Genomic DNA, 71691 nt, shown 5'->3' with positions numbered 1-71691 from the left:
AATCAGAGTGGGGTCAGTGGCAAAACTAGTTGACAAACTGATTTCAGCAGAGCAGCTGAGGGCCCAGCACTCCTGAGGAAGCTGGCTGCTCATTAAGGGTCCTCAACACAAGCTTCTTGGCAGAACTTTTAGAAATAGCTAAAAAAATGCTTCAGCAAAGACCACGAGTTTAGTGCTGCTGGGACTCATGCAGGCCTTCAGAGCCCTGGAGTTCTCCTATTCACAACCACATCAGCCTCCGTCTTTCCTAGCGAGCCTTTGTCACAAATCATATTCTAGCTTCTCCTGCACTTCATTAAGAGACTCGTAGCAGGGAGACACGGGAATGACTTGTCCATCAAATGAATACTGGCGTGTCCTTGGCAGTTTTATTTCCTCAACTGACAATTTCATAAATAATACCCTCCAGCTCAGACTACCACGTAATAGGTTCCATCCTCCTTCTCACTGGAAGGTTTCAGAAAAGACATGGTAAAATAAATTCTGCCTGAGGCTTTACTTTTCTTCCTTAATCATTTTGAGTTGTTGAACTGTTCAGATTTCTTCATGTGGGCTAGCTTGCCCTTTTTCATATCTTAATCTATTATGTGCCCAGAAAAAAATTCCTTAGCCTAGCTACTACCTACAGGCATAGTCAGTCAACCCAGGTTAAATCCCTGCCACTCAAGTAGAGCACAAATTTACTCGTTCTATATTAAAATTTATAACCATACTACAACCCAGTGTGTAGTTAGAATTTCTTCAAAGGCCAGCTGCATCTACAGTGCCAGGACAGAAGCAATCCCAGTATTTGCATTCATGCTCTGCTGTACAGCAATCCCATGAGCATTGTATCTGAAACCCTTGTCCTGTTTAATTTTTTCAGCTACGCCACACACCAGAGAGAATGGAAAAGGTGATTTATCTCAATTTGAGGTGTTACCCGAGGCAGGGAGAAATCAATGAGAGGCACAGATACAACCCTGGGGACTTGAGGCCAAGGACACAGCAGGGGTTTCAGCCTTGGCCAAGGGAGTCTCCTTTTGTTACCCGAGAACCAAGATGCACTTCTGCTCATGGGGTTACAGCTTTAACTATAGTTATTACTTTTGTTTCCATTTATTGAAGGAGCTGTTCCTGGGCTCCTAAGGCAGGAAGCTGGCATGGAAAGACCAGCCAGCACAATACATGACCAGGCTCCTGAGGACCAAGTAGGATGCACCAGGCAAAACAATGGAAACAGGAACCAAGTAGGGACTGAGAAACATTTTCCTGAAAACATCCAAAAAGCCCACATCCCTCATCATGCTGGTGACTGAAATAGGAAAGCTTAGTTCAGAAAGTCAGAAGATATCACAAGTGACAAAACCCAGGGTCCTTATACAGCAGGAAGATTCAGAAGTAACTCAGAAAACAGAGCTACAGTGCCTTATTTAACCTTTTAGGCACATAGTATAGCATGTGCAAGCACATGTCACATGCATCTACAATGCATGTGTATGCACACACATGCCACACCATCCAAACACATGCTGCTGCATACTTGCATGCTAATCACAGCAACCTACCTCCCTGAAACGTGTGGCAAATATATTTCCCATACGGGGCACATCTTCCCTTCACAGTTGTGAGTGACATGTCTGAAAACTGTGTCTTTTTAAATGTCTACAGATAGATTAAGCAGCCCTGCTGCTGCTGCTGCAGTGCCACTTCACTGCAAAGAGAAAAGGCTGTGAAGCTCCGCCTGTGATCCAAAATAGTGCCCCAGCAACAGCATCACATGATCTTAGGTTTTGTAAGATTATCCTTAATAGCTTTTTGCAAATGGCAACTTGCAGATAAAAATATGTCGTGGTCTGCTAAACTTCAAGGCACTTCAGTAAGACCCTGGATGGAGGAAAAACTGCTGTTTACCATGTGTCTGACTACAATTGCATGAAGGCAATTGGAAAAAATTGACAGTAATAATGATTGGAATTATATTATGGAGATTAACAAATAAATTAATAACCCAAACATGCCTGTATATAAAGGCTTTGTAAAATAATGCTTTGCTTCAGTATTTCTCTTGGCCAGATCTTAATCTCTCTGCTTTGGGTGGCCATGTCTCACAATCCATGTTCTGCTCACGTTCATGTGCCTGGTCATGGCAGCAGTATTCATCATGAAGCAAGTGCCCAACAAATGAGTCACGGGAAAATCTGTGATATCACAACGCTGATAAGATTATTCAAGTAGGAAAACAGGTCCTCGTTGGTAGTACATTTAAAACACTGTTTCATTTTAATTAGTGGAATTACCAGGCATGCGAACACATGTCTACTCATTACTATGGCAGTGATGTGAAGGAGTAAAATCACTTGGAAACATCCCCCCCCTGCCCCCCCCCCCCCCAAAAAAAAGTGACCTACTAAATAGCATACTAAACACAATTTATTCCTGTGCCATGTATTTTTCCCAAATAATTTTAGCTGTATTCATTTTTATAATCTGATTTAACAAAACAGGGGTTCCTGGCTTGGATTCATAAAGTCATTAGTTATATCCTCCTAGTATCTTCTTTCAGAAAATCAATATGCTAAACCTTTTCTCTAAATATTCTCTGGCAGTAAAGCTAGCTATTTAGCAAAAACATCTGTAACCCCCGTTAAAGAATGCCTTGCTTCTGAGAACAATCTTTTTATTTACTGTAGTGCCTTGAGCAAATGTTGTCCTCATTCTAGCTGGGTAATTTTTGGGAGTCTCATATTTTGCACACCTAAATCATGCCAAGACATACTGATACTGCAAAGACCCCAGAAATGGAAGGCACTTGGTTAAAACATTCACCCATGCATTTAGCAACAGATACCTCATTTCACAGCAACTCAATGATCTAAATCTTCAAGTTACAAAAATGTAGCAAATACACATTTAAATGTTAAAGAGTGTCCATATTTTTACTTTACCTGGGACTATTCCATAGATCTCTTCTGCTATCCTGGCAGCCTCTTTTCTGTTGCCTTTAACAATATAGAAATGGGTCAGCAAAGCCAAGGAAATCTTAATTAGAAGCTTGAAGCAAAACAAAGCAAAAATGGCAAAATAAATGTTAGTGAAAGCATGGAGTATGGAACTGCCCTCCATTTTGATTTGCTCTTTGAATAGTTTCTCAGGTCGGCTAAGTTGCACCGGGCTATTCTTGGTATGATATGTCATCTATTTTAAACCCTCCAGAACCTGCTGTTCCTCAGTTACCAAAAATACATTCTGGTTTTATTTGGTATGGGCTATTTGATACTAAAAAACAATACCAAGGATAAGACAGTTTGAACATCCCCTCCCATAGCAGGGAACAAACAGAAAATGCTTTCCAAAGCCACATGAATTAGAATAAATTTTCAGATGCATGCTCTCCGTACCACCTGAAAGCCTATACATTCACATTGTATTTATTCTTTGATGTAGCAGTTCCATTTACAAGGTCTGCATAGGTTAAGTTGCAGAAATTGTTTGGGGATACTGCAAAAAGAACACTTTTCTGTCTTTCCCATCTTGGTGACAGGCCTTGCTGGTACTCAGACACAGAACAAAGGCAAGCATATCAAAGCAAAGAATTATCATGAAAGAATCTGAAAAAACCCCACATATTTTCAAAGCCAGGGCTAAGAAGTCAAAGTTATTCTAGGAGGGGAAAAAATACATTGAAATTGCGTAATCAGAAACACATGATAACATGCTGGTATTTTCCATCACTCAGGAATAAAGAACAGTGTCCATTAATATCGCTTGCATACAGCATCTTACTGTTTCGAAAGGAAATATTTTTACATTATCCATCTTTGATTCAAAGGTGTAATATTTGAAACTGAAAATGCACACATTCTTTAACTAACCTTTTTTCTTTCTGAAGGCACATGGCTTCCATAGAGAACAGAATATTTATTCTGCATGCAATAAATTGAATCTGTATAGAATATCCCATCTACTTTTCATGTAAACTTTTCTGGATTCCTATTTTCCTACATGCACAGCAGAAGGGAGATTTATTTATTTATTTGAATCCCCTCCTTGCCCAGGTTCTCTTACCCTTCAATTTACACATCTGTCAAAGGAAAGAGCAGAATAACTTTCCTCTCAGATCCCAAGGGGATGGTGGATATGCTGAAGGAAATGTTACAGCAAATTATTTCCCTGGATATTTAAATGTAATCTGTTTTGTTTTGTAGCAATACAGCTGGCTTGGTATCTTGCTGTCTTCAGCACTCTGCCATCCCAGGTGCACTAGAATGCTATATAAAATATGTGCAGGCAGACTGAAAAAACCACCTCAAGCTATTTTTTCATTTTTCAAGTCAACCAATTTTTCTAAAATTCTGAATTAAACCAAGATATTACATTTTTACCAATAACTTAACAACTTACAGAAGCAGTATGTGTACCTTTCCTTCCACAGTAATATAATATACCTGTAGAAACTATAACACCTATGAATCCAAAAGAGGAAAATTGCCTATTTTTAGTCACTTTAATATTGTTTGCCACAGGACAAGACAGCTGAAGACTGGCAAAAGATGTTAACTAAGGAGAGGAAAACAGTTAAGCTTGCTCAACTGGAAAACAAAAAGGAGAAGTTAGCAAAGGTGGACCAAAAAAGGGTTCAGTTAGCCCTAGAAAAAGTATGAGATAATAAAAACACTCCTCCTGAAGCCAGAGGAATAGCAAAAGGTGTAAAGAACAGAATATAGGATGCAGAGAAAAGGAACAAACAGGAAAAAAAAAATAAGATCATGGAAAAGAAAAGGTCAGCCTAAATGATGGAAAAATCTTTCTCTTGTAGGATCTACAAAACTGGCACTCAAAAGGGCATGAGCAAGAAGGAACAGCATGTTTTAAAAGACCAGAAAACAGACTTTTGTTTGCAAAGAAAATCCACTGTAGAAGTCCACAACCCTCAGAAAAATACACAAAACTGGAGATCAGGTGATTTCCCACTGAAATGCTCTTATGCCTGAAGGGAGGTAAAATTCCAGTAATACTGAAGAGCTCTCCAAATGCTGTAAAAAAACGTGAGGAATTTTGACCACTTGGAAGCAGTCCAGGAAAGTGACTCTCCCAGAAAGACAAAATCCATTTGTGTAGTAGCAAAATCACCCTCCTGGCTTCAGAACAAGACAAGTAAAGATTTGTAGTTAAATGATGGAGTCATCTGAGAAAAACTCATATAACCTCTTAATCTGCTCTTAGTGTCCAAGAACACTAGGAAAATTACTGCATTTGACTAAAAAAAAAAAATCATCAGTGGGATGATGGCTGAACAGCACGGTGAGAAGTATTAATACTGGTGAAGGTGGTAGTCAGGTAAGCCATAGCAAGATCTGTTGTGATCACTTGGAAACATCTGATATTTCTGAAACTAAAGAAAGGTGAGCAACGTAACGTCGGCAGGAGAAAAGATACAACACAGCGGAAGAGCAGTGACAATGCAGAAACAGGGATCTCAATTTTCCTCCCTTGCTGTTTTGGGCAGCATAGCTGTGAGTTGAACTAGATGGATTATGCAACTCCATTGACAGACTGGAGTGAACAAGTCAACCCTCCACAGAAAAAGCATGCCTTGCTGAACTTCTGCAAGATGTCCACACTACTCCACGAGTCACTCTAGCTTTCAGCTACAGTAACTACTGAATTGTCAAGTCTAAATATCCAGAAGATATATTACTTCTTCAATAAAATTGTCATGAGATGGTAGATGAGTAGTTTAGCTAGATCCTCCAAAGAACTGGAAAGTTAATGTTTATATAGCCTTAGTTTACAAGCAAGCAAGAAATAACCACAAAAGGCACTCCAGCCTAGCAGTGTATTTCATGACAGTTCACCTTACCTTTAGCCAACAGTGAGAAACATCAGGTGTGACCTGAAGACATTGACAAGCAAATAAAAATTAGAGGGATCCTCTTCTCAAAGAAATTAAAAGAGGAGTCATTGGTCTAGTCTTATGCTAGACACTCTCTGAACTACAGCAGTGTAATTCTAATATATATAGTTGAGAGTCTGCATATGAGATATATTCAGTCCAAGTAAGATAACTGGGGGGGGGAAAGGAGACAAAAACTCTTTATCTCAAAGGGAAGAGATCAGAACAGACATAGAGGGCCTAGCTATTTCTTTTTTATCAGTTTGATCTAATAAATGACGCTACTTCCCATACAAACCTTGCTTCATTTGCATCCTTAGGTCAGCATACTTGGAACACTCCTGCTTTTAAGAAATGATGTTATGTAGTGACTCACTGATTGCTCTCAAACAAGCAGATGTGCGATTCATCTCACCTATCCACCACCCACTGCACCACGTAAGGTTTGGTATTTGAACTCCTGCTGCTGCCTGGGCATGAAGACTGCAAATACCAGCAGGCAATGAATTTCACCCTGTCTGCTTCCAACGCCTGTGCTAGCAGGGAATGATGACTCCTCTAGATGTGTGCCATCTGCCCCTCCCACCTAAAACCACCTTAAGAAACTAGCATAAACTAGATAACCAGCTTATGCATAAAATTCAATGAATCCTGTACAAGTATCATCTCCAGTGACGCCAGTGTTGAAGAAGTCAGAATCTGAAAACAATCCCATCTACCTGTTAAGTTTCCAAGAAAAATGCATTTCAGGACAACAGGAAATTCAGATGCATAGCTACACATGGCCCTTAGTTTTGTTTCCTTAACAAAAAATACCCACCTGTTATCTGACTATGTCAATGCTCAAGTAATTAGGAAAAACTGTGGAAGTCAACATACTACTGAGTGTCATAAAAGATGCACAGCAAATATGATGAGAGAAGTTTAATGACAGCAAATCAAACATTAAAAGTATTTAAATATTTTTTAATTTTAAAAAGTTTGTAAAACCACTTTGAGATTGATTGTTCTTATATCTATATACATAAAGTGTATTTTACCAGAGCATCAAAAAGATAACACTTTTACAATTATTTGTTTATAAGCCTAAGCATATATGAATAAAAGGACTAGCAAAAAGAAATAAAAATCAAAAGGGGTAAAATGTTTATTTTTAAAAGATGCGAAAAAACTTGACCACAAAAGTCAGTACATTACAGTGCATTTACTTTCTTACAGATCTATCCACATCCACGAAAACACAATCCGAAAGATGACTTACATTCATACTTTACCTGATACTTGTTCTGGTTTAGCATACAATTTTCAGTTATCAACATGCTGTCTATACTTTAATTCACAGTGTCTTCATAAAATGTATTGGAAACACAATTTCTCCTTGCGCCTGCAGGATGGAATTTCATTGCAGATCAATGGTGCCTTCTATGAAAGGTGGGGAAACCTTCTATACAGAAGATTTTTGGGTGTTCCTCCTCCAGACCAGAGGGTCTGCTCTGTACAAGATATTACTCAGTTAGTATCACTCTCTCTTTGGTAACATTTCCCTGGTATTTCACAATGATCAAACATTACCTACAAGCAAAAACATTTTAGGTTGTTTTAAATAGTTATTTTATTCACTTCTAAACAGTCATCTCCATTCTTTTTTTTTTTATTATTATTGTGATTATTTTATTTAAACTCTTCCATTTCACCCACCAATGCTTTTTAAAACTACAAATGATTCAGAAACGTCATCCCTTACTCCACTGCACAAGGCCAGTAAGTGAATCAGTCCACAAAGAGTTATGCGTAATACAAGTTGCATTACTTGAGAAACAGCATATTTGTAGTTAAACCAGTTATGGATTAAATTTTTGTGTCAGCTTCTGCAGAATGTTCTTTAATAATCATCTTTCTCATAAGAAGTCCAACAACCAGTGATAGCAAGAGGCAATATAGAGTATATTTCTGTCCTTTCTATGTTCCCAAATATTAATGGAAAATATCCCTTATTTATGGAAAGGTAAATAAACTTTTAGATAAAACTGTAAATCTGTGTTGTAAACAAGGCCATAACAAGGTTTTATTATATTACTCATAAAGTACACAACATTCCACAAAATAAAAAAAGTATTTTGAATAAATTCTCACAATCCTGTTGAAAATGTGATTTGTGTTTGTAGATGTTGCAGGAAACCAAAAATAAATAAATCAGAATCAACAAGATATTATTAAAAATATATATAACATTTCACTGGAATGATAATCAGTATTTTTAAAAAGTTAGAAACCTGAATGTTTTGGGGGAAAAAAAAAGTAGTAATTTTCGAAAGTAAAATATTACCTTAATTCCACCCATTTATCCATAATCTGTATGCCACCATTTTAGCTGACCTCCACTTTTAATGTAGAGCTTGAAAAATTCAAATTGTAATACAATGCATATTATACATTACGTATCAAAGGCTAAAAATTCTAGTTAAAGAAAATATACTTTGTATATGGCATTTATTTCACGTTACCTTTCTGTGTTTCACAAAAATATGTTCAATAAAATTATTAAATGTCAGATGTTAGGGTAACTATGTCACTACACAAACAAGATGATATTGACAGAAGTGGTGTTTTAAATACTGCCCCTTTCAAGGGTTTGGAAACAGTATTTTCATCTTGCACAGTTTTAATATTAATACAGTGTCCAACACTACTCAATAATACTCAAAAGTCGTAAGATTTTTAGTCTTCAGTGATGCTCGAGAAAGAAATTAACCAAGTGCATTAGGCAGCGGGGAGTTTTAGAGGTGGCTGACATAAATGAGATCAATACCCACTCTCACACATTGGTATGTTGTGCTGCCTGTTGTCCCAGGTATACCTTACGACTGTGAACAGATGCAAGGAGCCACTTTTTCCCCTCCTCCCCGTCTCGATGAAAAGCATTGGTTGTTTCCGTCTAAGAAATACCTTCCCAAGATTTCACTTGCAGAACCTGCCTGACAGTGCCTCTGATGTGGTCTAGGTGAAATCACGCACGTTGAACACCATCCCTCCCACAGATGGAGTGAAATGCCATTTTGGTCTTAAGTAAAGGGGAAGGAAAAATAAAAAATAAAAAAATAAATTACAAAAAATAAGGCGGGGTGGGAAGGGACAGAGTGAGCAAGCACAATGGCGCTTGTTAAGCCCTTCATGGATCTCTCTCGCGTACACACATGCATGCATGTGTTACTTCACACTTTGGCATAGTCTGCTGGAGAAGTTTTCAGGCCTGAGCTGTTTCTGAAGGCTGTATTATTCTAAATAATGTAATTTCTTCACCTATGTACTTTTAAAAAATACCATAAGCTTTACATCACTTTTACACACATAAATGAACTGAACAAATTTAGCACCTCTGAAAAATATAAAAAATTCATTATGGAGTTTTGATTTAGCAACAGGATGATCCAATGTGGCTAGGGAAGAACTTTGAAATAATAATGCTGTGCAGGCAAAACACTGTCACTGGGACACAACTGCTAAAACTAAGTCTCTGAAATTTCCATGGCAATGGAATTTATGACTAATTTCAAGTCCATTTTCATCTTAGGAGAGAAAAGTTATGTTTTGTTGGGGTTTTAATTAAATATTTTTAAATAAGTCTTAAAATAAAAAGCACGGTAACTTGCAGGAGTTAGCACGGACTGCTGTAAGCTAATAATTTTTGTGTTTTGCTTTCCCAAATACCACTAAAGTTTACAGTCACTTTCTGTAATATTCAAGTTGTCAAGAAAAATCTTGTACTTTTGTCTCAAAGGCTTTTGACACACAAAGCCCATGTTCTCCTCACAGCTTCAAGTGCAAAAGAGATGCCCATAAATTTGCATGAATCCAAAATAAATTAAAACATCACTCTAAATTGAGGTAGCACATTTAACCAAGTTTCTCTCCAAGAACTTCAGAAAGAAACTGAAGAATTTTAAGAATAATGTCTCTGCCAGCAAGCATTAAAACCTTTAGTGACTGTTGTGTTCTTTCCTCTCCATTTGAGCATTTTTTGAGCTTGGAAGTTCTTTAACTCTTCCTTTTTTCCCCAAAAAATACTGCTTCGTCCATGCACCTTTAGGTCCTGTAGCATCTATTGCAACATCAATAATGGAATCTGGAGTCATCCACCTCAGAAATGCCAAGAAAAGGAAGTTCAGAACAGCAAAAAGAGCAAAAATATACCCAGTCACTGGGCCACAGTGAGACATTAGTCTGCCAAGTCGCTCATCCATTGGTAAAACCACTTCATCAGCAACCCTGTCATACACCTAAATAGAGAGGAGACAGAACATCAGATCTTAAAATGATGTTGCTTCTACCTCAAAAATCAGGCAGTACCTTGTTGTCAGCGTGTTATCAGTATGCAAAATATAAATTATCTTCTTAACTACTAGATGGGACAAATATTAACCCAAAAAGCTTTGCAGTTTAAAGTGTTGATTTATGAGTACCCTTCTAGAAATTTCATTAATTTATTTAAGGAGAGAAAGGAAAATAAATGTTTTTTGGGTTTTGGTTTGGTTTGGTTTTTTTACAGACCTCAAGAACAATTCATTAAATAGTAAGGCTGCATAATTTATATAATATGTAATATTATATATAAAAAGGTTAGGGTTTTTTTAATTAATTGAATGAGTTCTGTATCTCATATTCACATCAGTCATAGGAAAAGAGTCTGAATAGGCAATTACTAGATTTTAAACACAAAGACGGATGAACTCATAGGAGAGCTAACCTTCCAAATCTCTGTATTTGAACAATCAAGCAAATCATAACAGAATAGATTTTTTTAAAGAAAAATTAGTAATTCTTAGTAAAATTCTTAAAATTCAATGAATGTGAAAATCAAATACATGCTACCAGTGACTTAACATACATATTAAGCACAACCACTAAAAAAATAAATTAAAAAAATGTAGTTGAACAGAAACATAAATACCCACTACACACAACTCAAAAAAGGCTTAAAGGATGCGTTCTTCTCTTGAGAACATTACAGACTTCATCATATGGGTAATCTAACTAACAACTGTCTTTTGTACAACATAAGTTCCATGCATACTTCTTCCAATTATACTAACATTTTCCTTCACAGTTGTTTGTTTGTTTTTTTTTAAAAAGAAAGGGCTATGAAGGAAACGGAAATCTAGACTTTCTATAAAAACTTTGCAATTGAACTGTTGCTTGCACTTACGAAATCCTAAAATGAATTGTACTGACAGTACTTGGAAATGATAAAATAAACTGGTTGTACATGATACTTCAAAGACACTTACAAGAGAGCTGTATCTGAGTACACCACAAAGTAATTAAGAGGCATGTGATTCAGCTATTCTGTTGCCTAAAATATAGGGGCTGAAGTTAGAAGTGACATATCTCCACAGGCATTGTAACATTATTACAGTTAACTTTCTCCACTAATGGTAGGGAGGGGTTTTATGCTAAAGCAGTAATTCTAATACTGAAATATGATTTCAAAAGTGTGATAATTTATCTTCGTTAAGTCCATAGCTTACAAATTCAGCTATGTTCAGCCTACCAACATTAAACTACTTCTCAGAATTTTAAACTACTTGTTAGCACATGCAGACAAAACTTTGTCATCAACTCTGTCTTTTCCTTTTCATACATTTTATACAGTGTGTTATCCAGTTATGCCAGAAAAGTTATTTAATGTGAAGACTGGAAAAAATGTACGAGCAGAAGCGTAACTAAAGATCTAGGCTGTTCTTCAGAGCATTTATCGGCAGTTATGGCATAGAAAACAACACAAGAAAAAAACCCAACACCTATCTAGGGATGTATTTGGACAGCAGAGGGGAGAGTATTTTTTGAACTTTTTTAAGCCACATATGTTTGAAAGGAAACACACTGAAATATTACACTGAAAGATTACAGAGGGCATATGTATATTTATATACACATATATGTGTGTATATATATATAGTGCATTTATATGTACATATAGTAATGTTTCAAAGCAGCAGCTGTTTCAGAACTGTACGTTAAGAGAATTTAAAATAAGTGGGTTATACATACTTTCTCAGTTCTCTCTGCTACATTCCTCCATGTATAAAATGTCTTTACTTTATTATGAACAGTTTCTGGAGATGGTATCGTTCCTGATCTGAGCTGGGCAATAGCTTTTTCTAATCCATCACACAAAGATTTCACAGAGGGTTCACATAAAATAATGAGATTTTCTGGAAGCACCTCAGGAATCCCACCAACTCTCGTACTCACCACCTTTGAATGAAACAAAAATAGCACATATGCTCCATAACAATAAAATCAAGCGATGACACTGTTATTACACTATTCAAATGCAGCACTTAAGAAGAATAGGGAAAAAAAATACAATGCATGGTTGCCGTGAAAGCAAAGACCAGTATCGTGCTTTGGGAATTTTACCTGTACGCAAACTAAAGGTCTAGGACCTAGAAAAGACCTAGCATACCAGATTACTTTTACTGATGTTCAGAATGACTCTTTGGCAGCTTGATAAAACAGAAGACTTGGTCTAATGAGTGGTTTCTGAGACATCTTTCCTCCTAAAGGTGTTTGTCACAGTACAGAACTAAATCTGTGTAACCACATTTTGGACTTTCTCTTCTCCATATTCCCTCATGAATACTGTTACCTCCACCTAGCAAGGGCAGTTTTACCACATCCACCTTCAGTTTATGCCTTCTAGGTTACTGAACATTAACAAGAATTTCTTTAGAAATTCAGTCATTTAAATCTGAATTATTATTTTTAAAAGGAAATCAGAAACAACTAAGACTTACGTTATGCAATCATCTCTAAACAGCAGGCAACAAAAAGGAAACAGTAGAACTTCCTCACCTCTAGAGAGGAAAACAGACGACAGGGGAAAAACTACCACAATTAGGTAGCAGCTACTGTCAAAGGATACTGGAATAAAAAATAAAAGTAAAAAACCAAGTCCCTCAAATTTTCTATATTTCTTGTATATTAGATAATCACCAATCTGTCTTTTAAAAAAATGTTTCTTTATATTTTAATGTGAGAATCTAAGTGCTTTATGGCTTTCTGCGTTGTCAATCTGAGTTGTAAATTAGCCAGAAAGGGCTTTTACTGTTATCTCTCTCTCCAACTCTGACCTTGAATCCCTACATGGTAATACAAATACATCCTCAGTTAACATGAAAACAAACGCCAGTTCCTGGTGCAGGAATAAAGTTCTCCTATAGTGGTTTAGTCTGGTAATTAAATATGTCTGACTGACCAATCACCCATGCTCATGAGCCTTTTTCCCAAAGTAGTGCCAAAGTAAACCTTCGTGAACATCAACTACTCGGAAACTCTGTATATGAGTACATACAAACCAGCATTTTGGAGAGGCAGTCTGGTTACCTCAGAGAACTGAGAGTTAGCAGATCTATATGTTATTCCCAATTTTGCAAAAGTTGCTTTTGGGACCTTAAGCAGTTTCGGTTAACCCTTCTGTCTCAGCTTCCAGGTGATCTGTAAGTGGGGACAATATTTGCTCACCTTTGTAAAGACAGAGCCTCATTTGAAATCTAATACTACAAACGCATATTATTTAATCATGAAATTTGTTTAAAATGGATACATGCATTCTAGATAATAGATTTATTTTTCATTTTTACCTGTAAACCACAGCTTGCTGCTTCCACAATTGCCATACAAAAGGCCTCAGTGAGTGAAGTGTTAAGAAAAATGTGCCCCTGGACTAGAACATTTCTAACATCTTGGTGTTCCAAGGCTCCTAGGAGACGTACCCTACATAGAAGAAGAAAAAGAAGAAAAAACCCAAAGATTGATAAACAGTAGATTTGGACTGTAATAATGCTGCATAGTGTTACACATATTCTGAAAAATATACCAATAGTTCACACTTATATAGTGAGAGAAGGAAAAGAGACACCTTTGTTCTGTTTTCTCTAAATTTTTCCAGCAATGAAGTTGTAGAAGACTTCTACTTATTTTCACACTAAAACAAGCTTCTGAAAATAAAGCTGCCTTCAAAACATTGCACCTGAGCTTTCCAGTTCTATAGAAGAACATGGCTCCACACAGTTAATAATTACGATTTGTCATCCTTTCTTTGTTTAGATATATTACTTGAATTTTCATTGTAAGATCTGATCAATCTCAGTCTGAGGTGGGGAAAAAAGTGTTTAGGATACAATGATCAGGACCTATAATTCTGAAGTGATACTGGGAAACAGAGAAGGGCAAAATAAGAATGCTACTAACCAATTTTAACTAACTAATTTTATCAGAGGAACCACGGATTGAAGTACAGAACAGGTAACAAGAAACAGAAAAGGAAATGGAAAATCAAGAACTTTGTCCTTGCCACATAAAACTGCCTTTGAACAACAAGAAAACCCCAAAGAAATAGACAAACGCATATCCCTCACAGAAACATTTTGGGAACACAGTAGCACCAGAGAACACATTCATAGTACCACAAGAACACATACTAGATAAGACTACCCTGAAGAGTTCCATATTGCAATAATAAAATACATTACTAGCAGTCATTCACACAAACAGCACTGACACAAGGTATCTGTCTAACACCTTATGCCATGCAGTAATATGCAACCCAAGCATCACAAGTTCTGAGAGGAATATGATAAATTTATATGTAAGCAGCTGTTCTGTGTCAGGAGTGAAGGTTCATACAGGGTCTATTTCTATGAATTAAGCTGCAGGATTACAGTCCAACTCTGTAAATCTTCAGTTAGTGTCTGGTCCATCTGCCTTGCCTTCAATAGCTATCATTGCTTCCAGGCTGAAGTTTTTTGGGGGTTTTGGGGGGTGAGGGGGGCAGGCAGAAAGAGTGTTGCTGTTAGATTCCCCGGCCCTAAAGTACATTGAAAGCTCACAGACATGCATAGAACAAACCTGTCATGTAGCTGGTATCTTTCCCGGACTTCTTCCAGTACGATTCGTTTTGGTCCTTCTCCTCCAACCAAGAAATGTAACTCTGGATATTTCTGACAGAGCTCAGGAATTATGCCACTAAGCAAATCTATACCTAAGAGTAGAAAATTTAGGGCAAGCCATTACTGGATTTTATTTTAGGACTTATCATGATGTAGCCTACTGCTATAACCCTATTCAAGCGAAGGAAAAAAACGGTCTCTTGAAGACTGTTACACTGCTGAACACAAAATTCTGGGAAAAAATACAGCTTGTGATCTATTAGGAAACAAATATGGGGGGAAAAATAACTTAAATTGCTGTTGCTTAATTTAAAAAAAAGAAATAATTAAAACATTTTGAACAGAACATGCGGATTAGGGCCTAAATCATATCCCCAGTACAAGTCAAACCTTCCATTTCACAATTTTCAATATTACAAAAGAAACACACCTCTGAACCCAACATGTGCAAACTTGAAACATACATTTTTTCTTGAATGCACAGCCACAGAAGTTCTGAACCATCACCTTACAACTCCCATTTAAAACCCCGTCCATACCACAGATACAGTGTACGTGGCACCTAACCAAGACCTTTCTTACCATACGTAATTAAAAAAACCCCCAACCAAAATAAATTTACATTTTATCCCCCATTACCTTTTCTGTAAACAAGTCTGCTGACAACAACAATTGTAATTATACCATCATCCCTCCTTGACGGGTCTGGAGTGAAGTCAGTGGGATCGACTGCGTTGGGGATGACAGAGACTATCCGAGGGTCCAAAGCCGCTCGCAGCACCGTGTTTTCCTTACTCGTGTAGGAGACGCAGATGATGTGGTTCGTATCACAGAGGGACACGGTCAGAAGTTTGTTGGTAAGCACCGAGCTGACATCCGCAAACCCGAAGAGGGAGTGGTCTGTGAACACGGTCCGCAGCCCCATGGTCTTGGCGTGGAAGAGGGCGTCGTGGGCCATGGCAGAGAAGGAGCTGTGGGCATGGACGATGGTGACCCTCTCCCGCACAAAGATGTACCTGAGCAAGGGCAGGCTGTGGAAGAGCGTCGTCGCCGTGGACTGGTTGTACATCACCTTCAGGGGCAAGTAGTAGACTTTCAGCCCGTTGGTGAGGTAGCGGATGCCCTTCCGGTGGCCGTAGGCGTGGGTGACCACCAGGACCTTGTGGCCCCGCTCGATGAGGCACTGCGACAGCTGATACACGTGGCTCTCCACGCCCCCCATGTTGGGGTAGAAGAAGTCCGACACCATGCAGACGCTGTGCGCCCCCCCCCGCCGGGCCCCCGGCCGCCATCCCGGGCCCGCTCCTGCCGGGGGAACCACAAGGCGCCATCACTCGCCGGCGGCCGCCCGCCAGGACCCCCGGCCCCCTCACTGTCGGCGTCCCCGCCGCCGCCGGGCCCAGCCATCCCTCCGGCGCAGGCCGCACCGCGGCCCCCGCCAGCGCCAGCAACACGCACCGGCGGGTGGCCGCCGCGGGCCCTTTAAGAGAGCGATCACCCCGGCAACCGGCGGCCGCCTCGGGGGGGGGGGGGGGGGGGGGAGGTGAAGGAAGCAAGGGGGGGGGGGCGCGTGCGTCCGCGCGCGCGCACGTACGTACCTGCCGGCCGCCGACGCTCCCTGTGCGCTTCCCGGCGCGCGCCCATTTCCGGGCACGGGCCGCTCGGTCACCACGGCAACCGCACGGCCGTTCCCCTCCCGCCGCAGCCCAGCGCTCCCGCCTCCAGCGCGTCGCGGCCCTGTAGCCAATCGCCGCCCGGCTCTGCGTCACGCGGGAAAAGAAACTGCCAATCGGAGAGCGGCCTGGGGACGTCGAGCGAGCGGCGGGGAGAAGGAGCGAGGCGGAAGCGGGGAGGGCCTGCGCGCGGCGGGAGGGTGGGGGAGGGGCGGCCTCGGTCCTCGGCCTCGGTCCTCGGCCTCGGTCCTCGGCCTCGGTCCTCGGCCTCGGTCTGGCTCCATCCCCATTCCCATCCTCATTCTCAGACGCGGCCCCGGCCCGCCTGCCGGTGCTGCCGGGCCCCAGTGGGACACCTGCCTCGGCCGGTTGCTGTCAAAACGAAAAAGCTTGTGCACAAAAAAGAGCCCAAAGCGATGAAAAAAAAAAAAGTCAGCTGCGCGCTGTACAGTGACATAACTGCCTTAAAACTCCAAAGGCTTTTCGCTGCCTCCAGTGGAGCAGCTCTTCCGGTGTGCTGCTTGGCTGGAACTCCCAAAATGTTCTCAAGTCTTTTGCCACAAGTGCTTGCACTCTCTGAATGAAAATAAAATCTCCACGATTTTTACAGACAGTCCAGGAACTTGAACTCTGAGACACATGGCTGGGCTGTGTGAGTTGTGCTCTGGCAGCCGGACCTGGCATCGCTTGGCTGCGTGTCTCTGGTCTTCTTGAGGAGCTTTGCAGCCTGCTGATGGCAGCTCCAGCCCTGGCCGCACTGTTGCTGTCTACCGAGAAGGGTGTTACCTTTCCTATAAGTTCCCAAAATTGTTTTTGGCAGCTGCTTCTCCTTGCCAAGCTTTCTGATACAAATTTTGTCAGATTTGATTCTGTCATCATTCCATTGTAAACATATGTGCATCATGAGTGACAGTACAAGCTGACCTAGGCTGGAGCACCGGCTGGATTCCTGGTTAGGTTGAAGCTTGGACAGACATGGTTTGGAGGCACTCATCCCCAGAAGGACCAAGGAGGAAATCAGGGACTTTATTCTGGAGACTGAAAGACATGAAAGGTGGCACTGTGCTAAGAAAAGCGTTGCTTGTTGTTTGAATTTTTCTAATGTGTTCAGAAAGGCAAGACCATATTGGCAAATCTGACTTCATCATTGGGTGGTGAGAACTGAATTTCAGGGTGAAAAGCTGAGTATGAGGCCAGAAAGGGAGAGGCTTCTCACCTGCGGCGGCAGGTATCCTGCTGTGAAAGAAGACACCAGGAGCCAGGAGAGCCATTGGCATTGTGGTTCTCAGAAGAAACTGCAACCTGGGTGCAAAGCAGTTGCCTTAAATTACATCTAGGAAAAAACCCAAAGTAGTGACAGGAGAGGGAGGAAAGCACGTGGGGGTTCTCAGCTGCAGCACCCCATGATAGGCTCCCTGCTAAATGACAGTGGTGACCTGCCTTGGTGTCAGGCTGCCCTGCAGAATCAAGTTCTAGATACTCCAATTTTAGCCGTCAGAAAAAAGAAATGCTTACAATTTTAACTGTTCGGATATTATTTTTTTTTAGACTAGTTCTTCTTGTGGGCTGTCTAGAGAAGCTGTAATTCTTGGTATGCGAGCTTAAAAAATCCAAAAAGAAATTGTAACTGGTAAGCAACATAGCAGCCCCTATCTTCAGTGAAAGAAGTGGGGTTTGATGTGTTCTATGAGCTGATGCTCAGCAACCACTGTGCAAATCCGGAATACTGGCACTAACCTACAAAACCTTCCACAGGACAGATCCACTTAATCTCAGAAACTTCTTTCTATGTCAAAGCAGTTGTGACTTTTCGTCCCTCTATATTTATCTGAACTTTGCAGAGGACTTGGCACTTTCCCAGCAGCTGGCCTATGCTCTGAAGCTGGCCTATGCACTTCTGAAGGAAGTGAGGAAAAGTATTGCAGCCAAGCCTTCCCCCCTTTGGCCCAGCATGTTAGCTTTGGTGGTCTGACATGTGTGACATGTGTCTTCTTCATTAAACATGTATATTTGTGCTTTATGTCATACCTGCCAGTGGTCCGACTCAATCCCACTATATCAGCAGCCTCCTCCCATTGTCATGTTCAAATGTTCCTGAAAAATTTGTCTGCCCAGGAGCCTAGAAAAAACCTTAATGGAAAGGAAATGAATCTGCCTCAAAGTTGGCAGAGGTGCTGCTAAATTTTCTGCCCACGGCTGCTTCACAGTGATGGATTACCACACAATTTTTGCTGGCTGTGTGGTTGTGTTGTTTATTCATAAAATTGTCACTGATCCTGGGCAGACCCAGAGTCTGTCATGCCCTGATCTGAGGTGACACCATGGTGAAGGGAGCAACAGCTAAAGAGAGAATCAATTTTTTTTCCTTTCCCAGTGCCCGAACTCAATGCGTTCACTCCCTCATTTAAAGCACGTACAAGGTCAGAGTGAGACTGTGGGATATGTAAAGTAGAGAGTAAAGATGTTAAACCAGTGACAGCAGAGTAATTACTGCTTCTAAGCCCGGTCCTTGAATGCTCCCTGAAGCACCCTCATAAATTGAGTTAATGGAGAGAGAAGATGGAGGACACTTAAAGAGACTCCTGTGGCGTTGTTCTGGTAGCAGATGCTGTCCTGCCTCAAGGAGACCACTTTGGTGTTCTTGAAAATGCAGAAAAACTTTCTGCTGGGTACTCTGCTCTATCATTTACCTCTCAGCTTCCTCTCAAGCTGAATTTGCCACTTGTCCCCAGCCTGGTGGACAATATTACTTCTATTGCATGCCTGCCTTGAACAAAAACTGCGACTACTTGGTGAAGTAGCTTTGCTGTGTGTAATAAGCTGGTGTATTAAATTAATGCATTTATTTACGCTTAATATACTTAAAACATGCACATGTATTGTTTCAAAACGTTAGTAATTGACAAAAACAGGTGATCAGTTGTCCACAAAGTAGTTCACAACTTTGAGCTGAGAAGCAGTGCTGCTCTAGAGCCTGAAGCCACCATGAAGTAGTTATAGTGCTCCTGGAAAAGAAATCTTTTGACATGGAATTGAGGTGTGACAGGGCACAACCAGCTCACAGTGAAGGAAATTTTCTTTCCATGGATTCAGGAAAGCCGAAAGTGTTGGAAACCCCAAATGGAGAACATTAGTGAAAAACAGCACTGCCAGATGGGGAATGGTGGCCTATAGATGCAAGCATAGAGCAAGATTGATTAGTGAAACCAAGTAGGAGAGAGTCAGAGACAGTCCAATACCCTCTTTGAAAAAACAGTGTTATCATTTTCTGATCCTCCTGGAATTAAATGTGCTCCAAAATGAGGAGGAAAGCAATATTTGGATTCTTTGTTCTCAATAAAAGGACAAACTGTCCTTCCATTCAGTTTACTTTCATATGGTAAGGCTGGAGAGCCTATCACTGCTCCTGACTTCTGCAAAGAGGGAGTGAGGGCCCAGCTGTCTACCTCAGCAGTTGGTTTTGGTGCTAGGAATCAACAACAGGATCTAACAGGTTTCTATAGTACGTTAAAAGGGTTGGTTTTGCTTGGTTTCTACTACATACAGCCAATTCCGTATCTGGCTGCAATACCACCCACAAAGCAGCCAAGAAAAGTCATGGGTTTCTCATTCAAGTACATGGGTTTTCTTGCAGTCTTTCTCCTGTATTCATGAAATCCCACAAAAGCTGGATGAAATGACATCTTAATGTACTTTTAAAATACAGGTTGCAAGTTGAAAAGTTATTAAACTGCAGTGTAGTCCATGAACTTTAAAAAGGGCTTATTTAAGCCAGATTTCTCTCTTAGATGTCAGAAAATAAGTTGGTTTTCTACTTTACAGGCACATCTCACTTCCAAGCAGGTTGAAATTCATCTGTGGCAGACAAACTTGCTAACAGAATTGCAAAGTTGATCGGCAAGGCTGTCTGCATTAGGTCTAACATCTCTGTGTAACCTGTGCCTCTCACGCACATCCCAAGGTCTTGATCATTCAGTCACCCAGTGTACCACAGTGCTCTCCCATCCCACAGCCCAGAGTTTCTCTTCCCTCTCAAATCAGGATGGTGAAGGTGGGGAATAGCGTGAGGGCTTGGAAGCAGTCAGGGGGTATTTATTGAACATATATAAAATACGTGTTCCTCTTCTGGGTTAAGTAAAGATGGCCCATCAACCTAAGTCAAGACTGGTGGTTAATGTCTTTTGGCAGGATAGACGACGTGTCATGATTCCGACTCCATTGTTGTCCCTCCATACTATTAGCACACTGTTTCACCCCCTGTTATCTCTTCCCACCACTGTGAAACAGAATTCGCCCTTGCACTGGCAGCAGGCAATCCCAGATCCTGCCTGATAGATAGACAGATAGAAAAGTTAATTTTATTTATATTCATTAATACCATTACAATTTGCTAAGATCTTACAGCAGTCTGTGATTGACTTACAAATATATGTACAATGTCCACTGAAGTAAAGAGTGCCTGATTAGATAAACAATGAGCAACCTTCTCTTGCCGGGAGCTAGAGAGTCCAAGTCCTGCTAATAGATCATAATTGCCTTGATGCCACTTTCCATGTGCACCCAAAAGAAATCCGGTAAATTTAATAATAGTAGCATTCATCAGTTCCTGAACTTGATCTTTCAGACGCTGGTATTTCTTTAAATTTCTCTATAGCAGCATCTGTCAAAGATGTTGATTTACTTTCATACCCAGCTGTGATGTCAGGCTTCTAGTGGTCTGGGCTTGCACACAGTTCACATCTCTGTCCTTACCAGTACAAGACAGCTGCCCACGGTGCATTGAGAGTTGCTGCAAATAATCCTCTTTTACATCACCTAGGTGTAAGTCATTCACCACTTCCATGCAGGGACCATTTTGGCACCTGAGCACCTGGTCTCAGAGTCCTTCCCAGTCCCTAGCAGGAGCGGTCATCACAAACAAAGCCTGGGTACTGCTTGTCTTCAGCCTTCTCAGCCGAGTCAGGGCTTCCTGAATGGGGCAGAAAAAAATCCTGGTCACACTACAAAGTGATGGCTGTGCTCTCCCTGCCATTTGCAATCCATCAGAAGGACTGGTTACCTTTGTACTGACAGACCTAAGGGATGTCTGTCCTGGAGCCAGTGTACAACCAGCATCAACCCTCTAACCAGTCATCTGACTAATTTGATGGAAATGCAGTTCTGCCTGTATCTGATCTGGATACAAACCAGATCTGGTATCAGTTATTACGAAGCCACAGCCTGTTAACCAGACTAGATTTTGTTTTACTTTTATTCCTCATCTGTACTAGAAAGCTGAGATAGTCTGTTTAGTTGCAGATCTAAATTTCTGTTTCTGCAGCCTTGCAGCCACATCAAAGCACCTTAACATTCGTGCATCAGCTGTGTTAGAAGGTCTGTCTTAGAGGTCGTCTGTTTGTACCTTTAAGACTGTACCTGACAAACTCTTTTAAAAAATCCTGGGAACTTATATTGTAGTTAACACAAACTGAAGTGCCAGAACTCTCAGTTGGGTTTCAGTATTAAAATGCTAACAAAATGGGCTTAACTGAAAGTTAAAGAAGTGTAAGTACTTCTTGTTGGAAGAAAAAACAAAGGTGCAGCAGCAACAGCAGATGGAGCTATTGGAAACTTTAAAATGCCTTTGTCCTGGCGGGGATGCAAAGTATTCTCAGTGCAAAGCTGGAGAACCAGCACCTGGTATGTGTTATTTCCTACTACTAATGCTCCTGCCACGCTGAACGTTGCTCCAGAATATATGCTCCAGGACATTATCAGCACTGTCCTCTGTGCTCATGATACCCGTTAGTGTAGTACCTGCCTGCTTTCTGTAGTTTGAATAAAAAGAACACTGAGTTTCTTCTAAAAACTAAACATGAACGATCCAATATTTTGATAGTTTATACCCAGTTTTAAACTCTAAAGCAAGAGTAATTCATTGTAATTATACTTTAAAATCCATGAAATGAAGCAAGGATTTCTTTACATTGATAGTGTTATTTAAGTTGATAACCTTGAGTACCCAAAGATAAAAAGAAGTTAAGGTCTGTGGAGGAAGCAGTAATTTTTTTTTTTGACTGTTAGAATTGGGAAAACTCAGAGGAGCTTCCAGGCCTGCAAACCCTTCTTAAGGTTTGGAATGGAAGCCACAGATTTCGAGCTTTGGACAGGTCGGAAACAAGCGCTCTGAGTTGAATTTAATTAATGTGGAGCAGAGCAAGTTGGTAAGGTGATTGGCTTCCAGGGGACAAGTGGAGAGGCATAGGTATTATTAGCTGTGTAAACTTTAGGAGTGAGCTGTGGGTAGTTTTAAAGTGTGATGCACAGGGAAACAGTAGATACAAAGAGACTGGATGACTTTGAAGGGATTTACATGATATGCCTTCTTAACTGAGCTACAGGAAACTACTGCGTTTTCTTGTGGAGACAATATTGATAAGTGGTGCACAGTTCTTGTAGCATATGTTGAGCTTTTCCTTGTGTTTCATCACTTGTGTAAGTTATTTTATTCTGAGTGAAGCTAAATAACCACTATGCAGCCATATCTGAGTGTTCGAACACAATTCTGAACAGTTAGCCCATTCACAGGGAGCAAGAAATGCTCTCCCAAGAAAGAAAGAAGTGCAAAGGAGGCATGTGAGTGTGCTTAGACAGCAGGATCTGGGGTCAAGGGAAAGTTTTAGATAAAAGCTTTGCCAATGAGTCACCTAACAGAAACCCATGGGTTGGTCTGGGTGTCTCACGTCACCGTTTCACTTGTACCTGTGATACTAAGCCTTATGTTAGAGACACAGCACCAATTAAAAATACCACTTAGCAAAACAAGTGGGGCAGAAGACTAGGGGGAATGCTTCCTGTTTTATCTTCTTTTCTAGATGCTTGACTTGTAATATTTTTTATATAACTACAGTTATATTTTTAAATATATAGCATATAGTAACACAAACTAGAAATTAAATCGTTAAATCATTGATTATTCAGCTATAAACATTTTAGAGGTAGCTTTTGATGTTTAAAAAATGAAGCAGTTCATGCTAAGTCATGGATCCTCAATGCTGTCAACCTGAGAGGACTTTTCACGTTCAGTACTATTGTGAAGTATGACAAAAGTGGAAACAAAGAAGGGTGTTAATGGCATAGAAGTCAAAATACAGGCCATGACAGCATCCTTTTATGCACTCATTTTGCTTTATTGGCTAAAGAAGCAGTTTCCTTTTAACTTAATTTAAAACAGACATTCTTCCCCCCAAGTGAAAAGTTTTTATTGAAGTTTTTGAGTAACTGCTGATGTAGGAGTCTGACAGAAATGAAATGAATGGTAGTACATAATTTATAACCACTGACTTGTTTGTTTTTTTAATGTAATCTGTAATAAATGAGAACATAGATTCACTTTTCCTGGTAGCCACCCTGTAGTTCCAGAGAGACTAGTTCACTCCATGAGTCAAGAATTAGAAGGTGACAACCTCTTGGATATTTTAAAGTTGAAATGCATTTATCAGTCATTTAGACAATACAAAGGAAACTGGCAGCTGAAGGAGCTTCCACAGATTTTGGTTTGGGTTTTCAAGGTTTCCCTTTTCTTTTTTTACACTGCTGTAAAGCAAAATAACTCTCGATTTAAATAGCATAGTTCCTGGTTTGCAGTGGCATAAGAAAAGAAAAAACACCTCAAGTAGATTCCCATTTTTCTGGAATTTTTTTGGCTGGAAAACAGGAAGGGATCTAAAGAGTCCTTTGGACATCAGCTGGAGTTGATGCCCAAAGGATACATATAGATTTATGTGTTTGCAGTGTACATGAGTATGACAGGATTTATATATGGTCTGTCAACCTTCCTATGAATAATGCTTGCTATAAGCAACGTCACAGTACGTGACATACGATGGCTTTCCAAGTAAATGATAGCAATACTTCCAAGATTTGCTTGAATTTCTTCAGTGTCACTGGCAGTTTCTAAGATCACACATAACTCTGTCTTTCTAGAAGTCACGTACATTTTTTTGCAAGTAGATAAAGTTTTCCTGATTCTTTCAAATGCAGTGTGCTTATTTTGCTATTGTTCTTATTCAGACTTTTCCATTGCCCCCTCTCTGCAAAAAGCACATGCAAGTGAAAGAGAAGTCATGAAAACTGATGGTTTTAGAATCTTCATGTGAATTTATTCAGAATTAACAATTATTATTTAAGTATTCTCATTCTTGTTATACACAGGAATATGTAGAGGCCATAATACAAATATTCCATAAAAGTCCTCCCTCACTATATAAAAATTAAGACACAATGTGACAGGAAGTTTTAGCATTATTATTCTGGCTATGAGATCTGTAAATCACGTCCATATGCTTAAAAAGCAAGTCACGCTGAACACAGTAATAAAAGGCATTTCAGACTTCAAAGAGAATGTTCCTCCTCTGCTCAATAACCTTCCCTCTGAGAAGGTCATTTAGTCATAGGTTAAGAGTTAATGACATCAGTCAAAAAACAGATCTGCTGTGAATTTTACATGCCTCATTTAAGTCTTCTGAATTGTTATATTAAATCTCTGTTATTAAATTCTGAATCGATATGAAAGATAACATGAAACATTTCTATTGTAAAGTTTGTTGAATATTTTTGAATGGATCGAAGAGCCCAGAATTTCTCAAACAAAATAACATTATGAGTTTTTATAAATCCTCATCAAATTCTAATTATCTGCTCGTGTTTCCATCTCCACCCAGAACCTCCTTTTAGTCCTGGCTTTCCATGTGAAGGGTTCGTGGCTGTGCTACGTTGCTAGCAACATCCAGATCTTCTTGGGAGTGTGGCAATGAAGACCATCACACAGCCCTGGCAGTCACAGCGTTGTGCTTAAACTTGAGCTTTTCCACACGGTATAGCAGTGAATGTTACAAATATGCAGTATATGCTCTAGCTTTGGTAATTTCCTAATCATGCAGGAGGGTGGGATGGAAAAGAGCCGTACCCTGCAATGCAGAGACTGGCACGGGGCCTTGGGAGCAGATGATCTGCTGGGATGGGAAGTTGTTGTAAAAGAAAGCAGCTGTAAGATGCCTATGCTGCAGAGTGCTGCACAAGTGCAGTCCAAGCAGTAGGTGGGTCAAGGCTTCAGAAGGTGGTAGTGCCATTCCCTATCCTTTCTTTGACAGGAGTCAACAGAAGAGGAAGAATGGCCAATGCTCATACTCAAACAATTAGTTTGTGGGGCTAGGGAAAGATATGTTCCTGCGCAGATCAGTGTGAATCTGGTCAATTCAGAGCTCTTGGGTGTCTGTGCTTTCCTGCCCAGGACAGTCTCATACATTAGGCGAAGTGGAAGGGGTTGCATCCATCACGTGGAGTTACAGGGAAAGGTAGAGGACTGCATCGCTATCCTGGTGTGTGTGGTGTCCTGCAGCATGGGACACCGGCGAGAGGCATCTCCTTCCCCTGCCAGCCCTGACACAGTGAGTCTGCTCACCTCCACCTTGTTTTGTGACCTGGTGGACCAGAGGCAACTGGGTGACAGATTCATGGATTAATGGAGAGAAAAGGAGTTGTGTGAGGTCCTGTGCTGCACCAGGAGAGAAGGAACTGAGGGTGAGGTAGTGTGCACGTACTCACATGCGTGCACACACACCCAAGTCTGCTATCCTGCAAAGGTTTCAATGTGAGTTTTAATGTTGTGTACCAGAGTTGACAATCATATTTGAAGCTCAAAAAAGTATATTCATAGGGCTTCTGGGAATTAGGGCTAAGAATGTCTAAGAAGCATGAAGGTTATAAACTAGATAAATACTTAATCATGCTGGCTGCTTAAATCACTCTTGTTAGTGAGTGCCACCACAAGCAGTTTCCTTTTCTACCTTCACAGTAAGCCTAAGACCTGTTCTGAATGTGCTAGCTTTCTGGTACCTTGCTGCTGCAAAACAGAAATCCCTCACAGGTAAAAGAACATGTAGGGTATTAAATGTGAAAATAACACTGAATTTTTTGTTGACCTTCAGGTGTGGTTTTGATGATCACACATTCTCTAGCTTGAGTGTGTTTCTATCAAAAATATTTACCTAAGCATTTAACAAAGTGATCTGCGAGAGTTAAGCAAAAAATTTTGAGGTTGAGGGTTAAGTTCACCCAGAGGCTTAGGCTGGAAGAAGCCGATGGACACAGCAAGATCTCACTACTTCCCATTGGGTTGGATCTTCAGTCCTGAGTTAGACCTCCAGACACAGGTCAGTTTTTCAGTGGTTGAGGAAGGTGTGGAAACCTCAGAGCAGGGTTCACAGTGGTGGTGCTCAGCGATGGTACCTTTCTAGCCTGGGTAACCTGATGGCTATTGCACTCTCTTGGGAGTTTGGTGGCTCATGTTCAAATCCCCCTCTGCCTCAGTGAGAAAAGCATTTGAACATGGTTTTCAGCCCCTCAGTGACTGCTTTGTCTAAGAGTTCTCTGGAGCTGAAGCAGACTTATTTGTCTCTCGGGTTGGAGCAGTTCTGTTTTGTAAAAAATAGTTAATATATTCAGTGGGCAGGACAGAAAACTGAGGAAGTCTCTACAGATCAACATCGACAAGACTCAGACATAACTAATACAGGGTTCCAGCTGCTAAGCTTCAATTTAAGAAAAGCTAGGAAATGCAAAAGCCTGAACTCTTTTTACAGAATTTAACTGTTTAAATACTATTGTATAGCTTCACACAGAGGTGTATTTTGTACTCCATATGCCTCTGGTGCCACCAGTTAAGTGTCTGGTTTGCCTTTGCGGCTCCCTGGCTTTCTGAGGAATGTGCTGATGGTGTAGCCTATCAGTAAGACAACCACGAGGTCAGGGTGTCCCCAGCTGAGCTAGGTGAGAAGAAGTGATGGGGCAGTACATTCCTGTTATGAACCCTTGTATAGCTCAGGGACTTCACCCACCATGTACATATGTCTGAATGTAAAGCCTCTCAGAGCAGTGAGGGATATGTAGGAGTGTGCTTCTGCTGCCAGGCTGGTTCACCTGGTTTGCACTGGGGTCACGTACCCCTTCTTGTCCATGCAGAGTGCATGCTACTTGCATGTGGCCTTTTGCTCTAGAGGAAAACCTTCAGCACAAAGCCCAGTGCAGACCAGTAGGTTACCCTGCTGCAGAGGCTCCACCCAGTACACTCACAGGTCAGACTGTGTTGCTTGGTCAGAGGATGCCAGGCCAGTTCCCAACACAGATAACAAAACCAGCCTGCTGGTATGTTTGCACAGATGGCTTAGGAAGTGCTCAGAGCAGTCACCCAGGGTCAAATCCTAAATACCTTACTCGGACGAAAGACATGTTAAATTGTTTGGTTCTTTGTCCAACAATTCAATCAATCATACAGTATTTGCTTCTAATTTTATTTTAGAGCAATCTATTTTTTCCCTATATAAATATAAAAAATCTCAGATGCACATCAAAAAGCCATTTTCTATTCCCTGTGTTGTGTCAAGCTTTCCGTCTTTGTAGCAGTTGTTTCATTTTCTCTGTTCCCTTCATTCACAGTGCAGCGTAGAACTGGAGGATTCAGCAGAGGGGAAAAAATGATTCAGTCATCAAGACTATCACTTCCAGTTTAGGATTATTGCTCATAATATTTTCTCTGGGCTGGCTCAGCCCGGACTTCAGGGGCTCAGAAAATAATGCTGTTCCTGTACTTGATTGGTCTAAAACTGTTACTCAGGCCTCACACTTGAAAGGAATTTCAGTGCAAAGGAGATATTTTCGCAGTATGGTAAGCTGAAAGGAAAACCATCTTTCAGTGAATTGTACCTTTCCAAAAAATCACTGAAGAGTTAGTACACGGGTGGCTGTTATCCCCTTAGGGAGGTTAACATGCTACACCAGGAACAAATAAACAAATCACACATGGCTGTCAGGCAGATGTGGGAAAAATGACTCTTCTTTACTGAAACTATTGGATCGAGTGACCTTGTCTCGACCTGGGTTTGGGCAGAAGCCAGTCCCAGTGGGACAGACATAAGAAGGCTGTACTTGAGATGGCTTTGGGGTTTTGCTTATTTTTGTTTTGTTGGGCAGAGTTTTAAAATAACAGAGAAAAATGAAAACCACTCGAATAACTGATGTATTTATTTTCTTATATACACTTAAATATGGCACATCTGACAGTAGTTGTACAATAAACTCAAAATGATAATCAAAGCTGGACAGTAGATCAAATAACTCAGTGCTGAACGTATTAGAAGCCAAATCCTGCACACTGAATTTCTGAAGAAAGTCTCACCCAGGAGCTGCATTAGCTAAGGATTGGGAGGCTAAGATTATCTAGTCTCAATTTCTGAAAGACTGACTGGTGACTGTAACTCTATTACCAATATACCAGCTTCATCTTCCACAACGTGACACTGAACTGGCACTTTCCACTCTTTCTCCCACGCAGCCAGCAATTCAGTGGTTGTTGTTACATCTTAGAGATCAATTACCAACGTCCCAGAGGATTCACCTGCAGTTAGTGATTACTCTAATAAATAAATGCAGACTGGATTCATTCTTTACTATTAAGGTGGAAGATGTTCATGTTTACTATTGTTTGAAAGTCAGTGACAGCTACTTTTGCAAAGCAGTGGATTTTCAGAGAACAGGGGAAGCTCAGTCAAGGAGTTTCTTTGCTTTGGGACCCATGAGAACCTCTTTTCTCCTTTGGACAACGACAGTGCCTGGAACACATTGGTTTTGCAGTTGGGCATGTTCTGGGTTGGGATGGACATTTGTCCTCACAGCTGTTAGATAAAGGAGGAAAAAGCAAAAAGAGAGAAGCATTGTAATTTAATTCTTCACTGTCACATTCTTTCTTTTTTTTTTTTATTACTGAACACTGCAATGCTCTCTGGACAACATTTGGGAAAGTGTTGACACCCTACAACACAGTGACACAAGACTTTGCTGCCTGACAGCTCTTGTCTACAGAAACATGTCTTGCTGTGGTCCATTTGTCCACAGTCACAACCTAAGTAATGCTTTCATTTCTTGAGAGCAGTGAGGTCCAGAGCGTCAGCACTGGCTAATGCTGCCCTCAACTTCTGCAAAGTACCTTAGCTCACCTGATGCTTCAGCTTTGGTCCTCTAGGAATCCTGGGTATAAAAGTCTGGCTTCAAAGTCCTATGTCCAGATCATAGAAATTTCTAGAAGCCAAACTCATTTAAACAAATGATTGCATTGATCACCTCCCGCCTGTCTGAAACACATAAATGACCAAGTCTCTCATGCTCACTTTAATCTCTGGCGATTCTTTTTAGCTATTTTTATACTTGTTGTCAACGATTTTATGCTTGTCCTTATTTTCAAAACTGAGCCTAAAGGTGCAAAGGTTACTTCTTCCACAGCTGCTTCTCCATGAAGGAACCTACAGAGTCTATGAGAATGGACCCTGTGGGTGACCATTCAGTGAAGTGCAGCTCTGCTGAGGTACCCAGGGAAATTGGATGCTGACTGGCCATGGATAAACTTTCAGACCAAGCTACTGCATGCTCCTGGGTCTTTATGTGAACTAAAGCTTTCTGAGAAATTTGAAAAATAAACTAATGCATGAAAACAGGTAATTTAAGATGGCATTTTCTAAGTTTTGGCAAAGGAACCTCAAAACTAGTTACACAAAAGGATTAGGGAAATGCATGAAGTATAACAGCCCCAGAACAATTTTCCTGCTTCTCAGTGGAATCAGAGCTGATTGAGTGGGTTTGTATGTGTACAAAATTGCATTAGCTGTAGAAAATCACTTGCTCTGAGGACAAACTGAATAAGGAATGTGGTGTATGGTGTGTGTGCCAGCTGAGGGGGCCTTTGTCCCTGCATGTCCATGAGACTGCATTCAGCTGTCACACAGAACACAGGATGGGTTCTGCCTACCTACAAATGCAAAACTCAGTATCTCACTGTATCCCGTGTCACACAGTAATTTCAGTTGTGGCACATTTTTAACCATCACTCCCTTAAGACTGGGGGGGTGGGGGGAGGGGGGATAGGAATAATATTGGTAGTTGAATAGCATCCTTGTCCAGATTTCTTTTAAATATGTTAATTAAATAAACCTTAGACTCCTTCTGTGAGGTAAATATTGTAAATATCTCTGTTATTATTATCTCCTTAACTGCAGCAAGGTGTTTTATCCTGGGTGGACCTCCTAGCTAATTCAGCACTTGCACCTCCCACATCTATGCAAGCTAATTCAGATCTTGTAGCTTAGACACTGAATGACAAGGAGCACTTACCTGCAGGTTTCAGCATGAAATATCTTGTGTTTTAGAGCACAGCTCTCCTGGCTCTCCCTACACAAATAGCAGCTGCAGTTCTCTTTACTTTGAAAAAAATCTGTGGGACACTTCTGTCTACAGATGCATTCACAATTTTCTTCATCAAATTCCATATGTTGTCCACACATAGCCAGCTCAGCTAGAGGAGGGAGTCCTGCAATAGCACACACATCTTTTAGCAGTAAGCTTTAAATCTCTAAATCCTGCTTTTGAAGAGACTAACTCTTTCTTTGCAATCACTAGGACTCACACATGTACTCCCTGATAGATTCTAGTCTTCAGAATTTCTGTGGTAAATTACAATGCAGAAAAGGACTTGGGAGGATTAGGTTGATTATTTCACTTACTGTAATTCTGCTTTTTCTTGTGGGTTGAACCCTGTAGAAAAATACTTTATTTTGGGGCTGTGTATTAAAAGATCCTGGCATTACCTTTTGGAATACAAGATTCTTTACTGGAGAGCAGTTTTTTTTAAAAAAAAAAACCAAAACAAAAAACAAAACAAACAAACAAACAAAAAAAACCAACTCAAAAAGGATTTCATTGATACCCATGACAAAAACGCACATTCATGCAAACTGTGACACTCGTCACTCAATGTACTTCATTATCCATATGCTGCAGAAGGTTTGCAAGAGTAATGCTGTGTCTAGTAAGGTGCGAGCTGGTGTAGTGCTTCCGTAAGGAGTATATGCACACTTGTCAGTTAAAGACAGAAGAAAATACTTTGTTTCAGAAACAAAACCCCAGCCAAGTGGATGCACTGTCTAATACTTCATCTATCTTCCCTCAAAATACACATCTGGAGTACAATATGAAGCTAATCCTAGCAAAAAAGGAACACATTTTGTGAAAGCTTTATTAAAATGCTAGCAGCACATCTCCGGTTAAAGGTCATGGCATGTGATGTGTCATTGGGAAGGTAATTTCCTGTAGGTTTACAATTAGGTCTTGGATTTAACCTATGGAATGTGGAATGTAACCTGCATCTGTGACCTCTGCAGCCTAAGCTCTGATCTCAGTGGCCAGAAAAGGCTTACACATTACTTGAAAGAAACCTTCATTATTATTTACTCAGTGCTGGAAAATCAATATCCAGGCAGAATAAAACCTAAGTCCTATTGGAAGGGAGGAGGAATCTGCCCCAAATTCTTGGAAGACAAACCCCTTCCTTGGGGTGATAAAGGTTGGCATGCGTGAAGTGGTGTAGAGTGTTTTGGTCTCACTTTATTTCAACCTCAAAGATAGATTTTAAGTTATTTTGTCCCAGTCACTGCCAAACACGATGTACTTCAGAGAATGATATTTTATCTGAGGAGATATTGAGTCTATGTCAACGAAAGCTATAATTCAACAAGCCACAGATTTTAGTGCTCCAGGCTGACCTTACACAACTCTAAGTTAAGAGGACACGGACTGTTCACAGTCCTTTGGACTTACCCTGAAATATAGAGTACTAATCCTTTAATGAGTGAAAAATCTAACTTGAGCTTACCTTCCTAACCAGAGTGAGAACAGATCCTACAGAAACCACTATGCAACTGATCTCTTGCTTATTAACATTAGGAGATTGTAAGCAACAGACCAGTTTATGAGGTTATTTAGTTTTATTTTAGCTTGCTAGCCTAGGAATTGCTTGCCAGCTTGCTTTTATTGTTGCCTTGGATGGTTTATTCTTTTGCTTGCTGCATGTAGGTTAAACCACAAAGGCAAGGTTCACTTCATTCTGTGTCCATCTTCTCTAGTGCTATGATAATTTTATTTTGACCGGTACAATTTCCTGAGAAAAACAATTTTAAAAAAAACTTTATACAGGAGGTGGAGAAATTTTAACTTCTCTTGATGTGTACTTCTAGGAAGTGTCTTTAGATTTACACAGTTACCCCCTAGAATAGTTCCTGCAAATTTCTTTGGCAGATTAAAGTTTTCCAGAAAAAGCAGAGGGATAATGGAAGTAGTGAACACTTCTACAAATTTTACCCTCTTCCGTTTCCTTCCACAGACCTGAAAGGGTATACATGTGTGCCTCTGGGTATGTATGACATATCGGTTTGAAAAGCTTCCTAAACTTAAGACTATAATAAAAAGTAGTCAAATACTTTGAAAAGTCATATAATCTTTTGCACTGACTACAACTAACAGGCAGGACTGATTTTCCCTATCTTACTCCTGATAAAGGCTGTTCTTAAGAATGACCCACAATAAAGATTTAGCATCTTCCCTATGCAATAAATTCCAGGGTGTACTTTTTCTACAGTTAAAAGGTTTTCCATAATGCCTATCATACAATTTAAGGCCCATGTAAAATAAAAATGTACCCAAGGTACCTACTTTACTCACTCTTTTTAGTACTTTCCTATTACCTATTCAGGTTGTAAATATAAAGGGAGTAAAATGTCCAAGCGAAAAACGTGAGACGGGGATAAGCACATATGAGTGTTTATTTTCAGGTGAGTTTCTACACCATAAGCCAAGTCTGTCTAGGGATGTGGAGTCAAAAATGTAACTCTTTGAATGAAAAATTGGGACAAACCCAAAATGGAACATAAGCAGCCTGGAGATAGTAATCAAAAATGTCCGTTTGTATTTTCATCTTTACCTTCTCGTCTGTTGGGGTGCTGTACATCTACAACACATTCACATTTGTCACTATCCCAGATCCATCCATTATGACAAAGTTTGTTGGTAAAGGGGCAGCTAGAAGGAAAAAAAAACCAACAACCACACAAAGAAAAGATAAGAATTAAAAAAAAAAAATAAATTAGAAGCATCAGTGTAATCATTTGGCAAAATGAGCCTGCTAGTATGCTGAGTCTGCCACTTGTACTATGTGAAGGTATGGCATCAGTGTGCATTACAGCTGCAAAAGAAAACCTTGGGACTGGATGGTTTTGCTGGTAAGGGTCCAGCTGTCCAACTAGAAGGAACAGGTACAGCACCTATTTCAGATACACCCTTGAGGAAACAGCTACAATTTTGCAGCTCCACTTTTACATAAAACAGCTCTACCCCACCCAGGTTAGTCTTTGTTTTACAGTATTCATGCCATGCAACTATTCAATTTCTCCATGATGCCAGAAAGTGCAGCTCCACTTCAAATTTGTCCATACTTGAGGATGTACAGTGGACCGTTTACAAGGTCAGAGAGGCCAGTTTGACTTTTAGGCACTTTGCTCTCGAGGGGAACTCATAAACTGGAAGAAGGCTTAGGTTCTTCTGTATTTTTGTTGGAAGAGGATTCATAGCGGCCAGCAGGCTTTGTGAGGGCCGGAGTGACTTTGCTGAAATGCCACCTCTCCCCCAGCCCAGCTGTCTAACTGAAAGGCAGTTATGGGGGCAACCCTACATGCAGGGCTAGACAGAGACATCTGAGCTGACTTTCAATGACGTGTTCAAGCTATCTGTGTTTCTAAAGTCTTTGTTAAATTAACATAGCCTGTTCTCACCAGGACTACAAGTATTTTTTACCGTATTTTGGAGTTAGATGTGAGATCACTTTTCTCCAGCCAATGAGCCTGAGAGTTGAAAACAAGGGTTGGACCAGAAAGTGAAAAGCCACAATTCACGTTGATTCAGATCCAACGTGCCATGAGGTATGGCAGAGGGCTTTAGCTTGAGCACAGCACTCTGTGTGCCCTGGCTAAATATTGCGTGATCAGAGTTGCTCGTGTTAGGTTGAAAAAGTCTATGCACATATACTCAAACAGCTCCAGTAGAACATATTGCTAATATGTACACTCTGAGTCCCTGCTCAAGCACCTGAATGTCTTAATGACTCCAGATGCTGCTAAACTAGCTTGCTGTTTGTTGGATTCTGATGTCCATTCACTTGAAATTCACCAGGTTTAGCTGAAGCTTTCTAAGCCCAAGTGATAATCATATTATTTGGAAAAACTGTTAGGATACCAGAAAGTGAATGGATACTATAATGGCCAGATCAGGACAAAATAGTTTTCATACTTTGGACCACACAACATGTGTAGGAGTTTCTAAAGGAGGGAACTTACCCATCTTCTTCTGGGTACTGGACAGATCTTCGTATGATGGTGTACTGATGGCGCGGAGTATTTGATAGACACTTACAGGCTGTGTGATTGGCAATTTTGATTGGCACGGGCTCAGGAACACTTGTCAAGGGAACTGAGATCTCAAAGAGCTAGGTGGGTGAAATAACATTTATTTTTCAGTTTCCATTATACAGTTAATATTTGGACTTTTAAATCTTATTCTTTGCCACCATTTTTCCCACCCTTGCTCCTTTCTAGATACGGTTACTATAGGTATAAATGAGCAGGTATGCCCACTAAGGTAGGAACTTGCCAAAACAGTGGTCCCAGTGCTGTATTACCAGCTATTAAACACCCAAGACCATTCAAAATCATCTGCAAACACACTCAAAAGACTTTTCTGGATGCTAGGGCCAAATGGAAAAGATATAGGCGATGGGAACTCTGTTCTCAGTTACATCTCAACCACTTAGGGAGACAGCTACTTAACTGTCCTAGGGTGTAATCACAGCATGCATCTTTAGGAGTCTAACTTAACCTCCACCCCCTCTTCCAAGAGGGAAGAAATGGGAATAAATAGAAGAGAGTTAATTTATTTTGCTTCAGCTGGGTTCCAGCAGGGAACCATCCTGAAAGTGTTTCTTTGTGGATGATAGCAGGAGCCTAAGGAGCCAAGCAGCCTACCTTCAGTGCATCAGAATTGTTTAGGGCAATCCGAGTAGCCTTGTGGAAGCCCTGGTTCCTTGGCAGCTACCTGTGGGAGCTGTTGAAGTGACCCACACCCTCTCTGCCCCCCCCCTCCCCCCCCCAGCCAGCTTCCTTCCCATGGAAGCCAAAACATAGGGACATCTCTGTGTGCCAGCATGTCTTGGCTCAATGCTGCATCCACATGCAGGGACTGAGTATTCCTAAGCCAAACTGCTTAGATATTTAAAGTTAGGTGTCACACTGTCTAACTTTAAGTGGCATGAATATCCTTCAGTGGATATTCATTACCAAAGAAAAACCAAAAATCCCACATGCTTTCACCAATATGGGAGCAACCCCATTCATTTTAGAGGAGTAAATCTGGACTGATGGTGATGTGTCCAGTAGTGGAACTTATCTGAGGGCTTTTGAGGGAATTGTTATTTTGAAGGATGCTAAAGGAATGTTACACGCTGCAAAACTGCAGGTTTTCAGCAAACTTATGAACTGCTCCTCCAAAACCACATAAATAAATAAATACTTTTTACCCTGACCTAGCTCCCTGAGCATAACAGATGTCTTTTATGTGTGGCCAACCGCTCATAACAGCTTTCTTCCAGTGTGGAATAAAAGCAATTAATGAACATTGACACAACAAAAATGGGCCCTGATTTGTTTTACTCCAGCTCTATTCCAGTACAACCAGACATAGTGGAATTACATTCCAACAAACCTGAAACAGATACAGAAGTGAATTTGACCTGCTTCCCATGAGGACTTCAATTTTATTTTTAAAACAGCCGCCCTTGATCTTTGTTCTGATTTTTAAAAAAGCCTATTTCATAAGTAGAATTTAATGTAGTCAAAAGGTGTTATCACTGTGAGTAGGGATGCACAAGGTGAAGATTCATTAGAAAGGAGCAGTTTCCTATCCTCCTTCTGTAGGTATAAACACAGATGGTTCCATCTGTAAGGCTGATTGAAAGTACTAACCTTGGAGCTCTGCTCACCCACCCACTGGAGCAAGATGGCTCTGTACGTAGACCCTAGAGGGAGTCTACAGAAAGAAGCTCTCTGGCTACTCTCTGTGTCCTCGCTTTTTGGCGTTGGTCATTAACACAGATATTTGTCACCTGTTGCACCTAAGCAGTATCTGACTACGGGTTTAAACTTTTTTTTCAAAGTAGCTTGTGATTTGGGACATTTAGATCCTGAGGCATTCAGATTGAGAGCGTCTGGTGTCTCCTGCTGAAAATGTCTCCGCTTTAGGCTCACGAAACTGCCCATCCAAAATTATTAGCCAGCCCTTTTGGCATTGACGACAATTTTGAAAATGCAGTGCTTGGACTCCTGGCCTCACACGGCACAATTTCTCAGAGTTTCTCTTAATCCTTTGGTGCAGGGGATACCCATAAGCCAATATTCTCAAGAAGCCCCAGGTCCAAGTAACAATATATTAAAGAAGAATTAAACTCCTTAATATAATGGGAGCCTACGGTCACTTTCTCAGGGCCTGATTTTCCATCTTTACACATACATATCCATTTTTTATTATGCAAATGAATGTAAAATGCTATTATTGCACATGTCTGCATTCAGTCCACATGGATAAAAATTAAATCTTCAGTTTGTTATGATAGTGCAGACAGATCTTTCATAACAGGATTTCAGAAACCATACGTTCTTCTTCCCCTCACTTCTTGGAGAGCCAGGGTAAAACCAAAACAGATGAATAGTCTCATTTACCGTTTTTGACACGTAAGTTGTACTTGTATTCATGCAGCTCAGACTCTCCTCATTGCAGCAGCCTCCACATCTGAACACATTCACACAGGGAGGCTTGAAAAATTTGTTGGTTGTTGTGCCCAGCTCTTTGGCAACTTCCACACAGGTTTCCCTTGGCACGCATTGAGTCTTTTGCCATTCCTCATCTATGACTGGAGAAAACACCATTTGTATGAGCAATCACGGCAAAGCTAAACCTTTGATTAGTGAAGCAGAAGCATTATATAAATAAAAATGAAGTGCTGGCAGGCCATTTGCACTTACTTGGATCGATTTGCACTTACTTGGATTGATCTAAGCACCAGAGAGAGTCTGAATGCAAGATTATCCCAGTAACTTACACCAGCTGCACTGGCACAGAGGTCAGTGTATTTATCCGCCTTTAGCTTCCAACATGGATGACCAAAATCTCCATTAATTCCAGTGGGTTAAACAGAGCTGCATCTATTTTCCCTAGCTGAGAGTCAGCTCTACAGTGTCTATCTGACAAAACTGGCCCGCACCCTGTCCTCGTACTCTCCAGGGCCGACCTCCTTACTGCCATTTTATCCTCTCTTTGTGTATACCCCACCACAGACTTAGCAGACCCTGGGCCTGACTGAAAAGCACATTAATGATTAACAGATTCTGGTCAGAGAGCATTAATACTCCTACTGGATGTCAGCCAGTAAGCACCGTTCCCAAAATGTCTAATGGAATCCAAGACAAACATTCTCACACCTCAGTACCATCAGGGGGTTCAAGTCTGAATAACAAGAATATGAATTCAAGCGTGATTTATCTATTCAAAACACAGTGGCATCTTTCAAATACTGAATTGTTATAGCCTAGTAATTTATTTTAGACTGATCTGTCAAATTCCGACTGTGGGAAGGAATAATATGTTAAGTGACTGAACCAGAGGGAGAGAGCAGTGACATTTACGTAATATTATCTAAAGTCTTGTTAAGAGGTGGCCCTGCTCTTTTTGTCTTTTGCTTACCTGATTCAAGTTATGGAATTACTTGAGAGTCATGAATGCTTATGCTTTAAGTCCTTCTCAGAATTATGGAAAACATTTTTCCTGTCTGTCCCTCCTCCACCAGGCTTCTAAAAGTTCAAAAGCAACTTCTGTACTCTTAAGAAAATTGCTTTCTCTTCCAATGCAGTCCACTTCTCTACTATTGTGCAAGCAGTGCGTACATTTACAGGGAAGTTCTGGGAAAAGAAAATCTTGAATACTTTTAATCTACATGCGATACTTTGTCTACAGATGAGCATTTATTTCTCTCTTTCCTACATGACTTTCCTTTTATTATTGTTAATTTTTTTTCAACTGAATGTGTATATTTAAATCAGTTTGTTCATTCCTGCAAAGTCCTTTCCCAGGGTTGATTAACTCCACTTTCCAGTCATGGAAAAATACAAGACATAAGAGCTTGGTGTCCAAATTCTGATTTTATAGCATAAATTAAGAGAAGAATCACTAAAATCAATAGAATTTTCCAGAGTTATGTTTGTCTATCAAAACAGCAATCTAATCCTAGGCCTTAAAATAGAAAATAAAGTGTTTGCCAAACTCACTAAGGTATGTACATGTAATCACCTCAGATGTCACTTCAATGAGTGTAAGCAGCGATGACCTTTCCAACTGCACACATCCTCACTTTATTAACCACTTTTTAGCAGAAGGGCCATTATAGGAAGGGGTGATCAAAGAAGTAGGTGTCACATTTTGTTCAGAAGCACTGTGGTCACGCTGATTTTTTCTGTGAGCAAGCACAGAGCAGCTCCTGAGAAATTTGGCTCTGATACAGACTCCAGCTTGAAAGCACTGCAGTGCTAGGTGAGCTGAGCTGCTCAGGAGAGACCGTGGTTACACGGGGTGACACAAGCTTTCAGAGAACTCATCATTGAAGTTCAAGAAAGGAGGAATAAAGTCCTGAATTCACCCTGCTGGAGTTTGGGGTGCTGTGGAAGATGGTCTAGCAGTGAAAAAACAAGAAGCTTTGACCCAGCCTTCTCATCAAAACACTTTATTAAAACAAAACAGATGCCCTTGGCAAAGAGGTCAATGCTTAATGACTGGGAAGGGTGTGGGAAAGAAATACATGTTTATGGGCTTGGGTTTTTTTAAAAGGAGCTTTAGTACCTTGAACATATTAAGATATTAGAACAAAAGTAGTTTCTGTCTTGGGATAATTCCACTGTGGATTGAAGAACGGAGAAGATGACCCAATAGGGTTTTTTTAACTTAAATTTCCATGGCTTGACTTTGAATGAGAAAACGGACATCTCTGTGCCTAATATTAGACTTTTAAATGGAAAACAGAAAACACTTAACAGATGTTCCAAGCAGAAAATTACACCTATATGACTATATAGTCATCTGACTTTATTACCTGAACAGTTACATTATCCTGCCATTTTAAAAAGCCCATTGCAATATGCACAGGGTAAGTAACACTTGATAACATCATCTGTTGTATTGCTGTTTTCACAAAAGGAACATTTTATTTTTTCAGAAATGCTGGTGCTTACTAAATGATCAATAGTGAGTAGAGAATTACGGTATTTGACACTGGGTACTACTTCTAATAACTCTATGGATCGTTAATAGTGCTATGTAGACTTGTAAAGGTATGTAAACGAAATGTTTATCATCAATTAAAGCCCTCCAAGTATTCTTCCAGTATGTATTTGATTTAGCTTCTCTCTGTACAAAATTTCTATGAGAAGTTTGAAACCATGCCTTTGATGTGACAACCCTTTTCAGACTGGTACTCGTATCTGCATTCCTGTGCTGTGGCTCAGAGAAGCAAATTAAGGCCTTTGCTCAGCCATAATTCAGCTGAGTAATAGTGTGCAAATGTGGCTGTGGTTATTGTAAAAGTGGTATTGGAACAGGGTCAGCAATATCTGATTTCCCAAAAGGAGAGTGATATGATCACATCACTTCAGGGTAAAGACTGAACAAAAAAAAGTATAGCTCAGGCTGTCCTTCGTTAGGCTGCAGTGTGGCTTTGCTGTAGGATATCTGTGTGCTAGACCAAAGCATAGTAACTGATCTTTTATTTTACATCTATGAACATACAGTGCCTCTTGGGTGTCTGACCTACAAGGAACAATATTCATTTTTGCTACAGATAGGGCAATAGATTGTGATTCCCTGCATTCAGTTGTCAGTTGGTTGTTTGAAGATATTCTTCTCTCTGGAGAAACTCCCTCAGATGGATTGAAATTAAGGCAATACCTTTTTCCTCTGCAGTTCCCACCCGGACACTGCTGCTGGTGCAGCCAGTGCCTTATGTCAGAGCACACCTAATAAAAAAAGGATTTCTATGCCTGCAGTAAAGCTCATTCGTTTCTACCTGAAAGCAAATTCTGAGATTTAGCACAATGTTGCTGGCTGGCCCCTCGGCCAGTCATTCCAGCCTGTTCTTTGCACACTGACTTCCCCTCTTTTCTGTGGACTGACAAATCCATACATAACACATCTTCCCTTCGGAGAGTGTACAGGGAGCAATAAGCCTGATTTAGCCACAAAACAAGGAGGCATACTCAGGCTGTTGTCTGACATTTTTTCATACAAAGTAATTCTCCATGAATGCCATGTTGTTTCCAGTGCAAGTGTATTTTAGGAAACCCCTGGTACTTAATGCTTTATTGCACAAGAATTAGTGGTCCTGAAGCCAAGATCAGACTCAGCCACTAGCTGCACCTACCTTTCAGTGTATCGATATCATAGAAAGCAGCAGCAAATCTGGTGGAGCGATGTGATGCAGAGCGGGAGTCTAAATTGGCCAGACTCTTGAGTTTTAGCCTGCATTTCCACAGCTTCCAGTCCTCAGAGTGAGTGATGCGAAGCAGCTCTTCCAGGCTGGATGCTCTCCTGATCTGCTGTTCTGACCGTTCCAATGCTGACAGAGATGTCCTCTGGAAAGGAAGAGGGCAGTCAGAAAGGCAGTACCTACCTTTACAGCCTGCCCCCAGTGCAGCACATGGAGCGCTGGCACAAAAAGGCAGCGCATCACTGAGGACAGCTGAGAGTCCCTGGGAAAACAGCAGCATACAGAGATGTACTGGGCTTTGATAGTGTGCAGCACCAGATTGAGCTGCAGGATTTGCGCCCATATAAATTGGGAAGGGGGCGGGTACCGACTTCCTCACCCTTTCCGTCACAGGCCCCAGAGCTATTTGACAAATGCAGACTTTACTGTACCCCTGGTCCCCAGGGAACCTGGCAGACACTGATCTGAGTTGGCCAGCCATGCCAGCATGAATCCCCAACCTGAATGAGTTCAGCTGGTGAGCACAACACGCGTGCCTTTGCAGCAAGCCACCTTGGGTGCCAAAACTCTGGTGCCAGCCATGAGACATCACCGCAGGGGCAGGTGATACAGCTGGAAGCTGCCCTAAGTACAAGGGCCCATCCACAGGGTGGGCAAGCACAACATTCAGCGTGCTGCAAAGGCAGGATGCACCTGCCATTTCCCATCCTGACTACCCTCTGGGTCACGACCAAGTCAGCTAAAGCGGCCTCAAGTCAGCCTCAGCACTGTGGCTGTGCAGCAGCATTAGCACAGTCACTGTATTTTCCACCTGTATGATGTACGTGACCATTCTCTGCTCCCATGGGAGAACGCTCCCTACAAAGAACTACCCTATCAGTTTAATGTTGCTATTCATTGAAAAAATACCTGTTTAACAGAAACTTAATATTGCATAGCACCCCATAACAATACTGGTTTCTTTGGCTGCTGCTTTCCAACATCTGTGTTTGTGCCTTTATCAAGGCACTGAGTATTTATTTCCACTGACTCACCAGTTCTGCTGAAAATTGTTGCCTCCAACCCAAGTAAAAGGTTATCTTTGTAAATGGCTGTGTTGCACTGGGCTGGTGCTCTCAGCTGTACTCTGGTCATGCAGCTGACTGTACTTTTTGATTTGCAAATAAAGGGCTGCAGTGCCAGCTGTCATAAATAAAACACCAGTTCTTAAAAGCAAAGCTGAAGTATAGGAAGCTGGCAGTGAGGTGTGTAGCAGCCTGGAGTCAACCAGTAGCAAGCGAGTGCTCTGTATAGGACTAGGGAAGGGGTAGGGGAAAGGGTCACCTATAAGAGGAACATTTTTAGATGAGATCTGAAACCCAGGCACTGAGTGCATCTGTTATTTATTATTAAAACATCTGTGGCATTTATTTTGCAATGATACAGATGTTAGCCTGTACATACGGGCCAAGTTAGTTTTTTCGGTAATTACCTTCCACTGACCTAAAATTCCCTATGTAGTTAGCTCAGAATAAGTTATTTGCTCTTCTTTTATGCCCATACAGAACATTATATTGTGCACTAGAAATCTGCCATGTTTTGTTATAGGAATAGCTGTTTTTCATAGATGAATGACTTCTCATATATTTCATATGTAGTAAAAACTGGAAAACCCATCTCAATACCTATGGACAGACAGCTCGGATGGAATGTGAATTCTTAGCACCAGTAACTGAATTTCAAGTTAGTTTTACAAACAAGCTGCCCAGAATTTTGCTGATCTAGGAAAGCTGAAATTCAGCTTGAGGTCAATGTGTCAAGAGTTATTTGTTCTAAGAACCGCAGCTTATATTCACTCCTATTCACAAACTGTCTCCTTGACCTTGCAAAATTTGAGAGTGTAAGACCAGCACTCTCACGATAATGGGACCAAAGATATTAAAACTGAACTCTGTTAACTATTAACAAGACTTTTTTTCTCTCTTTGTGTTAAAAAGATGTTCTAGCTGAATCAGCATCCAAAACTTCTAGACCAGACTGAATTTACAGAGAACCTGCAAAATGAGATGATGGTATTCTGTAAATTACAAGACATGTCACTGTACTTCTTGTAAGAGTCAGTAGTTTGAGACTATCTTTTCTATTTCTTTTACTGAAATATCAAGAGGCTTTATTAATTGTTATTATATGAGCAAAATAACCTAAGATGAAAGGCACAGAAAAAGTATACATGCCTCCTCAGGGTAAGCAAAGATCTCTGGGTTTATCTAAAGCAAGAACTTGTACTGTTTTAAGGATTTTTGTATTTTTAAAGCTATACAAATTCCTTAATGTGGACTGAATACACTGAAATTAACCTTATGCCTTCGGAAGTATTACTGTATAGAAAGGAGGAGAAGTTATATTAGTAGAAGTCATTTTTATACCAAAAAGTGCATCTCCAATAGGATTTGAATTCTGGAAATTAAAAAAATGTACTTCTGATATTGACAAGTAGTAGTGTTATTGACAAAGCCTGCCTATGTGTGCAGGGCTTTCCTAATTTTACTGGTCTTCATATATTAGAAATTCAAGAATGGTTAAAGGAATGGAAGGAACAGTGCTCATTACAGAATTCCCTCAGCAGTCATCAGAAATGTGTCCTAATTTACTGAACCATGATCATCCAAAACTCACACAGAGTCCTTGGAACAGAGTTATCATATCTCTGTCAGCTCCAGCCCCGCTCAGCATTGCCTGGGCTATTCAACCCTGAAATTAATCTTTTGCTTCTATTCATTTCATGTTTCCTAACACCTATCCAAGCTCTGCAGTTTGACCTGATCACCAGTTGCCTACCATCACAATGCCAGAATAATTGTCTTCCTTCTTGTATTTGACTTCTTCTTGGAGGCAACGGTTTTAAAGTTGGTTTTCTAACTTCTTCAGAGGAATCCTGATGCAGTACAGAATTTCTTGATGCCCTTTCCAGTGACAACAACAGCATGAGACAAATCAGAGTCTCTTCCTTTGAACACTGCTCACACTAGGTAAGATAGTGAGCTGAAAGCACTGCTAGCTTTTAACAGAGGGCTGAATCCCAAATAGTTGTAGGTTTTTACAGTGTGGACACAATGGTGAGCGGAAAACACTGGTAGCTTTTAATGGAGGGCTGAATCCCAAATAGCTGTGGGTTTTTACAACGTGGACATCTATTTTGTTTGTGAGCTAGTCACTCTCAGCTTCCTCTATAGCCAGGGCAGAGAAATATAGATGCTTTCAGAGCATGATTCATTTGAAAGCCTTTCTACTGGCTGCCCAGCAAACCTGGGCTCACAAGATCACAAGAGGTATCAGTGTGGTAGATCTTTGGTCAAACAAAGCTCACCACAGCTATCTGGGGTATAAAACATCTGAAGAGAAGCACCTAATTTTGTTTCATTCTACCTAAGCACCAAAACAGGAACGATGAATACCACCTTATGTGTTTGGTTTGAGTCCTTTGAGACTACTACAATGCTCTCAAACTAAAATGTTCTTCTAAACACTTGCTACAGCATGGACAGACTGTTCAGCATCCAGAAGGACATCCCTCATCCTTATACACTTTGACCATAGAGGTAGCTATCCGCAACTTAAAAGCATTCAAAACTAAGAGCTTAAAAAATGAAAAGAGCGTGGAAGGTCCATCAGCCCCCCCAGGTGGGCACAGCTCTACAGCCTTGGACACCACAGACTGAACTACTTCAGTCAGGCACCCTCCTTGCTATGACATAGCAGCACTGAATAACGTGTCATCACAGAATCTTTCCAAACCATTAATTTCTAGTTATCCTGTTTTGGAAAGGATGGTATCAAATGAAAACACAGAACCTCATACATTCTCAGATAATACCATAGATGATGTGCCCATAGGGCTGCTGGCACCTCACAGATGTGGAGACTTCTTTCATATATTGCAGTTTAAGTTCAAGCCCTGTTTATATATAGACAAACAGACTGACTGAAAAGTCCCACTTAGAAGAGTGCAGCTTTGCACAGAAAAATTAATGTTTCACAATGTGAAATTGGAGGAAGGTGTTAGGTTTAACAGTGTCCCAAACCTACCTCTCATGTGATGATAAAGGACTTCATCCCTTCTTATAGTGATATGGAGTGGACAGCAGTTAAAATCAGTGTTTGAACAAGAGTGGAGCTCCCTGCTCAGCCACAGAGCAGGGGGAAGCGCGCAGAGAGGTCAGACCTCCACTGACATTTCTGGGAGACCAGCTCCTCACAAAAAGCTAGAGAAACAGAGCTTCCACCTGTCTCCTTCTCCTGACTGTAGCCAGCTGCACATGCTATTTCCCACTTTTCAGATACCCCCCTATTTTAGGCTTTCTCTGATAACTACAGGCCTGCCTTCCAAGTTCCCCTCCCATTCTCCTCTCTGCTGTCATCATCTTGTACTGCTTGGATACCACTGTGCTTTTAATCTTTATTTTTAACTCCTTTCCCCATATTTTGCCATGTGGGAGTCTAATGAAACTTACCTCAGGCTAAGCTGTTCAGCCTCCTGGTGCAGAAGAACGTACATTTTTCTCCCCTCCATAGCCTCATTCTACTTCCCTTACATTGACCCAAATTTTAGTAGTCAGCTGGGGTGAGCTGTCACCACTATGGGAGCTGTTCTAATGGCTGTAACCTAGGTGTGGAGCAGGACTTCACTGCACTTCGCATGGTTCACATAGGTAGCAAAATGCTGATCTCTGGCTCCAGAAAGCTTAAAGTACACATTAAGGCTTGAGAGAGAAAGTAGAGAAGGAGCCGTTGGCAAAGGGCCAGAGTAATGTCCTTTACGTGCTTCCAAAATGAACAGATTACCTGTGGAGCCGTATCACTGGAAAACTCCAAATGTCCTAAACTTTCAGTACCTGTAAATGTACACTCTGTAGACAACCAAATACTTGAGGCTATTGCCTACAAGAAATGTTTGTGTAGAGCTCATCAGTAGCAGATATCAAAGTAGTAGGTTTAAGTACTTCATTCTTATCTCTTCAGCTTACTGCTGCTTTTAATACCATTTTGCTAAGTATCTTATCTAAGAATGAATCCAATATCCAGAGATAAAAATTAGATTCATATTTAAATGAATTTGTATTTTTTTTGTAACATTGACATTTCATATCTTCCAAAACTATTCTTCAACTCAAAGAGGAGTATCTGTTTTCCTCTATTTGGGCTATGAGCAACATCATCGACATCAGGAAATGATAATGTGGGTTAGCATTGTGATTTTTGGATAATTAGAACTTCTGTCCTTCCAAAAGAAACCATAATGGGCTATCTATCTTCTTCCTAGGAATCTGAAATGCCAGAAAACCCCTAAAAGTAGTTAGCATTGGAAAGGAACAAGAGAAAAAGCGGTGGTACGTTCAGTGGCCTTTCCCACCTTGGACCCTGGCTTAAAGCAGACACTGAGTTCATTACCCTGTTTACTGACGCCACTTAAATATTTGGCTTATGCATCATGTCATACAGATGCACAATCGCACACCCAGTCTGCACTGTTCAAACTGGGCCTTGTCTTAAGAGTCAGTACTGACAGTCTCCTGCCCAGTGCTGCAGCTCAGCAGTTTGCACCTTTTGTCCATGCTTGACAAGCTTCTAGATTTCTTGCCTAAGAAAAAGTACCCTACCCTTTTCAAACGGATGTCTGAGTCAGCCAGAAGAACCCATGTTTGCAGAACTCCTTTTTTTTGTATGTGCCGCTCTTTCCAGCCTGACACAGATGGTCTTTTCATTAACAATGTGTTTCAGGATCTCCTGGAGGTATTTTGAACAACGGAGGAAAGGTGTGTAGAATATGATAGTAAAAGAAAGGCTCACTAAAGTCCTAAATCTATTTGAGGACCTATAGCACAAACACATGCCTAGGACCCAAAATTAATTCTTTCCAAGGCCATCAGCAACTATCAGTACTTTTATCTAAGAAAACAGATGCATGGTGAATAATGGGTTTTGTGCCTGAGGAGGCAAAAATAAAGCTTGATCAAAATCCATATTTTGCTCTGAGGAAAGTCCTGATTGCATTTCACTGTACTGAAGCACAGCCACAGACCCAGGACATACATCCTGAAAGATTACACAGGTGTCCCCTTTCCTTAAGCCCCACCCTCACAGTCTTTATCCACAGTGGCACTTAAACCTCTGCTTAAAGCTAAACACATGTAAGGGCTCTTCTGAAAAGGAATGTTTTTCTGAGTTAGGGTCACAGATACTATTGTGGCAAGTGCTGCATAAACACCAATGGAAATCTTCAACATTATCACTGTGTCTGGGGCCAGGACAAATGATTAAGGAACCTCTCAATAACCTCGCACTCTTTTGTGATCCATCCTCTCGACACTGAAGCAACAAAAAGAAGGTAACAGCTTTATCTTGCCAGGGAAAGCAGATTGTAGCTGCATAACACAGAGTGATGACTTTTAATGCCACATATCACAAACATGGCCAAACACGTTTAAGCTAAGTTCAGGTTAAATCTTTCAAAATTAACTGGGGTGGGGTGGGGGGTGGGGGGGTGTAAGTAGTTTCATTGCAAAGTGAGGGCACTCTGGCAGCATGCGAGGACATTTTGAACCTTTGTGTGAGTGTTCTGTGCTTAATGCAGCAGTAGCAGCTGCATTAGGTTCCAGAGAAGTCATGTAGAAGATGAAAGCTTGATGCAACCAGAAGTTGAATCCCCCCCATTTTTGTGCTGCTGGAAGGCTATTCTCAGAACTAGACTCAAACCAGTTTAAATACTAGGTAGTTGATTCATTGCCACATGAAAATACCAGGGAAGTTTGTTGCTATACATGCTACACCTGACAATGACGCCCTTTTCTTCTGTGATGCATTTTCCAAGGTGTTTTTACAACAGTGTATGAGCTGGTCATGGTTATGCGCTTATCTTGCAGAGGTAGATTGCTTACAGCTCCCGGCCACCCCACAATCATTAAAAATAAGGAAAATCTGATCCTATGGGTTATTTGCCTGAAAATATGAAATAGTTATCTGAGACTCCTGTTATAGTTAACAGAGAAAAATAGGTCCATAGGGTGCATGTTCATCTAATTCTGAAGTCTGTTGGATAAACTGTGACTCCAGACTGCCTCTTTCTCTCCATTGATGCTGAAGGAGGAGTTGGCAGGTCACTAACTCCTGAATCCCACTCAACTGAGAGCAGTCAAATGAGATGAAATCCCTTCTCCTTATCCAAAGCACAAGCAATTTATGAGGGACAGCAGTCAGTTTTTCTCAGGTACACAAATACAAACAACCAGGAATTGCAACTGCACCCCATGGTCTGAAGGACCCTGGACTGGCTGAAGGCCAGCATGGCAGCTGTCTGGTCAGAAGAAAGTGCTTCATTCCCTGCCTCAGAGCCATAGGGACTAGTTGCTCAGCCTGTGGCTCACAGCACACAGACTGTGAGCAGGTGTGGCCAGGGAACTATAAAGAAGTTTCTGTAGAAAAGTCTTGTTTTCTCTTGGCAGGAAAACAGGGCAGCTCCTGCCATTGCAAAACCAATGAAGATCTACATGGTGTCTGAAGGTCTCTTGTTTGACCATTTTCCTGATGAGAGTGCAAGCTTGTGTGGAGTTTCGACAGTAAGAGGAACCCCTTTTGAGGATTTTCATCATTATTAGTACTATTTTTAGCATTATTGTGGCTGTTAGGAGTACGGAGTCAAGTAGAAACACAAAACAGAGGCAATCCCTAATGTGGTGTCTACAGCCAAAGTAAAAGATGAGAGAAAACAGAGGAAGGCATTCATCCAAAAGGAGTATAGTAACAGAAAATATTGCTCAGAGTGATGGGCCATGAATTTGAGATAGCAGGGACTTAGCCATTGCCAAATTTTATCATAACAAATATTGTATATAATACAGAATCTTGTATCCTTGGGGTGTTGCATAATGGGTAATAAAACAGTGAGAGAATCTTCTGCAGCTTGAAAATGACAGGCTTGAGGGAGTGACTTACTGCCTTATCAACAAGGAACTGCATCACCCTATAAACATCTAGCATGAGGTGTCTAACTCTACCTCATCTGACACATACTAGTTTGCATTAATTTTATCATCACCATTGTATTTCATTTCTGAGCAGAGAAAGAACATCTACATTTCAACTGTTCCAATAAAATCAGAAGTTTGATTCCCTGTCAGCTATGAACTTCTGATATACAAAGTCTCATCCCTGACTGTATCCCCTCTGGAAGCATGATTATCTATGCATTATTAGTGCACAAATAAGCTATTTTTAATTATAGTGAACATGACCACAGAGAGACAAAACAATGAGATATTTTGAATTCCTAATAATATTATTCTATGAAACAGATGGGCTTGTCATGGGATTTTTGAGTGACCATGACAGTCTTTGCCGTCATTATTAGAAGCATAGGTGGTTTCAGGTGCATGCAGCACTTCATTCCACCTTCAAATGGTGACTGTTTAAACAAATACTCAATTCTGTTCTAATACTTAGTAAAAAATTTAGGCTTTCCCAGTGCACTGCCTTATCCAGACTAAACAATATATACTAAAATAAGATGGATCATCAGTTACACCATTAATAACCTGGAGGGAAATGCTGCTTATGGTGGGGGCAAGTTTAGGCCCTGTGAGGCAGATTTCCAGCTGTCACTTTTTTAAGAGGATGCTTTCTCCAATGAGAATTGTATTGAAAGTGTACAGCTATATTGTGCAAGTATCTAGCAAAAATATGCAACTGGACTGAATTTCTTCTTTAAGAGGTTGGAAATGGCCTCTATAGTCTTTCCTTAAATATAAAATTAACAAGGATGGTGTTACAGTTGAGAAATCCTACAGTTGCAGTTGGTGTATGATAGTCAAAGAAGCTGGGGGTTTGGGGCTTGGAGGCAAAGTACCAGGGCAGCACTTTTTGCTTTTCAAAGCGTCCTCAGAAAATTGATACCTTGATTTGCCTGCTAATATTTTCAGCTGTGCCCACTACTTCAGCATTTTCTGCAGCTGCATCGAAGGGAGGTTCCATGTAGCTCGCACCAGCAAAAATATGCATGTCAGACGTGCATCACCTGGCTGTAATGCCCAGACAGCTACTCCCGCTGTGCCTGCCGAGAAGGAGTGCTACTCTGAGTGGAAAGCCTGAAGGTCACCTCTCTACCCTCACAAGTGCCTGCTTTCCCAGAAGAAGCTGAAGGACTGAAGAGCAGGCATTGGAAAAAAAAACCCTTTTGCTTCCCTCGCCCACAGCTTAAGCAAAACCTCTCCCCTGTCTGCCCCCAAGGTTAAAGAGTGTTGGCCTTGGCCATGCATCCTCTCAGGAAAGGGCGACTGTGATCACACCGCTTCATCCTGAAGGCCTGTGTGTCATGGCTGCTGAAGGAGAAACTGCATAGAGGCCTGTCCTGTAAGAAAAGCAGTGGAGAATTGCCAGAGCACAGAAAGGAGGACTGACAGATACGTTACTTGGGGGTTTGGGAGGAACATAAAACAATAAAACTTATAGTTTGACTGGGTGTGGTATGAGGGGACAAGAGGCTGACAGGGGGACATTTACCTGAGGCTGCCACAATTCTCACTGATACAGATGTGATGTTTGAAGGCCTCTTTTGCTAAAACCTTGTCAGTACATCATCTGGCCAAGACCCAAAACTGGAGGAGAAACAACTTCTAGGCTGCTCCACCTTTGATGTTCAGTGTGGTAAAAATCTCCCACCAGACCCCCCATCCTGGAAGTCTCTCTCCTTGGGCTCCAGCCTTACTTGCAGTGAAGACAGGAGACTTAATTACAGTTTCCTAAACTTTGTGGTCAAGGTGGTGATAAAACAATTTCTACTTTAGCTGAAGAGGACATGTTTTCACAAGCAAATAAATTAGCTACCGTATGACTTCAAAAGAACAGCTGCTTTATATTTTGAATGGCCTTTTGAACTAGAATAGATCTTCGGTTGTGCCACAGCAAACAAATAGGACCTCTTGCACTTTAGTAGCGTGCTTACATTATCAAAATACTCAGAGATGAGACATTGTGGTTGCTCTATTCTTGGTTTGAATGAACCAAAATATTCAAAGAACTAAAACTATCAGAATTGTGCATGATTTTGTGAAAGCATAAATCTCAGAATAGTTCATATTCTTTTTCATATCCAAAGCAGTCAGAGACTGACAATATTTTATCAAAATACCTCTCACAACTATATACTTTTAGCCAGCTAGGTCTTTACAGCAAAATAAGGGAGGCTTTCTTCTAGCCAGCAAACATTTTGAGAATCAGCTGTAACTCCCATCAAACTAATATTTCTTCCTCCAGCCAGGTCTTTTGGCTCTTGTGGGAAACATCCTCACAGCAGCTGAAGCGTGATTCTGAAGGTGACAACATTCACTGTGCATCATTCTGTCGGCAGTAATGAAAAAGCCGGATGGGCAAGTGGAAGAGTAGGTCTGCTATAGTATGGAATTTCTTCCTGTTCAAGACTAGTCATCTACACGGAGAGTTTACCTTTAGGTCCATCCTACAGTGGATCAAACAAAGCCTATTTGTTTGGTCTGTGAAAGGACACAAATGGATTGTCATAAATGTCCAGGGTGGCAACTCACTGATATATCCCAAATCTACTGACAGCGCTGGGAGTCTTACAGGACATCTTCTGACTCTCTGCTTGCATGCTGGTTTGTATCATCTTGCATTGCTGCAATCTGGTCAGGCAGCTGTGATGCGCAGCTAGGAACGTTACATAGCACTTACTCCATCACAGACAATGTTAGTGCTAGTCTAATATTGTGACAGGGTACACATGTCAAAAATAGCATATTATATGTGTTTACAAAGAGCGTGTCCAGACTGTAGTCACTTTCTTTTGATATTTGTCCATTCTTTGGAAGTCACTGAGGTTTAGACAGTGGTTTTGGAAGGGTTCAGTAATAGAGACCTGAATGAAATCAGATGACTATGCTTACTTTTAACACTGAAAATATTTTTAAATATGATGAAGGTTCCTTCAGTTAGTGCTTTCATTGGTTTCTGGGTTGCCCCAAGACACTTTAATAAATGTTTTGGAACTGTGACTACCCAATTGGATGGCCAGGTTTCAAAATGTCACTTCACAAAGCAAAGCCATTGCCAGTACTGAATGAACTTATGTTACCCTGATCACATGCACACATTTTCCTGGAACTGTATTTTTTCTTTAGTAATATTTCCCTAACAGTTCAGGAAAGTATCCTAACATGGTTTCTGAGTCACATTGCTAGTTAAAGCGAAAAGTTTTGCCTGTTTGTATGGCACATGCTCTACATGCAATGTGACATAAAATACAGTAACATGATGCAAATTTTTTTGCAATTCAACCCGACTCGTATAGAATTCCTTCCCCAACTGCACACAAAAAGCGACCATGCTGCAGTTGGTGACAATGAATTCTTAAAAATAACCCAGCATGCTTCCCACCTGCAAGCATGGCTCAGACAAAGCCGTCCTTATATCCTGATAATAAGGAGAGCAGCCACCCCTTTCCAAACCCATGTGGCGCTCACGCTGGATTGCCAAACCCCATGTGTTCAGCTGTATGTCCCTTGTACTTGGCGTGACTTTGCTGAAGCAGGAAGAACCCTAGATGGCGTTCTACTACTAGCTGAGTGGTCGCACACTTTAAGTCACATTGGGGGGCGGGGGGGGGGGGGGGTAATATGAAAAAATATGCAAATATAAATATCCTTCAGGAAGCTGAATTTTTCTTAATGTGAGCAGACTAAAATACCCTGCTCAATTGTTCTGCTATTCATTGATACAGAAGCCCATATATAGCTCTTTCACAAGGATATAAAAAAAAAGAGCAAATTCTGCTTGGCCTTCCCATCAGCAAATGAGGTCTCTGCAGCTGTAGTGGGGGCACACAGCATTTTGTCTCCATTCTTCAAATCCCAACAAGAATTATGAAGATTTGCAAAACATCCTGGGAGTTAGGGAGCAGGTGGAGAAGTAGATAAGGGACTGGCACATAGTGGGAGGAAAAAGGAATTCTTAAGGAATAAGGGTTTCTGTAGGAAAGGTATCATATTAGATTTACTTCCCTGCAGCAAAATATCTCAGGACATCTCCCCCACCTCCCTCAGAAAAGCTGAGCAATACAGTCATTTTGGAACTACATCTCAAAGCTCAGCCCAAGAACATCAATGGCCAGTTTTGTAACTGGATTACTTGCTCTGAGAGAAAGGTCTAAAAGCAACATAGATCCTATTCATTTACTATAAAATAACTATAAAAGCTACTGTAGAAAATTTTTAAAGGGAATAAGAATACATGAGTAATCACCTACAACAACTATATCTTATTTATTTTTCCCAAATACCAAGATGGTGTCCACAGGAGATAAGACATAAGTAAACCTTACTCAGATCTAGTCTGGAGTAGGGACAGTATTGATCAGAACAATATTTGCAGACACAACGGCAGAGGTCTCACAGGCCACAGTTTGCACCAGCTCTTTTTTCCATTTTCCAGCAGACTGTTTGCTTCCTGTGGGAGCCTGCATCAGTACTACCACATCAGTGGTTAGAAAGAATGCAAATGCCTGTGAGGGAGAAAGCACAAGTAGGCTGCAGAAAATAGAGACAAGCAACACTCACTGAGCTGGAGCTGATTGCTTGTTTTGGTTTCCTTGAGACCACAAATTAACAGAAAGTTGGTTCACTGCCCTCTGAACCTGCCTTCCTGCCTCCCCTTGTTTTCACAGTTTTAGATTTGAGCCACAACTGATGTCAAAGTTTATGTATTGCTGTCTTCATTTCAAACAGCTGACTATTAGAATTAATTTCTCAAACACTGCATCTGATTAAACAGCCTGATGTACTTTTGAGAGCCCTGCTCTATCCTTGGACATTACAGTCCTAGCTGAGATCGACTGGACTGGATCAGCAGCTGTGAGGGATTTTTTTGCTCTTTCTCATGAGCAAGAACTGCTCTTGATAAAGTAGCAGCGTGTTATAAGTTCCCTTTCCAAATTGATAAGAGCCAAGGACAGATGCATGGCAACAATACAGAATTGTTCTTTTATCCTTTGCTGTACCTTGTCAAGGCAGTAGCAGATAAGTCAGAACAAATTGGCTTTCCTCACAACCTCCCTGATATCTTCCCACTCCTGAAAGAAAAGCACAATCATTTCTGCAGGAATGCAGCAAGTACATTTTCACACTTTTTGGCTCATCGTGCCTATCAGAGATGGTAATCACAGAGAATTAACAGCAGCAGTGAAAAAGCTGGGGTAATAAAATACTTGTGAAAATGACAACTTCATAATCTTCATTTAAAAAAGTTTGCTAACTTTGAAAGGAAGCTGGATGCAAGGATGAAAAGCCTAGCTTAAACAGAAAAATTGTTTTCAACAACCTTTAGAGTTGCTTTTTTTTCTAGCTGCTGAGGAGTTTTCTGTACTTTCAGGAGTTACCTTTCAGGAAGATATCACAGGAGATAGAAAATTTATTAGAATCTCTCTTTCCTAGAAATGGTGCACACATTTGCAAGCAGTTATTAAGGAGCTTTGTAGGTCTGTCTGAAAAACAGTGTCAGTGGTAATTACAGAGACAAAAGCTTATATCCAGCTCTGCTGCTCAGATTTCTTTGCAGAGCTCTGTTTTTGTTGCACAGACAGACCGCAGCTGGCTCTAGGAAGGGAGAGATGCAAAGAGCTTCCTGATTCCTTTCACTCATGGTGTGATGGCTCTCCAGTATTTCGATGCCTTCCCAAGGGCAAGGCATTCTCCACTTAGGTGGTCCAGGGCCTGAGGATCATGGGGAAGTGTTTTTTCACTCTCACCAGTGGGCAAGGGCTATGTACCAGCTGTGTTTGGAAAGTGGCATCCACCTCTGTCCAGCTCACAGTGGCAATACAAGATTGTTGAATCTAGGAAGAGGTGTTAGAGTAAAAATGACCACGCCAGGCTGTATTGATGTTTAGTATAGAAGTTTTTACTTCTTTACTACCTTTTTCAGGTTTAGCTGTGGAAAAGGAGCGCATGTAACAGACAGCAGCCATGTTTACCTCCTGGGCTAAACACATCAAACCCCTCAGTCTTCTGATCAGAAAGCAAATTTCTAGTTCAGTGACACCTCTCAGCCTATCAGCTGTGGATTTCTCTCTAATGAACGAAAGGAGGGTGCACCATGGGGAGAAGGTCTCTGCAAACAGAAAAGACTGTGATTCTGTTATAATTTGGGTATTACCAGTTGCCCCTTACTCTTGCCCTCCCCCTAGCACTTTATTAGTAACGTAAGGGGCAGAATAGGGCAGGGAGCAATGAGACTCAGATTCTTAGAGATCAAGACCTTGCAGCCTCATTAGAGAGGCTGTTGTAGTGTTGGAAGGCAAAAACAGCTCTGACAGATCATTGGCTTTTCTTGGCAAAAAATTCACCTTACCTCTGATGAATATAGGACATAGCTCTTTGCATCCAATTTTAAAATTCTGGAAAAAAGTAGTCTGTATCTGTCGTTGTTCTAGAAAAGGAAAAATGTGTGGGAGAGAGACAGGAAAACAGACAGCAAAGTTTGCGGTTCCCTAGCTGAGGGGTTCCAAAACGTAAGAGATTATCAGGACAAAAATTCAACACGGAATTTTTAAAGCACTTCCTGATGGGGGGTAGGGGTGGGGGGGAATGCTCAAAGTTCAGAAGACCCATGTGGGAATCCAATTGTTCAATGAGAACTTCATCTGTCAGGCTGGCATCCTGAACCAAGCAACTGGCGTGCGAGGCAGAGGCTTCCTGCCAGCCTTGACGTGATTTCAGCTAAGGAGCCCTGCCTGACACCTGCGCGGCTGCGCTCTCCCAGCTGAGGCTGCCCACTGCTCCCCATCATGAGACTGTTTTCCAGTTGTTTATAACACTGCCAGATGTTAGATGTTGAGGCTGAAACTTTCCATGCCAGATGTCTGCCTCAAAATTATTTGAATAATTTTTTTTGCTTTCTCTGTCAAAATGATTTGACCGCAGTTGAAGATGAAGCTCCTTCTTTATCCGTGCAAAAACATTTTCTGGCAATCTCATCTCTGCAAACGTCTGGCATTTCCCCTCTGTGGAACACAAATGTGAAGTTTTGACACCTGAGGAACCTTTATTGGCCCAGATGTGTCTACTGCTGTCTCTGCAAAAGTCCATGCAAACGTAAAAACCTCTGAAAGCAACAGCAGAGACCTGCCAGGGTTTAGCAGCTAGACGCTCAGCACATGGGGCCTGTGCTGACCCCACTGCATTTGGGAGTGGAGCAGGACATAGGTGCAAGGCACTGCAGGTCCAGCCCATGGGGCTGGGAGATCTCAGGCCACAGGAGTCGGGCAACCAAGGAAGGGAAGCTGCCAGATTTGCCTGTGGAGGGGGGAAGGAGATGAACACTGGTGGAAGAGGACAAGACCTGGCCAAGGAGGCTGAGAGCATCTGGGGAGACCAGAACTAGAAACTGGGGTCAGGAAAAAAAAAAAAAAAAGCTGGGAAGTTGTGACCACAGAGACAAAGCAAGAAGCTAGGGATGGAGGAGAGAAGCAGGGACCGTGGTCAGACATGACTGGAGAGAAAAGGGTCCAGTAGGGCTGTCTCTGAGGAAGTTGGACAGACCTCCTGAGGGTCTGAAAGAGAAGCAGGACATCCCCACCCAGGAGGAAGCAAGTAGAAAGGAGAGCACAAACAGGAGCCCAGTGGGGAAACCGAGACCCTGAGTCCTGGAGGTGAGGGAACATGGATCAAAAGCTGGGGTTGGAACAGGTCAGGAGTGGTGAGAGGAAGGAGCTGGGCGTGATGGGCGGGGGACAACCAGCCTTGGTGTGCACATATCGGGAAAAGGGACTCCTGTGCCCAGAAGAGGATGGGGTTTCTGAAGACTTGGGAAAAGCCAAGCACAACGGGGATACTTCTGTATCACGGCAGCTTGTACATAAGCTTTTTAAAATTCATGGCATTAATTAGGATACTTGCCAAAGGGGTATAAGAAAGTATTTAAATCCTTAGCCCCCCGAAACTGTTGCATAATACCATTCTGACACCACCTGATGTTTTAAACCATCAACAGGATTAAAACTTCAGGTGTCCTGGGCAGAGCTCAGCTGCCTGAACTCATCTAACGGGGGGGGGGGGGGGCAGGCTGCTGGTTGTTCGCACTTCCTGGGTCTCGTTAGCTGCGTATTACCTGCACCCTGACCTTGTGGTTTTTATCCAGGCAATACTGCCATTGATCTTACAGAACCTTAAAAATATAAGATAAGGTAGGTGAATGCAATACATCTCTCCTGTGTTCTGCAAGTGCAATTTGAGGTGCAAATGGTAAGAACAGGCATAACCCTGTGTACCATTAATGCTGTAACATGAAGGACTTTTTGTGGGGTATATCCACATACGTACGCACACAAAAGCCCACAGGTCATACATGCTTTAGCATGACCAGACATCTAACATACCATGTAAACTATTAAAAGAACACTAATCAACAGCTTAGCCAAAAATCTCTACACAGAAAGAGCCAGAACAAGTGGAAAACCAGTCCTTTCCTTGTGACAATCAGTAACCAATGCATGTGAAACACAGCCCTTTTTAGTGTGATCTACACAATACCTTTAGGATAATCTTGGAAGCTAACAGTGATTTGTCATTATGTACAGTACGCTGTGGCTAAGCTGGGGTAGCCAAATTTCAATGAAAAGAATTACAGCTCTGGATGTTGGACAGACAATCCTATCACAGTCAATAAACTAAAACCCAGTCTAAATTAGCAAGAAGAGCTCTTGTATTTTTTCTAGGCAAAGTGGATATGGTTTCAGCATTTAATTAAAGGACTAACTAGCAGTGTGCTACTATGCTGAATAAACTTGTTTCCCACATGCGGACAGAATTATCACCACTGCCAATACTATCAACAGTAAGTATTCTATATTAGAAAGCGCTTTCTGGTTTAAATAAACTGATTCCTGCATGTAAGAAACCAGTCCTTTATCATGCAGTGCATAAAGGTAATGTATACAAGGCTGATTACTCTGGTCAAAGAACTGATTACTGAGGTTGTAAATTAAAAGCTTGTGAATGGGGAGGAGGCAAAGGAAGGGGTTAGTCATCAGTCATCCTGAGGCACACATTGCTCACCACTGCTAACTTCTTGTGCTGGCAACAGCAGCCTGCAATTAAGCACATAACCTAGCATTTCTTTTCCAAAACACAGGTCAGTATGCAGTGCAGTTCACAGGCTAGTGTGTAGTCATCTCTTGCAAGCAGGAGGTTTTCTGAAGTGAAAACGAAAGTATTAGCTTGTTTTGCTCTGTTAGTGAAAAACAATAATTTGTTCTGGACCACACACTGAATTAATCATTTTTGGACACAATGCACATGTAGAAAGTTGTTGCAGTTGTTGTTCTGATTTTTCTAAATGATTGTCCTGGATGGTCTCACATTGTCTCAGAAAGTCAGATCTGAAAAATCCTACTCGCAAGGTGAGGCTTCAGCTTAAATTTTGTTGCATGTATTATATTCAGAAGAAAGGCTAATTCCCAGGCAGCATGCTCTATTATTACTAGTTGCTGCTTATTTTAAAGTCCTGGATAATATCTCCTAAAAAAAACAAAAGAAAAATATTTTTCTGATTTCTGGCAAACAAGCAAACAACTGATGAAAGCACGTTTTTAGAGGAAAATTTTCAATACCAGAATACTAATCCCTGCAATTATAAATACCTAAAATAAAAAAGTATATTTAACGAGTATTCTAAATGTTCTAACTTGCATTTTTGTTTAGATTTTGCTTTTATTTTGCATGAATGACACTAAAAGTTTAACTTAAGAACAAAGTAAACAAGTACTTAATAACTAAAGACATAAAATATTAAATAGCAAATATGGGTTTAACTTTATAGATTTTTTTTCTCTATGGCTGCTAAACAACTGTGCAACTACACCATCACAAAAAGGAAAAAAAAAAGTACCAAAACATCAAAAAGACCACAACCTTGCACATTAAATATATGTAATTCTGTCAATTTTGATTATTAAGAATGACTGTAAATAAAGATCACCTACCTTCACAGATCCATTCTCATAGTCAGATCCTTGCAGCAGATGTAGAAAAGAAACTATGAAAATATTCACAGTTGCCCACGGTTTGTACATTCTGATGTTTAAAATCCACAGGTTACTACGCAGTTGTTATCATACAACCAGAAACGTCCGTTTTGAAATGCATTTCTCTATCACCAGAAAAGAAAAGCTTCCAGAATTTCTCTTATAAACTCACAAAAGATCCCAACATCGGAGAGTAAATATCTGGCTCTTTACTGCTCAAAACAATTGTAAGTTCATCTAGAGAATGTAATTTCTTAGAACAGATTTTAGATACGCTTGAAAGAAAATCATGATAAGGGTTTAAATAGATATATATCTGTATGTATACACATACACGCTCACAAGTGATCGGGTATGGATTCCAGTTAATGAAGTTAATATATCTTCCATCAAGACACAGCGAAGCATTCAAAATCCATCTGTGGTCCAGAAAATGTAAGAAATCTGCTCTATTCTGTGCTCCGTGTTACAGCAGGCTTTTAAGATGGTAGCGTAATGGCCAATGTTTTGAGCTCGAGAGCTGTAATCCAACTCTGTATTAAAACTTTTTTCACAGCCTTCATGGAAGCTTGCAGAAGCATGTGTCTTAAATCTGATACAGACTTTGGCAGTAACGCAGTCAAATTTTGGCTCTAATCCCATTTTGTCCCTACCAATAGCATAGCAGTTTTTAAACTAACTGATGCAATCTGGATTCCCATTATTTTAAAGAAGATTACCTGAAACATGAAACTTCAGCACACTTTCTTACACACCACACATATTTTAAATTACTTCTAAAAAAAGGGAGGGAAAGGAAAGGAAAATAGACAGACTGACTTTCTTTAATGTGTTCTATCATATGGCATCAGATTTTCTGAATAATTTTAAAAAGGAAAGTCAAAAACTATCTTTGACAGCAAGGTTTTGATTTTCTTTTAATGAAAGCTTATAAATCTACAGATATAAAAGGAAAAAAATTATTTTTATTGCAGTGAGACACAATCACTGTTTCTGCCCCAATATGTGCAGGCTTTTTCTCTGTACATTTCTATATTTAAAATCCAAAATGGAAATCAAACATTTAAAATTATAACATAGACAAAGGCTCTGATAATTATGAATGTTAAATCTATATCACTGTACTCGTGTTACATACTGTGTTCAGGAGAGTAGTTCCACTCTCACATGGCTTAGGGTTTGCAGAATCAGACTCTATGGTTGTTAATATAAAACAGTCATATAGCTAATATTTCAGAGCACTGGTTTCCTACCTCTGACATCCAAGCAGTAGCTCTCTTAAATACAAGTCATACTCCTGTAACTGTCATTAGCTTGCATAATTTCTTCCTTAGGTATTCACCACAAACAGACATTGGAGAGAAAATTATTTGAATCCAGCTGTTGTCAGTTAACTGAGTCATTATGTTTTAAAAACATATATGTAACTGTATTGTTTTTTAGCTTTGTCTTTTGCCACTTGTTTTGGGAAAGCAATCTATTTCTCATTTTTTGGCTTATAACCCCACCCAGCCCACACTGGTTCATACAAGGACAGCAGGACTGTCATGTCTTTGAATTGGGTGTGAAAAAGCTCCTCTCCCTGTGTGCCTGCTTCTGCCCCTCGTACCTTCCCTGCACGCAGACTGCCAGCAATGTTCACACAGTTTCAGAGGCCCCACGCTACAAGGAACAGTCGGTGTCTGCACTTTAATTTACCATTAAAATACTTTAACTATTTCATTTATCATTTTAAATTAATGTGTTATCTAATGCTTATGTATGGTCACCTTGACCTCATGTAACGTCTCCGTTTTCCCTCTGATACTAATATCCATGTCTTTGCAGGAGCTGAAAGCCTATTAAAATAGATGAATATGCCTTAGCTTTGGATGCACTGCTTCTGCATAAGGGTTCAAACAAAAAATAACCACTTTACTCTCAGGGCTGCACGTTAATAACTTTCCCTTGACCTGTAGTTAACTGGAGGGAGTGCCTGGCCACAAACATCTCTCATTTACGACATCATTATTTGAAACACAGAGCCAGATCCACAGAGCAGGCAAGGAGCAATGCGTGCCCTAAAGCTTGGTGAGTGGGATACTTACGCAGCCTGTCCCCAGCACAGTTCAGGGATGAGCTGCTCTGTTCCCCCTGGCAGGGCTGGTGCATAATTTCACCAGCCAGACTCCTGGAGCAAGCCTTCCCTCTGGCTGTCAGCCAGGCTGCTGCTGTCCTTCTCAGAGGCATCATCTCTCCTCAGCGTAAACTGGCAGAAGCAAAAGAAAGCCCAGGAGCAGCATGGAGGGTTTTAAATACCAGCTATGGAATTTCTCCCGTTAACCCAGTGAGTGTTTAACTGCTTACACAAAGCAAAACAGCTTCAGCGGGGAGAGTGAAAAGCACCTGTGGTGGTATGTTCTGCAAGTCAGCAAGGAAGGCACATTTCAGAGGACAAGAGCATAGCTCAGGTCTCTGCTCTGAATCAAGAAGGAAAGCAATTCAAACCCAAGGGGTCTCACATCCTTAGGCTCACGGTGAGGGTGGTGATTGCCTTTCTGCCCTTGCAAGACCCACAAGCTGTAGTTAAGGGACTCTTAGCAATGTAGCACTAGAAAAGGAAGGCTGTTTGTTTTGGAAATGTTGGACGGAAACACCACCGTAATAGTTTGTGTTGTTTTGGGTCATCGCTGCTACTTACCAAATTCAACTCTGAATTACAAATACATTTGGAAAGACCAAACTTGCATCTTTCTCAAAGCAAACCATTTATCAGAAAGGTTCACCCACCTCTGGCTTCAGAGGGCTTTTTGGCAGGAAGGCTGAACTGACCCTCAGGCACTGAATCAAAGTTGTTTACAAGAGCAGGTTAGTTGCTGCAGGCAGAAGAAAAAAATACTAGCCTCTCCCTTAGGACTCAGACACAAAGACTAGCAAAGAAGGAAAAAAACCCCTTTTTGTTAACTGCAGAGAGCTTTAAATCTAGCTCAAAGTTGTTAGTGAAAGCAAAGGCAAAGCAAGAGATAGGACAGCAGAGCAACGCTGATGATGGATTTTTGGGAAACAGCATTTTCACCATCTGCACCACCACCCCCGTCCCTTTCCTTATTGTTCTTGTCTCTCACCTCCAGTTCAGGATATGAATCAGTGCTCCCTCCAGCATCATCTCAGCCTTGCTCCTCACACACCTTTCTTACAATTTTTCCAGCTTACTGCAGCACTGAGAACAATTTAAATACTTTTGCATTGGAGCTCATAACTCAGAGGTATGTTGAGATTATATTGCAGGCTGCCTGCAACAGCAGCGGACAGAGTTGCTGCCTGACCAGACACCTGCTAGGACTATGCCCTATTTGCATTTAGTATATGAACACAAGTTAATAATATTCACATTCTAGTTTCTTGTTTTATCTCAGTTTGCTATTGTAGAACCACCTGCTCAGTTCTGTGCATGGCTCAGATTTGTATTTCTTTTCAAATCTAGCACTGTATAAAAACATGCTCAAATAAAATTTACGTGTCTATTTACATGACTCTACTTTTTTAGGTGAATAAGCAGCTCCACTGACATCAACAAGGCTAAATATTGTGTAATGAACTAAGAATTCAAACATTTATGTCATGTTTGGGTGAGCAGCTAATAGATTAATACTGCAGCAACGAATCAGCTCTTTGCAAGAAGATCTTAAAAATTTAGTTTAGTTAAGTCTATTTCAAATGTTGATCAACACGGATGTCTCAAATGGATGAACACTATGGATGAAAAGAAGTTTAAATCTATTTATCTGCAAACAGTATGTATAAGTTATTCAATAATATTTGAAGCATATGACACACTATTCCTGAGTAACAGTCTTGCATACATTGCACAGAAACCCTGATTCACTGACTCCCATACTCCGTTTTTGTGACGGAAGGGAACATATAAAAGACCCAGAATTTGGCAGATATTCCTAAGAACAGATTAATCATACTTTATTGGTGCTTTCCACTGATTTTTAAGATAGAATGAGACCAAGTGCAGCTTATCTACAAGAACTGCTTACCATGGTGCACTGCAGGTTCTATACTTGGGCTTCACAGCACATTTTAAAGAGAAAAAAGGCCAGTACAGACAACTGGAACTCAAAACATAGCACCATGTTTATCTTACGCATTTCTTGCATGCATACACACCCAAGGAACAGAACACTTTCTTGAAAGTGCTGAACAATTCATATTCTTCAAGCTGAAATTCTTTCAGGTGAGATGGTAAATTCCTTCAGCTATTTGAAGATAACTTAACACCCACAGATAGGTAAACCTTATTAATTTGGAGAAATGTACAAAACACAAAAGGAAGATATTTCAGGCCTTTTGACACAAGAGTAAGCCATAAATCAATAGGACTACTCAGATCATGACAGGCTTATAAGGATATGCCCTTAATAAACTCCAGTTAAATTGATCAGTCTAAGATTGCATAGTTAAACTTGGAGATCAGTTAAAGGCAGTTCATTGCCTTTAATTCAAATAAAGTATTATTTCACCAGTTACCTCACATCTGAGAACTCCATATAATTTCAAGTTTCAGCATGGCACAATGTTCAGGGAAATAACATAATTCCTAATGAAAGTTATTAAGTATTTGTAAGATGATTCTATGAGCAAATCTGCACATTCCTTCTAGGAAGTCCACACACAGAGGAACTTTTTTTTTTTTTTAATGAAAATTACATAGAAAAGAAAAATTGGGTCAATTATCTCAAATATTGCAAAGAAGAATAACTTAGACTTAGTAAGACACTCATGACACAGCAACTGTATGGCAATTTGAGGTCACTCAGTACACGTTATTAAATTAAGTCTCAAGTTATTATTACTGTTTGAAATAAAGCATAATGGCAACTGACATCAGAAGTTTCTATCAAATAGCAGACTGCTTGAAACTTCACACAAAATGTTGAGCTGGATTGATAAAATTTAGAAAAATGTGCAAACCTCAATGTGCAGAGTTTCAGATTCAGAGCGTGGCAAGACTCTGCTGAAGCCGAGCTAGTGGAGTGGTGGGGTGGTGGCCATGCCAACCAGCCACCTCCAGAGCCAGCCTTCATGTCAGCCAGGCTGGTACCTTGTATCTTAACATTACGCTTTACCTACCCTTAAATTAGACAGCCTAATTGTCTACTTGCTGCAGGAAACCTAGAGCTCAGCACAGGCTGTAAAACCTGCCCGAGAAGCAGACCAGCCCGACAGGGTGCTGTGCTCTACTGTGCTCCAGGCTGTGGTGGCTAAACTGCTATCCATACATCAATCTAGCTAGCTTAAAGTTCACTAGGGAATGTCTACACAAGCTACAAACACACCCTTGGTGGAAGGGCAGGCATATTCTTAGCTTTAGCAAATATGAACCAGAGTATCTCCCAGTTCAGTCCTCAGCCGCACCACACTGTGGCCCAGCTCAGCGGAGGGATGCTGTCAGGAACGGCATGCAGCGGGAGGAGCACTGCTAGCAAAAGGCAGATAAAAATCACAAACAAACATTTTTGGTTGAACTTTTGAAAGATGAACACACCTCTGAATTGCTTTGTCTTTGAAAGGCTCTGCCCCAGCCCAATGAAGAGCACAGCTGCCTTCTTACCCTGCTCCCATTCACATTGTAATACCTAATGCCTGGAAAGATGGAAAACCACTGTGGCGATGGCTGCTGTGCTGAGCAACAGCTTTAGCTAGCCTGAATATGAAGAAATAGGTGTTTCTTTGGTTTCAGTGCTTCCTTTGTGTCTGTCTGTGTAACTCCAGCTTCTAAGGAGCCTAACCTAGAGGGCCCCTGATCCAGAAAGCAAGACCTTTCTCTCGATTCCTGTAATTCATATTTATCTACAATAATGGGAGCTCTGTGTCTGCTTGTCTTCACATCCATCTATGTTTACATAACCGTTAATGAGGGCACAACTGGAACAATAATCAAGTTTCAATTACAGAGGCATGTAATAGCATTCACAAGCCTTGATTTCACTTGTGACACTTGTAAGTCCTCGCTTCTTTCTACAGGGACATGAGGTAAGGTGAACAGAAAGATAAAAGAGGTCTCACAGTTAAGGAGAAGAAAGAGAGAAAAAAGTGGGGATGGAGGGGAGAGGAGAAAAAGAGAGAGGAGGAGGGAGAGGGGGAGCTCTGCCCAGGGAGCAGATGCATCCTTCACGCCTACCATTGCAGCAAGAGCCATGTCTCCAGGCTGACTGCAGAACACTGGCTGGTGTTTAAGTATGTCTGAGGATCACTACCTGTTCAAGTCAGACATCTGAAACAGCTCACAAAGCCAAGGAAGGAAGCAGAGGATGGACTCAACATCAACAGTTCAATGTCTACATTCAATCTGACACTTCATCCTCAGCTACTGTACAGTAAGAAAGGGAGGTATAACTACAAAGCGTGCAGTGAGGGATACAGTCAGTATCCAGACTGCTAAATCCTGAATGGGTTTTGAGCAAAACAGCAAAACTCATGGGTGCTTGTAAAAAAGAAATTTACAACAGGTTCTCCTTTTCTCCAGCACATGTGGCATTATTGCTAAATCACCCTGGGATTTAAGAGTTTGTGCAGCTTGCACCGACTTGTGTAACTGAATAGGCATTTGTTGCATTGTGCACATCAAGCTTAGCATTTCTCAAAAGAAAGAAGTGACAGAAGGTGACCAACATCCTTAACCTTGCAAGCTCCGGTAATGTCTTAAGCAGGTTAAAAAGCCTTATCTGCTCCTGCTGTAGACAACTCTGTAGTCCTGCTGCAACAGAAAAGGTAGCAGTGTTGGCAAGTACTGTTTGGTCATAACGAGATGTTAGATATTTCCACATGGAAGAGCAACAACACAGCTCGTACTGTAATCATTTCCTTTTACTTATCCAGTAGTATAGGGTCCCACAGCAATATAATCCAAGTGGCTGTAGAGTGGATGGTGGCAGCAGAGCAGCTACAAGACATCAGGGAGATCTGACACCTTTATAATGATGAAAATAATATTATAAAACATAGATGAGAAAATACTTATTTAGTGTAGTAACTGTTGCATTCTCAGAGGTAAAAGAGCAAATTACAGGCCTGGTCAGTTAAAGCTGAATTCATCCAAGGATATTTTCTGAAGCAGTCTGTACCACAGGATCACCTTCAAGTGTTCTTGGAGACCTTCACCCAACTCACCACAACATTTCTTTAAGGTAGGCAGACTTTTTGATAGAAGTGGAAAATGCAAAATTAGTTTCATCTTTGCACTTCAGACACCAAGGCAGGCTTCACCAACACCAGCAGCTGGTGGAACTGTAGGCATGACTTAGTCTATCATAACAGGACAACAGGAAAAAGCTGGTCTCACAACTAAATATATTTACCTAAAATGCATACTAGCCTTTGGCTGCCTGCTGGACATTTTAATCATATCCAGGCTACTCAAAAAAGTGATACAGAATACCTCAAGTTCAAGTGCCCAGCCAAGTTCCTGGGCTCAGATGTTTCTTGCTTCCTAGTTCTGATGTCCTGTTAGGAAGGTGAGGCCTTGAAATAAGCAGAAACACCCCCCTGGGAACAATTGCTGTGCCCATGTCCCAGACTCTTGACCCAGTGGGCATGGCCAGAACGTACTATGAAAACATCCTGCCCCTCCAGGCCAGCAAGGAACTCCAGGGTCAAGCCAGAAACACAAGATAGCTTAAAGATACCTGTATTCACACTCTCTGTCTCTCCCTGTCTTCATCCAAAACAAAGCAGCTTTTTGCAGTAACTGTCAGAAGTAAAAATTCCTTGGAACAACTGCCTTCATCCAGCATTTCTCCCAAACTGAGACTCCCATTCCCCATACAGACACTTTCACAAAAAAAAGCAACTAACAGATCAGAGGCAACAGGCAAAGAAGTAGAAGAAAAGATGTCCAGAGGAAGCAAATTTTTACACAAATCCTAGGCAAACTGAATCCACACTGTGGGAGGTATGACAGCAAGAAGGTAGCAGTAGAGGGGTTTATACATTTATTTTCTGCATGTGATTTCCTTGCTTAATTCTGTAGCACCCTGAAGCAACATCCTTGGAGCAATATATGCATATATAACATGATCTGAGAACAAGTACAAGGTTCAGCATAATTGACCTTGCAGTGAACACCCTGAGAGTATGCACACAGCGGTTTGCAATGACAGCAAAGACCCAAAAGTTAATTTCAGGACTTATGCCCGTTTGAGGGCACTTTAGAGTAACAACTCAGAAAGTCTGGGGATGAAATGTTGATTATTTTCATTTGGTTTCACATTCAAAAACACTAGGGCAATAAAAGGATAAATCAGCTCCCTGATATCAGCAGGGGAGAATTAATAATCTCCCTCAATGATGTTTAGAGAAGCAAATGTATACTGTAAAGTATGTATATCACAAAGTTCATCTCTAGCTCTAACAGGATTATCTTTTCACACTTAAAACACAACAGTACTTCTGTGCTTTTCCAAGAATCCCCCTTTTTCTATTACATCCTATTGCTATTAATAATGTATAAACGTAAACATGGTTTGTCAACCTCACCCTGCATTTCCTATTGAAAACAAAATAAAGGATAGCCCGGCCAAATGCCTTTTGTAAAGAGGTTTCATCCCCAAGTTGATGGCACTACTCCAGCTCTGTCTGCCTGCATACCAAGATCAAATGGACACTTCAGATCCATCATCATTTGGTCAGTCAACTATGTGAAAAGATCTACTCATCTCTAATGCCCATCCATTGCACACACCAGGGTTCAGAAGACCAGGTGCCATCAAGGCTTCTCAAAGGATAGGAAGAGTCTTCAAACAGCTCGAACAGTGCCCTGGCATTCATTCATCTCTAAGCCTGCTGGTTTCACACCCAATGCAAACTTATGTTTTTATAAATCAGACTGCTACCTGATGTTACCCACATCTGCTCCCAAGTGTAAGATTCTGCAACTGTGTTCAGATAACACAGAAAGCCTGATGGATCACCCACCTGGCACGGTGTTGTAGAGTAGAAGAGTTCACTTGGCCATATAAACTGTAAGGTTTTACACAGAGTATTTTATAACGTCTCAACAGCTCTGAGAGCCCTCCTCATCCATCTGGGAATTACTCTTTTGGTGGTATTTGATGAATACACCATGAACTTAAGCCTCTAACCGTGCCTTTTGGCCAGAGTATTCAAAACAAAATGCTCTAGGTTCAGGAGGGCAGTCAGGGAATGTCAAGCAAACCTTTGCAATTTAAAAGAAAAGGGAAAAGACAAGAACCAAGTAAGATAATGAGATATTCTTAAGTTCATATCAAGTGTTAGGTTAATCTTTAGATGCAGTGGAGAAAATTGGTAGAAGAATTTCTAAATTAAAAAGCGTACACTATTTGGATTCTGAAATAGCTTTTACTTATTAAAAGTAAGAAATTTAAAAAATGCAAAGAAAACAGGCTGACATGAGTCCAAAAGAAATTAAACCTTAATTAGCTAAAATCTTCTGGGAACATATCACTGATGTGACAAGTTAGAAAACAGCAGTTAATATCTAATTTTCAACAAGTTTTAAACCACTAAAAACACACATTCCCCACACCCCCACCCACCCCCCACCATGATCTGTACCTAAATCTTCAGCCCTTGCTCTTGTGATGCCTCCACTTTATACCAAGTCTCAAAGAGCTGGACATATAGTAGAATATTTTCAGGTGTTCAAAAATAATTGTCAATGCTCCATACAAAAGACACTAAGAAGCAGATTTTGTTCTAATAAACAGGTTTTAATCAATTTTTTCAGGATTGACTGGGAACTGAGGATGCCTCTAGACTGTTAAATAGGAAAGACACAGTCAGAGTGTTTCGAGTGTTGGATCTCTGCTCCTCTGCCCTAATTCATGGTTACCTTGCTCTGTTTTGGCCCACTCTAGTTAGCTCAGCCCAAGGCAGCACCCAGGTATGGTTCTGGCAATAGTTCATTCCAGAGATCACTTTATCTGTAGCAAGGGGATTCCCTGATTCCCCTCACACAGAGCTTTATGGCAGCCTTCAAGCAGGCTTTGCATCTTCAAACATGCCTAAGTGTCTTCCTGCCATGCCCAAAGGCATGGTACACACATAATTATGATCTAACCATTAAGTCATTGAGGATAATGATGTTTAAAAAGTCATAAAAAGGGATAATTATTACTTAAAGCCACAGGAACATCACATGGGGCTTAGAGAAGATGTTTGGCCAAATACTACATAGCCCGGATTCAGCCAACCTTCTCATAAACACTAGCCTGACAGGTTGGTCTGAAATAATCTGGGCATAAGCCTCTTGACCTCAGGGAGAGGGCCTGTCCCTCTTTTATTCAACATTACACAAATAGTCCAAGGGACTACCTGAGGCTTAGAAAATGTATGCTATTAGGAATGTTTTGTGCAGATCTGCATCTTCTATGTCCTTTGATGAAAGCAAAGTTGACTTCCCTGGTTTTAATTGTCTTCTGCTATGGAGGGACCAAAGCAAATACAGTAAACACATTTCAACAGATAATTACTTATGAACCTTTCTGCCAAGACTCCACATTAAGAATATTTCTCTGGCATGCATACCACCCCACCCACCATTGTTCTGAATACAATAAAAAGCACTCAGCAGAAGAAGAAGGAGAACACAGCAAAAGATCAGACGAGATAGACAGAGTATGAGAGAATCCCACCACGATGTAGATTCATCAAGACTCATAGTGACTTAGGATGTCTACTTTGTTTTCCCAAAGAGACACTCATCTCCCCATTACAGTCTCACAGATGACTCCCAAGGCTGGAAAAGTAGGCAATACATGAGACAAACTCATCTAGAGAGCAGTTAGCATGCTAAGTGTAACCACAGGCCTATTATTGTCATATTGTTCTATTTTGGGAAAAAGAAGGACTTTATTCTGGGATAGTTAAAGGTTTAGAATTGCAGAAGAGATTTAAAAGGAATGATCAGTCCAGGTGAAACTGTTCCTGATGATGTCAATGGAAAGGTCCCCTTTCCAATTCCAACTTTGCAATTAATGCGAAGGTTGAGCGATTGATGTGTGCCACGAAAATTAAGAAATAAATGACCAGTTAATGAAAGCACAAGCATTATGGAATATTTAGGAACTTCCTGATCTAAAATTCTGAGAGTATGTTTGTAAATTTATACTTTGAAGGCCACAGGGAGGTGTAAGGTAGGAGATGAGCCCACAGTTATGGCTTATGGCAACAATGTCAACAAGTCTCATTTGAAGTTTTATCAAAAAGTGTCCTGCAGGCTGTGATTATTAGGGCAGAAGTACCTTGTTCCCAAACTTAACAGTCACCATCCGTCAATACACTGTGGGGAAGTTCTAGTTTTTGTCATCATCAGGATCTTTGAATAAAACAGACATTTAAATGTGAAAACAAATTATAGGAACCAAGTTGTATATTCTTTCTAAACACTTCTGAAAATTATTTTGCTGAGAAATATTTATGTTTCTCTTAAAATCAGTTTAAAGTCCTTATAATAATTTTTTTTTCTTGAATACGTTCACATTCAGTTTTTCTCAGTGCTGACCCAAAATGCTTCCAGAATAAAAAAAGGCAATTTCCCCTCTATTTTCAAGCTAGATGTGTGCAGCCAGCCTTTTCTCAAACACTGGGTATGAAGTATGGCCCAAAATCTTTTGTTGTTGCATGGCTGATGGAAAATACATCTATGGAATACTCTGGTATGTATTTTAAAATGCAGGAGATGATGATACAAAGGAGGTGACTGTAAAAACTGGATAGTCCCATTCAAATTAGGTCTTACATTCTTATAACATATATTGCATTGTCTGCACAGGGCTGTCCCACCCTTCAATACCATTTTACCAAGCAACACATAGGATTTTTTATGAAGTACTCTGCAATTTGACCTATCAAAAGTGTCCTTTTAATAAAGGACACAACTACTTCCTGGAGTATTTATGTTCTTGGGTCCTTTTGGAGAATTCTTATTTACACATCACTGGTAGCCGTTTGCCAAAATATTGAAGTTCTGACTTTATAGGGGATAATTTTTCCTTTCCTCACATTTCTAAGGGATGGATGGGAACCGCAGTGTTGTGATATTAAAGATCATTTCAAATTACATATAAATATAGCTCACATGGTCTGTTGCTGGACTGTCAGTTTCTGGCTTCATGCTTAAATGGCAGAGCTTTGACTATATGGCTAGACATTAAAGTCTGTTTATAATATTGGAGAAAACTAGCTATATACACCCAGATTATATATGTAAAATACGTTGCTATTTATATGTAAAATGCTTTAAAAAGAGTTGCAGAGTAGCATCAAAGACCATTACATGAATGTTCACAAGTAATTTTTCTGATACGTAACAAACTCTGTTATTTTTTGTAAATAAAAAAAGATTCAAAAGACAAAATGCATTTTACATGTCTTTCACTTATAAATACAGCCAAATCAGATAAGAAATATTTTCCATTGCTAACCTGGGCCAAGAATGCTAACTAACAGTACAGTTCACAAGGGTCTCACTGAAAATAGCTTTTCTAAGTATGTGGTTAGATTAGGCTGTCTAAACATTTGTAAAAGCTCAAGGAAAGCTATCTGGAAAGACTGTCTTTCATTTCTAATTGTAATATTTTCATAGAGTATGACTTTTATTGGCTACTGCATAT

The 71691-nt window shown here is 40.8% G+C and overlaps 3 protein-coding genes across 7 annotated transcripts in view; all 3 read right to left on the bottom strand.

The window, feature by feature from the left end:
* ASB11 (ankyrin repeat and SOCS box containing 11) overlaps window positions 1–3120 on the bottom strand; it is a 13453-nt gene extending 10333 nt beyond the window's left edge. Inside the window, exon 1 of one of the 2 annotated variants that reach the window (XM_005443031.3) lies at window positions 2928–3120. In XM_005443031.3, the coding sequence (XP_005443088.1) occupies window positions 2928–3105 (178 nt within the window). In that variant the 5' untranslated portion in view covers window positions 3106–3120. The remainder of the gene's footprint in view (window positions 1–2927) is intronic. The other variant, XM_005443032.3, reaches the window with a different exon arrangement.
* Window positions 3121–6998: 3878 nt separating this feature from the next.
* Window positions 6999–16657, bottom strand: PIGA (phosphatidylinositol glycan anchor biosynthesis class A). Of its 4 annotated transcripts, none has more exons than XM_055702770.1 (6): window positions 16425–16657; window positions 15466–15898; window positions 14786–14918; window positions 13519–13651; window positions 11924–12130; window positions 6999–10152 (listed from the first exon to the last, which is right to left on the bottom strand). In XM_055702770.1, exons 2-6 carry the CDS (start codon window positions 15893–15895, stop codon window positions 9853–9855), a joined length of 1203 nt encoding a protein of 400 aa, XP_055558745.1. In that variant the 5' UTR covers window positions 15896–15898; window positions 16425–16657; the 3' UTR covers window positions 6999–9852. The 4 variants fall into 4 exon arrangements, with proteins under 4 accessions (XP_055558745.1, XP_055558743.1, XP_055558744.1 ...); XM_055702768.1 differs by having other exon boundaries at window positions 15466–16131; window positions 16425–16624; XM_055702769.1 differs by lacking the exon at window positions 11924–12130 and having other exon boundaries at window positions 15466–16131; window positions 16425–16634.
* An 11884-nt stretch (window positions 16658–28541) lies between these two features.
* VEGFD (vascular endothelial growth factor D) lies at window positions 28542–59660 on the bottom strand. Its single transcript, XM_005443035.4, has 7 exons — window positions 59009–59660; window positions 40924–41134; window positions 37181–37371; window positions 34748–34896; window positions 33340–33437; window positions 30699–30894; window positions 28542–29209 (listed from the first exon to the last, which is right to left on the bottom strand). The coding sequence occupies exons 1-7, from the start codon at window positions 59096–59098 to the stop codon at window positions 29083–29085; spliced, it is 1062 nt and encodes a 353-aa protein (XP_005443092.1). The 5' UTR covers window positions 59099–59660; the 3' UTR covers window positions 28542–29082.
* Between the last annotated feature and the right edge of the window lie 12031 nt (window positions 59661–71691).

Source organism: Falco cherrug, chromosome 2, assembly GCF_023634085.1.
Source record: "Falco cherrug isolate bFalChe1 chromosome 2, bFalChe1.pri, whole genome shotgun sequence".
In the NCBI taxonomy this organism is placed as follows: domain Eukaryota; kingdom Metazoa; phylum Chordata; class Aves; order Falconiformes; family Falconidae; genus Falco; species Falco cherrug.
This window is presented reverse-complemented; position numbering and strand designations above follow the sequence as displayed.

Excerpts from the sequence above, each read along its gene's own strand:
- VEGFD (XM_005443035.4), bottom strand. The coding sequence starts at position 59,098 with ATGTACAAACCGTGGGCAACTGTGAATATTTTCATAGTTTCTTTTCTA. Across the intron at positions 41,135-59,008 it reads ATGAGAATGGATCTGTGAAG|AGGACATCTCTGTCAGCATT; the intron begins GTAGGTGATCTT and ends CTTCCTTTCCAG. Across the intron at positions 34,897-37,180 it reads CAACTTACGTGTCAAAAACG|CTCTTTGAGATCTCAGTTCC; the intron begins GTAAATGAGACT and ends TCACCCACCTAG.
- PIGA (XM_055702768.1), bottom strand. The coding sequence starts at position 16,470 with ATGGGCGCGCGCCGGGAAGCGCACAGGGAGCGTCGGCGGCCGGCAG. Across the intron at positions 13,652-14,785 it reads AGATACCAGCTACATGACAG|GGTACGTCTCCTAGGAGCCT; the intron begins GTTTGTTCTATG and ends TCTTCTATGTAG. Across the intron at positions 10,153-11,923 it reads TAGCAGAGAGAACTGAGAAA|GTGTATGACAGGGTTGCTGA; the intron begins GTATGTATAACC and ends CTCTCTATTTAG.